General features: G+C 35.3%; 2 protein-coding genes across 2 annotated transcripts in view; both read right to left on the reverse strand.

The window, feature by feature from the left end:
- Nucleotides 1–3,785: 3,785 nt before the first annotated feature.
- Nucleotides 3,786–39,251, reverse strand: LOC141847969 (uncharacterized). The gene is made up of 3 exons (XM_074736076.1): nt 39,092–39,251; nt 37,456–37,574; nt 3,786–4,116 (listed from the first exon to the last, which is right to left on the reverse strand). The coding sequence occupies exons 1-3, from the start codon at nt 39,213–39,215 to the stop codon at nt 3,976–3,978; spliced, it is 384 nt and encodes a 127-aa protein (XP_074592177.1). The 5' UTR covers nt 39,216–39,251; the 3' UTR covers nt 3,786–3,975.
- A 25,196-nt stretch (nt 39,252–64,447) lies between these two features.
- LOC141847387 (pyruvate kinase 1, cytosolic-like) overlaps nt 64,448–72,089 on the reverse strand; it is an 11,221-nt gene continuing 3,579 nt past the window's right edge. The window contains exons 4-14 of the mRNA XM_074735428.1: nt 70,791–70,922; nt 69,981–70,061; nt 69,739–69,810; nt 69,567–69,656; nt 67,820–67,964; nt 67,583–67,671; nt 65,703–65,798; nt 65,538–65,605; nt 65,343–65,442; nt 65,052–65,111; nt 64,448–64,635 (exon numbers count right to left, since the gene is read on the reverse strand). Coding sequence (XP_074591529.1) covers nt 64,483–64,635; nt 65,052–65,111; nt 65,343–65,442; nt 65,538–65,605; nt 65,703–65,798; nt 67,583–67,671; nt 67,820–67,964; nt 69,567–69,656; nt 69,739–69,810; nt 69,981–70,061; nt 70,791–70,922 — 1,086 coding nt within the window. The 3' untranslated portion in view covers nt 64,448–64,482. The remainder of the gene's footprint in view (nt 64,636–65,051; nt 65,112–65,342; nt 65,443–65,537; nt 65,606–65,702; nt 65,799–67,582; nt 67,672–67,819; nt 67,965–69,566; nt 69,657–69,738; nt 69,811–69,980; nt 70,062–70,790; nt 70,923–72,089) is intronic.

A 72,089-nucleotide genomic window follows, 5' to 3' on the forward strand; every position in this document is an offset into this window, starting at 1 on the left:
CGCAAGCACGGACCTTCTCCGAATCGTCCGCAAGCACGGACCTTATCCGAATCGTCCGCAAGCACGGACCTTATCCGAATCGTCCGCAAGCTTGGACATACTCCATTTCCGAATAGTCCGCATGCCTGGACATATTGATGAATCGTCCGCAAGTACGGACACTCTACGAATCGTCCGCAAGCACGGACACTACGAATCGTCCGCAAACACGGACACTCTGCCCATTCGGTCATCCAGCAGCTCAGCCCTGCCACTCAGCAGCTCAGCTCTGCTCCTTCAATTCGGCAGCTCAGCCCTGCCACACAGCCGCTCAGCTCGGCCACTCGGCCACTCGGCCATTCGGCCACTCGGCCACTCGGCCACTCGGCCACTTGGCCACTCGGCCACTCGGCCATTCGGCCATTCGGCCATTCGGCCATTCGGCCACTCGGCCATTCGGCCACTCGGCCACTCTTTATTCGGCCACTCGGCCACTCGGCCACCCGGACCTTCTTCATTTCCGAATCGTCCGTAAGCCCAGACATCTAGGCTTACAGCCGCTCATCCCAGGCTTCTCAGCCCTTCATCCAAGGCTTTTCACAGCCACGTGTCTCATCGGTTACCAATTGCGATCGTACAGTTGGCGGGGCCCTCATACCAGGTTCTGATTCGGACATGGACTTGAACGATCGTGGAGAAATACTCGCCTCCCTCCCCGCCTGCTCATCGCCCTACCGCGCAACTGACGTGATGAAAGATCGGACTCGAGCAATGACTCGGTCTAGTCAGTCCGACTTACGCTCCCTTCGACTAGACTAGCGGGGAGGCTTATGTTCCGGGAATAACCCATGGGGGCCCCTGGTTTGGCTCGAGTCCGATCCTGGTCTCTCCCGCAAGTCCGGTCAGCCACAACCACAATCTCGATTTGACCCGGTTCCATTCGGCCACTCGGCCACACAGCAGCTCAGCTCTGCTCATTCGGCCACGGCAGCTCAGCACTGCCATTCGGTCCCCATTCGGTCGCAGCCTTAGCCGAATCCTCACACGGCCACATCTCTTGCCGAATCCTCATTCGCCCCTATGAAGCCGAATCCCCACTCGGCCAGGTCATCGCCGGATCCTCCATTCGGCCGCAGCCCTAAGCCGAATCCTCCACTCGGCCCTATCCTAAGCCGAATCCTCCACTCGGCAGTCACCGCCGAATCCTCCATTCAGCAGCTAGCTACACACCGGATCCTCCAGCCGGCAGGAGCCTCGCCGGATCCTTCCATCCGGCAGGAGCCTCACCGGATCCTCTCACTCGGCCACAGCCTCCGCCGAGTCCTCTTTCGGCCCTAGCCCCCGCTGAATCCTCCTCAGGCCGAATCCGAGTCCTCAGCAGACTCCTCCTCAGGCCGAATCCGAGTCCTCAGCAGACCCCTCCCCAGGCTGAATCCTCCTCAGACTCCTCACCAAGCCGAATCCAAGTCCTCAGCAGACTCACCTTACAGTACCCTGGCATATCCCATCGTGTTCTCTGACAAGCCCACGCCCCATTTAATTAATGCTATCTCCCTGCGGCTTGCCCCGCTGCACACTTAGATAGTGAACAAGACATTCTTTTACCAGGGATGGGACAAGGAACTCGATTGTTCCTGCCACCTCATTAATCACGATGGGATGTTCCTTAATGATGACGTGACCCGTGGGCACGCTCATCCCCTCTCTTAAAAGACCACTCCCACGGCAGGTAAATGGCTCTCTGGACTCTCATACTCTCTTTACACGCTCAAGCCTTACTGTTCATCTTCTTCCTCTCCGTTTTCATTACTAACTTGAGCGTCGGAGTGGTCGCGCCGGGGCAACCCCTGACCGTCCTACTTACGCTCTTTGTTCTCAGGCCATCCTTGAGTTTGCTACTGGTCGTCATCGGCTCCGGCGAAGTCTCAGACGAAGTTGAAGCTGTTCTCGTCCTCGTACTCGTTCACTGTTCCTAGCAGCAACGAGGGAGTCTGGTCCGGAGGTCCTCAGAGTTCTTCGTCTCCTGCTCTTCCCCCCCATCGGTTCAGCGCCTAAGGCGAGGAAGGTCCGGTGACGTGTCCAGACGCACTTCTCAACCGGAAGCTTCTCAACCGGAACACATGATTTTCCATATGGTAGCCACATAAGTCACACCGACCATCTAACTTCAAGTAGTGAATTTGATCCTTCAAATTATGTCTCCTAGATTTGGTCGCATCGATTAGGTTGGTTGTCTTGATGGTATGAAAAATAGTTCAAATTATGTCCTTTTTGTTTTGAAGTTTAGTCCATTAGAGAAGATGAATATATTATTATCGCAGAAGCAACATCTCAAGGTACATGGTTTCAAAGAATTCTCTATGGTATGAGAGAAAATGAGGGATCACATTATATTATGACAACAAGTGATCTATTGCTATTGGCAAAATTGATCGATCATGATCATACAAAGCATATCACAATCAAATATCATTTTATTAAAAAGTGTATTCATAATGGAAAATTTAAATTGGAGCATTACAGGACTCAAGAACATTTAGACATCTTAACTAACATTTCCTTCCCTAGAAAGATTTGTTTTTTTAGACAACAGATTGGAGTTGTGAAAAAGTGAATTAAGGGGAGTGTTATAACTAATTCATTTACGCAAAAGTGAAAGAGAGGCAAATTGAAATTGATGCAATTATGAAAAAAAATAAAGAGACTAAATTATTCCCAAGAACAATTGTATTAGTAATAAAATTATTAAAGCATTCAAAGTTACAACCCTTATGCATATGATTTATGTAATTTTCAAAATAGTAATCTTGGAATCATAAAAAGATGATGTATATGAGTTGTGATTCTCAAATTTATATTAATAAAAATAACTACGCTCCGCTCAACAACTCATGTACTTCTCTCTATATCTACTTTTCTATAAAATACATCCTTTTTCTATATCTACTTTTCTATGTTATTTTCTATAAAATACATCCTTATCCTTTTCTCTATATCTACTTTTTAAAAATTTTGTAGGTTTTTTTTAATATCAAAACATTAAGTTGTTATGATTTTTTAAATTTTTTTTACTTTAAAACTTATATTTAAAAGTAGCAATATTAAAATATGCATTTAACAAAATTTAGTCCACCTAACAAAGTAAATATATTTTGCACCAAAAATTATAATATAATTGAATATATAAAATGCCACTATGTAAATATTTTTTTATTTTATAATTATATAATTCTCATTAACGATTAAAATCGTAATGGTGGATCATCTTTTAATCTGTAATGTGTAATATGTGAAGTTATAAAATAGAACTAGTGTAACCTACATTTACTATACCTTATTATTAAACAGAGTAATAAACATAAAAATATAAATTTTAAGATATATAATAATGTTAATTATATATTAGTCGATAAACTTAATATTTAACTTAATTGCCTTCAATGTGTAATATGAAATTACAATGTTAATTATAAAAATTCTCGTATTAAAAAAACCTTAAATAATTATAATGTAGAAACTATAATACTTGAATTAAATATCATTTTATTCTTCATTCATTATTAACTTTTACTCTTATTCTTCTCTTAATTAACTTCATAACTCTACCAATTGCGTAGAGCCCTTAAATATTTTTATTCTATAAGCATTATCACTTTCTTTTGATCATTAAAAGATTATTGAATTATATTTTTCCCGTGGGCAGGTATTTAACTAGTTTATTGCATAAAACAAAAGGGCCGATCACATTCGACCATCTTTTACTCTTTTATGCCAGCATTATTCTAAAGAAGAAAACAAAAAATATATATATATGCAACCAAGCTTCAGGAAAAAATAAAGTGCAATTAGGTTACAATATCCAGTAAATTATATGGAAACTTTATAATCTGTCAGCATTAAACAATTGTTCACTTTGGGATGAATACCTAAAAGTTTCTTGAGAAATTTATTGCCTCTGAGGTGATTACGAAAAACTTAACGTGGTCAAAATGGTAATTATGAATCAGTTTTGGAATTTGGAGGAAGCTTGAACATGTGCCCATACATCATCCACCAGTTCACTGACGCTTCCTCCACCGTCCGGTAAGTCCAGATATGCTGCTTTGCTTTCTCTTTCTCTCGAGCTTCTAAAATCTCCTGCGTGGATAAGTAAACCATTTTAAACATGAATCTTGAATACACAAAGAAACCAGTGTCTGCTCGGTTTTTCAGTTATCTGCCCTGAAAACTACATTTGTGAGCTTCTTAGCAAAGATGGAAAATGATGAGAGGCCTGCAAAATATGCTAGCCCAGTTTTTCAGTTTTCACTTCTTTCTCAAACTAAGGTGCTGATGCATATGTTGCAAAGCTCAAGTAGTGCAATGTTAAGTCATTGATTAATATATACAAAGATGGTCAGTGAACCTGAACGAATCTACAGGAAATGTTTTACACGAGCACAGGTAACGACAGTTGAAAGGGCTGATTAAAGGTCACAAAGATGGAGCAAATTTATACCAAAAGCACAAGTATGCAAATTTGTTGTGAAGCAGGTGATTAGCAAGAAGCCTCATCATATATTAGGTATTGCAGTATATCATTTGACCTATAGGACTTCTTTCAGAAACTAAATCCAATATGATATGACCTTCTGACTTTTTAACATCCAAATTCTTGTTCAAGATGAATGCAGGGAAAAGATGAAAATTTTCAAGTTCGGTCATAATTCTAGTCTAGGTTTGCTGAACCTTATACTAATCCAAAATACTTCAACAAACAAATAATCACCTCCTCTGAAATTTGAATGAATTTCCTCAAACCCAAGGTTTATTATATATCGGACTTGATATCCAACAGTAAGAGTAGACTAGAACAAACAAATTAGTTGTGCCCAACCACAAATAATAATCCCACTAATCTGACTCAAGAAATGACAACATCAGCAGTTCCCCTTAGAAAATTTTTATGTACATGCCAGCAGAGTTGTTGGTGCCACCTGTTGATGAAGTGTGCCTCTACCATAGATAGTATGTAGTCCTTACATCACTCACAATACAGACTATCATATGCTATGGAATATCAAAGGGCACAATAGTTTCTCCAATATTCATTTTTTTAATGTCAGATTTGACATATTTAGTTAATATATGAAATGCCAAATAATATACATGTAATGATGTAAAGATGATGTCCAGTCCTAGCACATCACAAAACTTCATATTATGTTCTATTTAGCTCTAGAACTAAATTACAGCAAAAAATGTCACGAGTACATTATCAGCCCATGATTTCTCAATACAATTCTTACTCTTACAAAATGTTTTCACCAACTTGTCCTCAATGTAAGAGGTTGAATATACAGTCCTCAACCAATTCCATCATCAACAATGATATTTGAATTATTTATTAGAAATTATTCGGGCCTGTAATATTTACATTGTCTGATTGAACGTGCCTAAACCCAAACTTCGAAATTTGATCTTGATTAATAAAGATAGAAGAACAAGTCAAGCCACAGAAGCTCATATTACTATTCATCATTAAAGGTAGAGCACATAAGGTAGGTGATAATAAAAATTCTAGTTGCCGAATGTCTCTATTCTTGAAACCTCTATTGTTTTTAACTAGTATATTCTTACTTTGGAGGTAGCATGATTTCATGCACAAGTATTGGCCTCCAAAAAGCGAGCATCTCCATACTTCATGGTGACTTACCTAGTTCTGTAAATAATGAAAGTTAACACAAGGGTCAGACCAAAAAGAATTAAGACCTTTCCTCAGCTACTTTAAGTGCTCAAGTTTTCCAGTTTTTGATTGACGTAGATGTGCATTGATCAATGCTTTCATCACAAGAGAGAGAAATTGGGCTAATGATGGCTCAATAAGGGAAATGGCTTGGTGATGAGGGAGGGAATCATGGCCCTTGGACACAAGCATGTAATGCGAGCCTCCCTCTTAGTTGCATTAAGGGGCAACAACACAAAAAAAAATTGATTGTAGCATAAAACTATGGCAATCAATTGATGGCTTATCATAGATGGAAGATGGAATTAGAACTCATGTGGTTTAAATGTTGTTAGGATTGATGTGGTCCAGCTAGAGGGAGCAAAATCAAACAACTTACTAAATACAATGTGTGCTTTGTAATCAATATCGAAGTGCAAATATGGTTTAAAATTTTGAGTCATGTCGGAGTTTCAATACCTTAGCATGCCGTAGTGATACAGTTTCAATATTTAAAAAAAAATAATATAAGTATATATTAATTAAAAATTAATTTTATTAATAGATTGCTATATATGTTCACTATTGATGTTATATTTTAAGTGTTGAGGTATTGAGCTCATATTTCGATATTTTCTCATAAGATATTTGATGCCTATTAAATTTTTGCAACAGTTAGAAAAAATATAAATTTAAAAATTATTTTTAATTATTAAAATATATAATTAATGTTTAAAATATTTAAAAGATATAAAAGAATTTTTGAAATAATTAATTTAAAAATAAATAATTCTCAAAATTAAAAACTAAATCTAAAATTATAAAATTATTTGAAAGACTATAATTATATTTGTAATTTGAAGGTTTTAACTTTTGTTTGAATGTATTTGTAAATTTATAAATATTAAAAATTTATTTGAAATGTTTAAGAACTATATTTTTTAAAAAAATAGATTATTTTAAATTCACATTTAATTTTCAACATATATTAAAAAAATTAAATTATTTTATAAAATATTTTATTAATTTTTAAAATTATTTTAAAGTTTAAAATAATTTTTGATATTTCATAACTCTTATTAATAATATATTATATTTATAACTATTATATATAACATACTGTTATATGTGCAAAAATAATTTATATATCAATTTATAATTAACAATTTACAACCGTTTACATTTATTACAACAGTTATATATAATTAACAGTATATATAAATTAATTATATATGTTATAACAGTATATCATAATATTATATATACTGTTATAACTAATATATATCAATTTTATTATATATATATATATATATATATATATATTGATATTAAAACTAATTTAATTAAATTTATTGTCCCTTCCTTTCCTCCCCTCTCGATCCCAATTCCTTTCCATGAAGCTGGCGATCACGATCACAGCCGATGATTATGATGTGTCCGGCGATCGTGACACATCCGATGATCACCTCTCAATTACCTTTGAAGCTCCACGCTACTGCTGCTTACTCGTCGCTCGTCTTCTTCTTCTCGCTGCTGTCGATGAGGTAAGAAATCTATTTCTTCTCCTTTTTATAAGCCCTTGGCCACTTCTCTTATTCCTTCTATTCACGATCTCCTTTCTTTTCGTGTCGATTGCAACCGACCACTAGGAATCGCATACAATACAATCGACAGTGACAGCATATCGGCCAATACACTTCCGGTGTCGATCTCATATCAGAATGGTAAAAACCATCTATACTAGATGGTACGGATTGACACCTTAATCTATGAGTGTAAATAGGCATTGAATAAAGACAAAATAATCACAATAATATTAACACATACAATATAATGTGGTTTGGAGACTCCTCTCTTACTCTGTAACCTATGTCCAATGCGTCACCTCCAAATCCATTAAATCACTAATTTATATGATGCAATAGAGTAAACCTCAATATTGCATATAATATTGCGCTAGACCATCACACAAGGATGAGCTAAGGTGCATAGGAAAAGCATCCTCAACTAGATTCTCCCTAGTAGAGTCAACACTTGATCTAGAACCCATCCTATATCAAGTAAACCCCCTAGATATCCTTTTTTGAGTAAACAATTGAGTACTTGCTGACTTCCTATGGCCAACAACAAGCTCCGAAAGTCACTAGAGATTCATACAACAATACAATCTGATCTAAATGGGAGCAAAATCAAACAACTTACTAAATACAATGTGTGCTTTGTAATCAATATCGAAGTGCAAATATGGTTTAAAATTTCGAGCTATGTCGGAGTTTCAATACCTTATCGTGCCGTAGTGATACAGTTTCAATATTTTTTAAAAAAATAATATAAGTATATATTAATTAAAAATTAATTTTATTAATAGATTGCTATATATGTTCACTATTGATGTTATATTTCAAGTGTTGAGGTATTGAGCTCATATTTCGATATTTTCTCATAAGATATGTGATGCCTATTAAAATTTTGCAACAGTTAGAAAAAATATAAATTTAAAAATTATTTTTAATTATTAAAATATATAATTAATGTTTAAAATATTTAAAAGATATAAAAGAATTTTTGAAATAATTAATTTTTAAAAATAAATAATTCTCAAAATTAAAAACTAAATCTAAAATTATAAAATTATTTGAAAGACTATAATTATATTTGTAATTTGAAGGTTTTAACTTTTGTTTGAATGTATTTGTAAATTTAAAATGTTTAAGAATTATATTTTTAAAAATAGATTATTTTAAATTCACATTTAATTTTCAACATATATTTAAAAAATTAAATTATTTTATAAAATATTTTATTAATTTTTAAAATTATTTTAAAGTTTAAAATAATTTTTGATATTTCATAAATCTTATTAATAATATATTATAAAATAAAGCTACTTGTCACAACAGATTCCCGTCACAAATTTTGTGACGAAAATCTGGACCGTTCGATTTTAAAGTTTAGATTAAATCCAGGCCGTAGATTGAATGGATGATTGCGATGACCTGGATTTAATCTTCTATTTTAAAATCGAACGGTCCAGATTTCCGTCACAAATTTGTGACGGAAATCTGTTGTGACAAGGATCATCTCTCTATATTATATTTATAACTATTATATATAATATACTGTTATATGTGCAAAAACAATTTATATATCAATTTATAATTAACAATTTATAACCGTTTACATTTATTATAACAGTTATATATAATTAACAGTATATACAAATCTCATCTAATGATCACATCTAATGATTATGATGTGTCCGGCGATCGTGACACATCCGACGATCGCATCCGATGATCACCTCTCAATCCCCTCCCAAATCTCAATTACCTTTGAGGCTCCATGCTATTGCTGCTTACTCATCGCTCGTCTTCTTCTTCTCGCTGCTATCGATGAGGTAAGAAATCTATTTCTTCTCCTTTTTATAAGCCCTTGACCACTTCTCTGATTCCTTCTATTCACGATCTCCTTTCTTTTCATGTCGATTGCAACCGACCACCAGGAATCGCATGCAATGAGGTCGACAGTGGCAGCATATACAGCCAATACACTTCCGGTGTCGATCTCATATCAGAACGGTAAAAACCATCTATACTAGATGGTACGGATCAACACCTTAATCTATGAGTGTAAATAGGCATTGAATAAAAACAAGTAATCACAATATTAACACATACAATATAATGTGGTTTGGAGACTCCTCTTACTCTATAACCTATGTCCAATGCGTCACCTCCAAATCCATTAAATCACTAATTTATATGATGCAATAGAGTAAACCTCAATATTGCATATAATATTGCGCTAGACCATCACACAAGGATGAGCTAAGGTGCATAGGAAAAGCATCCTCAACTAGATTCTCCCTAGTAGAGTCAACACTTGATCTAGAACCCATCCTATATCAAGTAAACCCCCTAGATATCCTTGTTTGAGTAAACAATTGAGTACTTGCTCACTTCCTATGGCCTATGTTGTTACAACAAGCTCCGAAAGTCACTAGAGATTCGTTCAACAATACAATCTGATCTAAATGCTTTTAGATACACTCTAGAAGCAAACACACTCTTAAAATCCTCACAACGTCACATTATAAATAGAGATCTAACTCTAAGTGAGAAGAATATTAAGAGTTTCAAATCTAATGATAAATCCTTCCATTTGCTTTTGAAGCCCCTTATTGTTCATTTTGTCACTTGAGTAAAAAAGATGATTATATGTGTTTTCGTACAAGTGTTCATGTCAAAGAGATCCACCAAATGCCTTATAAATGTAATGATTATTTCTAGACACTTTGGTATACCAACAACTCACTTGAGTCAACTAATATTGATAATTTGACCATGATAGATTGAATGTTCAAGTTTACAAATGTTTAGTTGACCAAATCGTAATATTAGTCAATCTAAATTTCTTATTTTTGTTGATAATCCAGGTATCTAAGCCTTGGGTTCAACTAGTCTTGGAGGCGAACGGCCTTCCCCCTGGATCCTCCACCAGGTAAATCCGAAAGTGCGAGGCGCTCCTCGCCCAGCAGCCAACATCCCAGATTACAAATGGTCGTGGGGCCGACCGTGTGGAGCCGCTAAGGTGGCGGATTCCACCTTTTTTGCAGAAGAATAGAAATTTAGATTGATGTCCCTTGGGCACGGTGCAATGGCAAGACGTTATACCCAAGCATTCACAGTTTGAATCCCAACTACGATGGACATCAATCTAAATTTCTAAAAATGATGATAAATCACAGTTAGCCTCATTGACTATCCCTAGGGGTGACCGGTCCGGCCCCACAGAAATTTCCCACCAGCCACCAAGGTAAATCGGGAAGTGCACGCAACGGCCAACCCAGACGCCCAGCGTCCTTTAATTGCGCTCCCTATTTAGAGGAAATCAATCTAAATTTCTAGAACAATATATTAGTGGATCAATAATCCAAGTTTGATTGATTCACCTTTAACTAAAGGTGGTTAAAGGTAGATCTATGTTTCTCTTAGTTCGGTTGACTATCCAAAACTAAGGTTCAATTGCACCCTATGACAACCTTGCTAACATTCTTTAGGGTAGAGAATGAAGCTTAGTAGATAACAAACTGAGCCTAGAAGCTAGGTCTATCATTGCAACCAATCTACCAAAACTACACTCAAAATCACAACAACCAAACTCAAGGGTCTTCGGGTCTATCTCTAAGTTTGATGAACATCTACAAGTTTCAAGCTCCTCGTAGCACTGCACTCGATTTATAAAGTCAATCATCCAAGCATGATGTCTCAATCTCCAATTGGATAAATAATTCTACATATTTCATGCATAAGACTAAATTCAACCACGTAACCTAAATTGTATTGTCGATAGACCATGGTTATACCTCTTCACATAAGGAACTATTGTCCCAACAATCTCACTTTTTGATGTATGGTAATTAGTTTAAGTTAAAGCCAATATAACCCCATAATCGTGGCTGACAACAATCAGAATAACCAAACCTCCCTTTCAACCCTAACAATCTCCGTTGACTTGGGTATCATGTAGAGCAGCCTACCCTTAAGTTGAGCTACCTTTGAGGTGATGACTTTATTTCCCATTAAGTAGATTTAACTTAAACATCTACATTTTCTCCCCTTTTGTTATACATCTAAATATTAATCAAGTTAATAGATAATTAAAACATACGACTATGAAATTTATCTATGCACGAAAGCTCTCTCTCTCCCTATACATGCATTTTCTCCCCAGAAATGAACTATTATGTATTTTCCCTTTTAAATAGGATAGGATCATGTAAAGCATGAAATTTGTAAGAAAACATAGGAAATATACAAAGTAAAACATGAGAAGGTAAAACACAAAAATCAAGTTAATTGAAAAAGTCACCTAAATATGAAAAAAAAAAGGCAATTTAGGGTAGCTTACAAGGGATTGGTTGCCTAATAATTTATAAGGGTCGACCAACATTGGTCTTCAAATATTTAAGTTGAACAAACACAAATGTTGGTTTTAAACATCTAGCAATCAATATTTAGAAATTTTTTAGAAAATTTTAATAGGGGCATGTATTTTGATGTCCTCCACATAGGAAAAATACAAAATCATGAAAAACAAGTTTGGATGAAAATTAATTCAAAGTGTCAGAAGGCTAAAATTCTTAATTATTACGTCAATTTCAAGCATCTCATCATAGTACAATCATCAACTAAAATTGATTAAATATTATATAAATAAGTGAAAACCCATTTAGGATCAAGAATACCTTCTATGTGAATGTGTAGTTATATGATCAATTTTAAACTTTAACCAACACTTAAAGTTTTGAGATTGAATCGCTAGGTGCCAAGTGTATGCCAAAAATCATGAAATGCTTCTAAAATATATCTAAATCATATCTAAGTATATTTTGATGATTTTCCATAATGTAATTAAGCATGTAAAAATATACAATTCACACGAATGAGGTGCGTAGTTAGAATATGTCAAGCATGTGTTAGCCATAAGCCAAGTTTGTGTCGAATTTTTAAGTTATCATGAATTCATCTCATCTTAGCACTCAAATCAATTAACCATGAATTCATACACATGGTGCACAAACATGTGAAATCAAGCAAGATTAAGTTTTAGTTTTTGATTGAAACAATAGTGTTCAAGTATCATGCCTACGTTCCAATATATAGTGCCAATGGTGAATTAGAGGTGATATAGGAAGGACATGAAAAAGAAAAAAAAAACAAGATAAGACATATTTACTTAGGTTCAACTTTTATTTTTCATTGGAATGGTACGATTTTGATATTATATTGTTTGAAGAAAAGCTATAAAAATAAAATAAAATTAACATGTCAAGAAGTCTCAAGTGTTGGCATGAAACAATACTCATCGACATGATTGACACAACAACAAAAGAAACATTGTCTATGTCGAATAGTATCAAGTTTCAGTGATTTATAAGAACAACATGTTTAGATTATTTGATTTCAAACTAGCAATAAATTATATCAATGTTCACCTAAGTAAATAAAAGTAGGTAAATAATGAATTACATAAGGAATTTATTGGTTAGACAAACACTTAAAGAAAGAATCAATAATCTCTTCCTCATTTATAGGTGTATTCTAACCCTATATAAAATGATGAAATAATAAATTTAGGTACCTAAATCATATTGGGACCAACTGAGTTAACTAAGTGTTTCTTAAGGATTTATGTCTTAATAATTTTTCTAGATTGTATGCCTTTGGTGGTATCACAAAGGTGTCACGACCTCGCGACAGGTTGCGGAGACTGCCACGATCTTATGGTGAGTCGCAAACTCCCCATGACTTTTGTTTCTTCTTTTTTGTCCCTATTTGTATTTTTTTATTTTTTTCACAAATAATTTTTTCTTACTATTAATTTCTTTTATCTCTGTTAATATTTTCCTCAAAAAAATATAATTTTCTTCCTCCATCCGTCTATAGTAAATTCATCCGCCCAAGAGAAAAAGTCTCTTTAAGGATGAAAAATACATATTATTAGGAAAGATCAAAAAATAAATATAATATAATTTCTAAACTTATAAAATATACTACTACTAATGAATTAAATTATTTTATATAAAAATTTAGTTTAATTTTAAACTGATCAAAGTATATTCAAATTAAATATAGTTTAAACCTATTTATTCATGTCGTGTTTACTTGGTAAATAGCATTTAACCCTAAATCTATTTTTGCTCAATAAATATCAAATATTTTTCGAGATAATATCAAACCTATCTCAATAGTAAACATCTATAACAATCAAATATTAATAAAAATATTTTTAATTAATATATTTTATATTTAAAAAGTATTAAAATAGTATCGGCACGGCCAATAGATTACCGAAACTGTATCGTTTCAATCGTAAACTAAAACTCCAATATGGCTCGAAATTTTAAATCTTGAATGCAATAATGCACAAGTCTTTTAATTTAGATTTGTAACCTAACTCGGCTTTGTTGTAAATTGTCCTTTAGCACTTAATAATGACATCATATCTAACTATTTTGAGCTATAAATGAACTTCCCTAGGTTGTTTTCATCTCATTAAGTTGAGGTTTCAAAGTTATATTTTCAATGTCAAGTTGTTCAACTTGAGAATCACCATGTCCAATAGTAGTAGGAAACAATGTGCATTCTCAATTCTTTCTTATAGGCCTTTACTTATATTTAGATTTTGCTAATTAACTTAGTAAATTCATCTATTAATTTAAGTTGATCATCAGATAAACTTTAATCTCCTTGTCACGTTAACTTTTGCTTAAAGCTTGTCCTTCACATGAGCTTCCATTGTACACTCTTGATTATAACTGCTTCCACTTAAAGCCTCCCCTTCACGTGAGTTTACATCATCCTCTTGATTATGACTACAAGTGCTCAGTGCATAAATATCTTTGAGTAAGCTTGCTCCGTCTTGTTCTTTCCATTTTTCATTCAACTTGGATATTCATTCTTGTTATGGCCTTTTTTATTGCATTTAAGGCATATGAGGTCTTACTTGGATCTTCTCATGCAATTTGTGTTGCTCCATATTTACTAAAATGTTATGAAAAGGATAATAATGATAAATTATCATTGTTCGCCATAAATGTTATATCTTTCTTATTTGGGCTTTACCAATATAGAAGGCCTCATGCAACTCTATCGTTGACAACATATCCTCCAAAGTGAACTTCTTAAATTTTTTAACATTAACTATGCATCCACCTTTAATGTTAATTGAGGAGTCCAATTATTCTATAGTCAGTCACTAAAATTTTGTTATACCTCAAGTGTATTGGGGCAATAGTCCCTCTATCTCTCTTCTTAAATTTGATGAATTTGGTTCATAAGAGATCCCTGTTAGCTTTGAATCAAATGTTCCCTTATGGTGCTCAATAAGCTTGTTTATTGAACTCTTCTTTTGGAAGGTTGCACATCAATGTATATGTAGTTTATTGTTGGTTATGTATAGGGGTGCAAACGAGTCGAATCGAATCGAATAATATAAAAATATTGATATTCAAATTCGAGTTCGAAACATATATATGATATTCGAATTCAATTAGAAACTCGAAAATATCAATAATTTTGGCTCGAAGTTTGATTTGAAATATGATTCGAGCTCGAGTTTGAGTCGAATTATTCGAACATTAATTCGAGCAGAATCAAACTTTAGTTCGAAATGTCTTAAATTATTCGAGTTCGATTCGAATTATTCAAACCTAAATTTGGTTATATTCACACTAAAATTATGTGCAACACAATAAAAATAAAACCTAAACAACACAATAATTACACAATATAGACAAAATAAAATTATAAAACAGAATGAAACCTAGACAACACAACATATACAAAATAAAAATATACAACACAACAATTACACTACATAAACAAAATAAAAATACAAAATATAACGAAACCTAGACAACACATAACATATACAAAATAAAAATACACAACACAACAATTACACAACATAGATAAAATAAAAATACAACATAGAATAAAACCTAAACAACACATAATATATGCAAAATAAAAATACACAACAGAATTAGATTAATTGTCAAAGTAGAATAACAAGTTCATCAATAATTTAAAAACAAAATAAAAATACCTAGACTGAATAAAAGTAAATAAAATTAGATAAGTAAAAGTTTAATAATTTTCAACTCATAACACAAAATAGAAATTCAATTCATACAAAATTAAGTTAAAATGAGATTAATAGCCAAAAGTCTATCTCTTGATGCATGCCAATTCCCTGCTGTCATTCCAGAAGCTCTCCATCCCTGGCTCCCTACTACTATTCTAGAAGCTCTCCATCTCTCTTACTGCATCCCAAATTCACCTGCCATTGCATTTCCATGTTACACAAAACAATACAAAAACTTTAGAAAAAAATCTTTATACTTCCATGGCTCCAGCTCTTTAATCTGTGCAAAATTTAAAATGTAAAATGTATGAGTGATTACACGTGCTAGTAAACTCAAATGTAAAATGCTACAAATTAAATTTATATCTCAGTCAGTGGCATAACTAGTCAACTTCTAATTATCAATTTAATCTATAGGTAAATCAATTGTCAAATGTTGTTTTTCAACCTGCAATAATAAAGATAAAATGTATCATTTATTTTTTAAATATACTTTCTGATTTGAAGCAAAAAAATATAAATAAAATATTTTAACATCATACCTTAGTCTTTTTAGTTACTCCATGTCGTTTTCGACACCAATCTCCACCGCACATCAACATTTCTACTGTTGTAGGAGCTAAAGAAGCACGATACTTGTCAATAACACGACTTCCAGCACTAAAGGTTGCCTCTGAAGCTACTGTGGTAATGGGTATTGCTAATATATCTCTAGCCAAAGTTTACAACACTAGAAATTTGTATGTATTAAGCTTCCACCAACCAAGAGCATCAAATGCATCATTTGAATTATGCCTATGACACCCTTCCTCTAGATATACATCTTGCTCAGATTTTTCAGGTTGTACCATTTCAATTTCTTTTAAATAAGAAGAGAATTCAGTCCATCCAGAAGAAAATGTAGTATGCTCTCTATTACTTTGAGTTGAATTGTTGCTATCTTGAGATTCAGAGTTGCTTTTTGATCCTTGAAGCTTTTCCACAGCTGCATCTGAATATTCCTTATAAATTGCATACAAAAGTCTTTAGACCTCTTTAATATTACTCTCTGATTCAAATGAATTATAATGTTTAGGAAAAGTGAATTCAAGTACTCGCATTTTGCATCTAAGATCCAAAACTGAACCAACAGCCATTAATAAATTGCACTCACCCTAATATTTATCAAACTTTTCCTTCATTTTTTGCACCATTTTTCTAATAAACTCTTCTTCATCACAAGATTTCTCATCCAAGATTATTTTTACTCGATAGACTTCATTTAGAAAAAGATTGGCAGTAGGATACTCACTTCCAAAATAATTTTGGTTGCTTCATAGAATACTTTTAAAACTGAAAATACTTTATGCAATTTCTCTCAATCATCTTCTATTGGACAAAGAATGTAACTAGGTTCCCGATCTTTAAATCTTGGAAAAACTTCTTTGAAAGCAATTGTTGTTCTCAACATCTCATACGTTGAATTCCATCTTGTCTCACAATCATCAACCAATCTTCTTTCTTGTAACTTTAATTGTTTCACAATTTCAGCAAATTGAATGAGTCTAGCATCCGTTCTTCTAATGAAATCCACACTCTGACAAATTACATGAATAATATCCTTAATTTCATTGAGGATCATCCATGAGCTATAAGATTTAAAATATGTTCACAACACCGAACATGGAATAAATTTCCCCGACAAATTAGATTTGTATTTATTTTCAAGAAATCTTCCTTCATATATTTAATTACAGCATCATTAACACTTGCATTATCAACAGAAATAGTATATATCTTATTTTCAATTTCCCATGCCCTTGCACACTTTAAAAGGGTATCTGAAATTTGAGGACCACCACGAGGAAGAGAAATATGAACAAAATTAAGAACCACGCTTATTTAATTTCTATAAAGAGTCAATCCAGTTACCAGTGATAATCATGTACTCTATTTTTTGATTTTTTTGACTTCCATAAATCTGTCGTGAGACTAATCTTTGTTACATTTTTCAGCAAACCATGTAATTTTTTCTTCTCAGCTTCATATATTGCAAAATAATTTTTTTTGCTGTTGTTCGTGATATACGAGTCCACTCAGACATTCCACGTCTACAAAACATATTAAAACCTTCTTCTTCTAATAATGTAAATGGATGTTCATGCATCAAGATCCATGAGGCAGTTGCTTCTTTCATGTGCTCCATACAAAATTTTCCATCAAGTAACAAAGGTGACATAGTTGTTTCAACACTTTCAAAGCCTAATAATAGCTGTTGTTGTTTGAGTTTATCTTCAAGTTTCTTTTTAGACTCCAAGTGTTTAGTACAATGATCCAAGTGTCGTTTTAAGTGTGTTGTAGTACCTGACTTCATTTTTGCAAGGAATAGATTACAATGTTTACACTTGTACTTATCACCTTTTGGATCCTTAAACCTTCAATCATGTCTGACCATACTTGAGACCTTTTTGTTTTTTTACTTATGCAGCAAATTATCATCCTCAGTCAAATTATTATTACCACTATCCCCTTTATCTATTATTTGTTCTGGGATCTCATTTGAATCTAAAGAAGCTTGAATAGCTGAATTTGTTGCTGGAGTAGAATCAGCTATATTTTTTGAAAATCGAAAGAGAAATTATATCTGAAAAATATTAATAATGCAATAAATTATTCAAGGTATTCTAAATTCCTAATCAACATATCTTCAAGAATAAGGAATAAATTACTCAAATAACTTACATGGAAATATTACTATATTTAAATACGTAAAATTATAACTATGAAAATTATCAAATTCAACAACTATGCCATAAAAAATCAATATTTAACCACTATTTTTTCTAAAAATAAAATCTAAGTGAAAACAATATGGGCAAAAGGACCACATAGCAGTAAAAGAAAATTAATCTAGGTGGAAAAAAAAAATATAGCGCCTTTAAGCTCATGCACATCAAAGGCTGAAAGAATTATTAGAGTGAAGTAGTCTAGGGCTCGAGAGTAGTCACCCTTAGCCCAAAGGTCATAGGACGAGGTCAAGCAAGGGACGACGTTCGATATCTGAAGAGAGAGGGAAGCGCTCGATTCCTCTCGCGCTCAGTTACAGGGTCGAAGGGAGGGAGTAGGGAGAGCTCTCGACGTCGGAGACAGTGATAGCACTGTCGCAGAAAAGGTAGTCCTCCGGCGCCTTCTCCGTCGCCATCACCAACTCTAGATCCTAACCACTAGAAGCACAATCATACAACTCGTCTTCATTCTTCAACCTCAGCAAGAACCCTATCTTCCGAGTTCCGTCGTCATCTAAAGTTTCGCTCGGTAGGGTTTGTGCGATTAGGAATTTAGGGTTAGTAAAACAAATTATATTATAAATATAATCTATTATTCTATTACTTGTTAACCCAATAAACCTATTAACCCATTAAACATTATTGAGTTAATGGATTCAAAGTTCAAACCCATTAAAATATATTGATTGAATAATATAATAGAAAATAATAAATATATAATAAAATTAAATAAAAGCTCGTGAGCGGCTCGCGAATAGTCGAACACAATATTATAGATTCGAATTCGACTCAAAAAATTATCGAACATGTTTGAGTTCGGCTCGAATTCGATAATTTTGAATACGAATCAAATATTATTCGAACTGGCTCGAAAAGCTCGCGAGCCGGCTCGATTCGTTTGCACCCCTAGTTATGTATTCTTTTTGCTTCTTGTTCATCTACTCATCTCAATGCAATCCTCATCTTTATCTCTAATTTATTAATATCCCTCCTTTAAAGCTAATATCATGTTGAAGTTAGAGCAAAAAAAATGTCTCTATCTACATTCTCAAATAAGCAAAATGAATTTAGGCAAATAGTGAAGAATTGTTAGTAGAGTTGCTTTCTTGATAGTCAATTATTGCTTGGAATGTTAATACTCTAAACACCTAGTCAAATACCAAATGTTAAGCTTGATGTAGTTCAGATAAAGCTTTCTTTTCAACTTTTGCAAACAAGAATTACAGTGTATGCACACGATCAATATAAAAGTGTAATATATTTAATAGAAATAACATACAATTAACAACAATATTAACACAAACAATTAATGCTGTCAAACGAATCAACCCATGGCAGAGCGGGCCGACCCACCAAGAATTCATCATATGACGGGTGGAGTGAGCCGACTCAACATCTTGGTGGATTAGGAATAGGGGTGCAAATGAATCGAGCCAGCTCGCGATCTTTTCGAGCCAATTCGAATAATATTTGATTCGTATTCGAAATTATCAAATTCAAGTCAAACTTAAACATGTTCGATAATTTTTTGAGCCGAATTCGAATCTATAATATTGTGTTTGACTATTCGGGAGTCGCTCACGAGCTCTTATTTAATTTATTATATATTTATTATTTTATATTATATTATTCAATCAATATATTTTAATGGGTTTGAACTTTGTATCCATTAACTCAATAATGTTTAATGAGTTAATAGGTTAATGCTTAATGGGTTAATAGGTTTATTGGGTTAGCGGTAATAGAATAATAGATTATATTTATAATATAATTCGTTTTACTAACCCTAAATTCCTAATCGCACAAACCCTACCGAGCAAAAGTTTAGATGACGGCGGAACTCGGAAGATAGGGTTTCTGCTGAGGTTGAAGAATGATGACGAGTTGTATGATTGTGCTTCTAGTAGTTAGGATCTAGAGTTGGTGCTGGCGACGGAGAAGGCGCCGGAGGACTACCTTTTCTGCAACAGTGCTATCATTGTCTCCGACGTTGAGAGCTCTCCCTGCTCCCTCCCTTCGACCCTGTAACTGAGCGCGAGAGAAACACGAGTACATCTCTCTCTCTCCAGATATCAGACATCGTCCACTTGCTTAACCTCACCTATGACCTACGAGCCAAGGGTGACTACTCTCGAGCCCTAGACTACTTCACTCTAGTAATTCTTTCAGTCTTTGATGTACATGAGCTTAAAGGCGCTATATTTCTTTTTTTCCACCTAGATTAATCTTCTTTTACTGCTATGTGGTCCTTTTGCCCATATTGTTTTCACCTAGATTTTATTTCTAGAAAAAATAGTGGTTAAATATTGATTTTTTATGGCATAGTTGTTGAATTTCATTATTTTCATAGTTATAATTTTACGTATTTAAATATAGTAATATTTCCATGTAAGTTATTTGAGTAATTTATTCCTTATTCTTAAAGATATATTGATTAGGAATTTAGAATACCTTGAATAATTTATTGCATTATTAATATTTTTCAGATATAATTTCTTTTTCGATTTTCAAAAAATATGGCTGATTCTACTCCAGCAGCAAATTCAGCTATTCAAGCTTCTGTAGATTCAAATGAGATCCCAGAACAAATAATAGATAAAGGGGATAGTGGTAATAATAATTTGACTGAGAATGATAATTTGCTGCATAAGTCAAAAAAACAAAAGAGGTCTCAAGTATGGTCAGACATGATTAAGGTTTAAGGATCCAAAAGGTGATAAGTACAAGTGTAAACATTGTAATCTATTCCTTGCAAAAATGAAGTCAGGTACTACAACACACTTAAAACGGCACTTGAATCATTGTACTAAACACTTGGAGTCTAAAAAGAAACTTGAAGATAAGCTCAAACAACAACAGCTGTTATTAGGCTTTGAAATTGAAACAACTATGTCACCTTTGTTACTTGATGGAAAATTTTATATGGAGCACATGAAAGAAGCAGTTGCCTCATGGATCTTGATGCATGAACATCCATTAACATTATTAGAAGAAGAAGGTTTTAATATGTTTTGTAGACGTAGAATGTCTAAGTAGACTCGAATATCACGAACAGCAGCAAAAAAAAATTATTTTGCAATATATGAAGCTGAGAAGAAAAAATTACATGGTTTGCTGAAAAATGTAACAAAAATTAGTCTCACGACAGATTTATGGAAGTCAAAAAACCAAAAAATAGAGTACATGGTTATCACTGATAACTGGATTGAATTTTTATAGAAATTAAATAAGCGTGGTCTTAATTTTGTTCATATTCCTCCTCGTGGTGGTCCTCAAATTTCAGATATCCTTTTAAAGTGTGCAAGGGCATGGGAAATTGAAAATAAGATATATACTATTTTTGTTGATAATACAAGTGCTAATGATGCTGCAATTAAATATAGAAAGGAAGATTTCTTGAAAATAAATACAAATCTAATTTGTGTGGGAAAATTATTCATTTTCGATGTTGTGCACATATTTTAAATGTTATAGCTCAGGATGACCTCAATGAAATTAAGGATATTATTCATGTAATTTGTCAGAGTTTAGATTTCATTAGGAGAACGGATGCTAGACTCATTCAATTTGCTGAAATTGTGAAACAATTGAAGTTACAAGAAAGAAAATTGATTGATGATTGTAAGACAAGATGGAATTCAACTTATGAGATGTTGAGAACAGCAATTACTTTCAAAGAAGTTTTTCCAAGATTTAAAGATCGAGAACCTAGTTACATTCTTTGTCCACTAGAAAATGATTGAGAGAAATTGCATAAAGTATTTTCAATTTTAAAAGTATTCTATGAAATAACCAAAATTATTTCTGGAAGTGAGTATCCTACTGCCAATTTTTTTCTAAATGAAGTCTATCGAGTAAAAGTAATCTTGGATGAGAAATCTTATGATGAAGAAGAGTTTATTAGAAAAATGGTGCAAAAAATAAAGGGAAAGTTTGATAAATATTAGGGTGAGTGCAATTTATTAATGGTTGTTGGTTAAGTTTTGGATCCTAGATGCAAAATGCGAGTACTTGAATTCACTTTTCCTAAACTTTATAACTCATTTGAATCAAAGAGTAATATTAAAGAGGTCTAAAGACTTTTGTATGCAATTTATAAGGAATACTCAGATGCAGTTGTGGAAAAGCTTCAAGGATTAAAAAGCAACTCTGAATCTCAAGATAGTAACAATTCAACTCAAAGTAATAGAGAGCATACTACATTTTCTTCTGGATGGACTAAATTCTCTTCTTATTTAAAAGAAATTGAAATGGTACAACCTAAAAAATCTGAACTAGATGTATATCTAGAGGAAGGGTGTCATAGGCATAATCCAAATGATGCATTTGATGCTCTTGGTTAGTGGAAGCTTAATACATACAAATTTCCAATGTTGTCAACTTTAGCTAGAGATATACTAGCAATAACCATTACCACAGTAGCTTCAGAGGCAACCTTTAGTGCTGGAAGTCATGTTATTGACAAGTATCGTGCTTCTTTACTCCTATAACAATAGAAATGTTGATGTGCAGTGGAGATTGGTGTCGAAAACGACATGGAATAACTAAAAAGACTAAGGTATGATATTAAAATATTTTATTTATGTTGTTTTGCTTCAAATCAAAAAGTATATTTAAAAAATAAATGATACATTTTATCTTTATTATTGCAGGTTGAAAAACAACATTTGACAATTGATTTACCTATAAATTAAATTGATAATTAGAAGTTGACCAATTATGCCACTGACCGAGATATAAATTTAATTTGTAGCATTTTACATTTGAGTTTACTAGCATGTGTAATCACTCATACATTTTACTTTTTAAATTTTACATAGATTAAAGAGCTGGAGCCATGAAAGTATAAAGCTTTTTTTCTAAAGTTTTTGTATTGTTTTGTGTAATATGGAAATGCAATGGCAGGTGAATTTGGGATGCAGCAAGAGAGATAGAGAGCTTCTAGAATAGTAGCAAGGAGCCAGGGATGGAGAGCTTCTGGAATGGCAGCAGGGAATTGGGATGCATCAAGAGATAGACTTTTGGCTATTAATCTCATTTTAACTCAATTTTGTATGAATTGAATTTCTATTTTGTGTTATGAGTTGAAAATTATTAAACTTTTACTTATCTAATTTTATTTACTTTTATTCAATCTAGGTTTTTTTATTCTGTTTTTAAATTATTGATGAGTTAGTTATTCTACTTTGACAATTATTCAGTCTAGGTTTCATTCTATGTTGTATTTTTATTTTATCTATGTTGTGTAATTATCATGTGTATTTTTATTTTGTATATGTTATATGTTGTCTAGGTTTCATTATATTTTATATTTTTATTTTGTCTATGTTGTGTAATTGTTGTGTTGTATATTTTTATTTTGTATATGTTATGTGTTGTCTGGGTTTCATTCTGTTTTATATTTTTATTGTCTATATTGTGTAATTATTGTGTTGTTTAAGTTTTATTTTTATTGTGTTGCACATAATTTTAGCGTGAATATAACTAAATTTAGGTTTGAATAATTCGAATCGAATTATTTAAGACATTTCGAACTAAAGTTTGATTCTGCTCAAATTAAGGTTCGAATAATTCGAATTAAACTCAAACTCGAATCATATTTCAAATCAAACTCGAGCAAAAATTATTGATATTTTCGAGCTTCGAATCGAATTCGAATATTTCATATATATGTTTCGAGCTCGAATTCGAATATCAATATTTTTATATTATTCGATTCGATTCGACTCGTTTGCACCCCTAGTTGGGAAATCTCCAACCCAAGGCGGGTAGTGGATTAGGCGGGCCAGCCCACAAGCTCGCCAAAAAATAAAAAAATAAATATAGAAAATGTTAAAATTTTTAAATTTGGATTGCAAATTCCATTGAATTTTTCACTTTAATTTTAAATTTTGGAAGAAAATTTTTTATTCTCAACTTACGGGCGACCAACTCAAGCCCACAAACTCATTGAATTTTTCACTTTAGTTTTAAATTTTGAAAGAAGTTTTTTTCCTCAATCCGCAGGCCAACCCAAGCCCATCACAGGCCGACCCGCATGGGTCACGGGCCCAGGCGGAACAACCCACCTGGATTTGTTTTAAAATGGGTTAATAACACTTCAACTCAACCCATTTAAATTGTTTGGCAAGGCAGAGCGGGGCAAGATGGACCTAACCCAAATTGACAACTCTACAAACAATATAACATGATTCAAAGACCCCACTTATAGTCCACTATCTACAATGTGCATGGTGCAACACCCTAAATCTACTAAATTACTTAAAGTGAGGCAATAGAGTAAACCTATGATACGATGTTACACCCACAACGACAAGCTATGAAGCACACTTAACTATCCTCTCCTTGAGTCAACCCTTGTTCCAAAGCTTGCGCTAGTTCAAGCAACCCTTCAAGTTAGATACATTCTACTCAAGAAAACCCTTGGGTTCTTACACACTTCCCATTACCTAACTAGGTTGTCATGCTCCCTTCGAATTATATCTACCTAGAGGCAACCTTCGCTAGTTGCACATGGTTTGTACTAATTTAAGAGCAAAGTATTAAAAACATGACTAGTAACAAAACTGCAACATCAATAAGTGCACCTAGAGGTCAAAGAAGTCCAAAAAAACAAGAACAATTTATAACCTGCATAAAGGATGCTCATCTACATGAAGGAGAGATCTGCATGAATATGATATCTTGAATCAAAAGATCAAAGGAAAAACAACTAAGATTCATAATGAAGTAACCTCATTTCACTTCTACATTTGGTTAACTCATTATGCATATTCTCATTTTTAGGATAACACCACAGTTGTATTTAATTGTGGTCACTTAATTATCACCATTTATTATCATAACTCAATCCACTTAATTATCGAGTATCACAAGTCAATTCACTTAATTATCAATTATCACAAGTTAATCGACTTAATTTTCACCATCTATTATAAATAATGCACTTTGAATTATCACATTTTATTTATCACTAATCGACTAAGAATTGAATCAATTGAGCTAGAGCCTTAAGAGTATAAATAGTGACATCTAGGCTAAATCCTTCACTAGTGATAAATAATAATATAACATCTTTTCGCAAATAAATCCAACTAAAGATGACACATTCTACAATGTCACTGCAGGTAGGGCTAAGTGCTATGATCAAAGACTAGACTTAGAGATTTCATTTTTTAGCATTTATTTTCACCACAAAGATTATTCTTACCCTGGATTCAAATTTTTTGTTTAATTATATCATTCTCAAATAGTGGTAAGTTTAGGGGATTAACCTCAATCACCATTGTTTATTAGATGTTAATTTAACTATGTATTAGCAAATAATCTCTAGATATGAATTTATAGCATCAAAAGGTATACAAATATTAAAATACAATGAAGAGGTAGCATAGAAGGTAAAGAAGTTTAAAGATATATATCAGCCGAAAATTAATCAAAGTATTACTTTTTTCTTTTAAAAATGATGTCTCCCCATGTGAAACCCATAATATAACAGACATGCATATAGCCAAAAAAATGAATATTATTTATTTAACCCCAATAGTTTAGTTATTTTAGAACTCATTTGACTAGTTTAGTGCCATTTTAACTTCTTTTTCAAAAGGGTTGTAGTAGCATAAATAATCTTTTTAAAAAATTAATTCAAGCACATATCTTCTATTTACAACAACCAAACTTTATCCCACTATGTGAGGTTGACTATATGAATCATTCTACATTATTGGGCTCTATCCCCTACTATATTATCAGCTATACTTAAATAAATTTTATATTATTTTATTATTCCAACCAAGTCTGTTTTGGTCTTTCTCGTTTGATGTACATATTTGTCATAGTTTCGCATCGTCTAACTGAAGCATTTATTGGGCGTCTAAGTATATTACCATCTTAAACGTGTATTTCAGAATTTTCCCTCAATGGATGTAATTCTGACTTTCTCTCTTATACTCTCATTTATTATTCTGTCCATCCTCGTATGTCCACACATCCACTTTAAAATTTTCATCTCTGCAATTCTCATTTTTTGCTCATGTGCTTGAGTTATAGGCCAACATTCAGTGTCATAACATAACAAATCTAACCGCCGTTTTGTAGAACTTCCCTTTAAGTTTTAGAGATACTTTACGATTATATGAAACACCTAACGCTCTTTTCCATTTCGATCATCTTGTTTATATTCTATGTAAGACATCTCTCTCAATCTCTCCATCATCTTACAAAAATAATTCTAAATACTTAAAGATCTCAATTTCAGACAACTCATTATCTCCTATCTTAATAATTATCTCATTACGTCTAATATTGTTATATTTAAATTCTATATATTCTGTCTTTACTCTACTAAACCTAAAACTTTTCACTTCTAGTATTTCTCGCCAAGATTCTACTTTAACATTTACTCCTTTCACGTATCTCATCTACCAAAACAATATCATCTACAAATAATATGCACCACAGTACTGTCTTAAATGTGTCCAGTGAGTTCATTCATGGTTAGTATAAAAAGATACGAACTTAGAGTTGATCATTGATGTAGCTCTTGTTGGAATGTATACAAGAATCCTAGCTATCTATGTAAATAAACATTCTGAAATGAGAATCACATTTGGTCAATGTTTGCATTTAGTTTTTATGCAAGTGTCCATTTAATCTATATTGTAGATAAACATGGTGTGCGGAGTCACACACAGAAGACCATGTTATCAGTTCTTTATAGATTATAAACAGTGTTCACAACCAAGATGGATTGGACAAACCATTGAACTGGTTGTAGTTAATTTGGTCTTAGTCTGTCTTGACTATAGAATTACACTAGTACACTCAGTGTGTATTGAGCAGGACCATCTAAAGATTGTTCGATTTATACTGACTATATAATCGAACAAAGTCTTTGTTACTATAGATATGCATGCTCTTAATCTCGATATAATAACAAACACATGCACTTAGTATGTGCTTCTTTGATTCATCAAAGGGTGAGATTTAGAGCGATAGATCAAAAGGCCCGATGAGTTGGGAAGTAATATTATGTACATGGTGTGTTGTTAATTATAGAAGGAATCTGTGTCCTAAATATAGGTTGATGATGTCCCCTTGAGGAGCTCATAAGGATTATCATGTAAACCCTGCAGGTGAACTTTTTGTCCGCATGATAATAAAGTTGAGTGGTATTACTCTTGGATTAAAAGTTAATTAAATTCGAGTTGTCAGTAACTCATTTAATTAATGGACATACGATATCTTAAACACAGGGAGATTAATGTACTTATAGTAAGAAGGAGCTCATATTGTAATATGGGATTGGTGCGGTAGTGCAATAATAACTCTCTAGTGGAATAAGTTATTATTGATGGACTTAAGCTGTGTGTTCAGGAAGAACATGGGAAGCTCAAGCCCATCAGGAGACCAAAACTAATTCCTCCTCTAGGTCCCTACTGTAGCCTCTGGAAATCCTCAAATCCACCTCAGAAAGAATTCATGAAGACCTTCGGAAGAATTCTTGAAGACCTCTTGGAGACCTTCGGAAGAATTCTTGAAGACCTCGGGAGACCTCTGGAAGAATTCTAGGAGACCTTTGGAAGAATTCTTGAAGACCTTTGGAGATCTTCAGAAGAATTCTCGGAAGACCTCTGGAAGAATTCTGGAAGACCTCCTAGAAGAAAGAATTCTGTGAGAAATTTCGAATAGAAAATTCTATTTATAAAAGAAAATTTCTAAAATTTTATTAAGAATTTTTCTGGCAAAAATTCTGATAAAAAATTAAGAAATTTTTTAAAAGAATTTTCGCTAAGAAATTTCGTCTCTTCTCGTACAAATTTTATTATAAAATTTTATGAATTAATTTTGTTAAATTAACAAAATATTAATTATGGAATCTCGTTAAAAATTAGCGAGATATAATTAAAAGATTTTGTTAAAAATAAGAACAAAATTAATATAATGGAAACTTATTAAAAAGATAACAAATCTTATCCATAAGATTTTATTAGATTTGTTCTAATTAAATCTTATAAAAATTTGTTAGACTTTTTCTTAAATTTCCTAGATGGTATAACTATATAAGGAGGGGTTTAGGGGAGGCAAGAGAACACAACTATTAGTTTCCTCCTCCCCTAGGGTCGGCGGCACCAAGAGAATTCCTTCTCCCTTTTGGTTGCCGCCACCACCATCTCTTCCCCTCTCTTCTCTTTAGGGCCGACGCCCTTAGGTTTCTTCTTCTCCTCTTGCTTCCTTAGGGTCGGCTCCCTTCTCCTCTTCTAGTTCCCTTAGGGCCGGCGCCCCTTTGGTATCCTTATTCCATTAGGGCCAGCGGCCAAGAAGAAGAAGGAAGGAGAAGATCAAGAGAAGGAAAGGAAGGCTTTCTTGCTTGCTTGCTTGCTTGCCATCGGAGAGGAGAATTGGTGGAGTAATCTCGAAGGATCGTTGTCCACACAACGTTCGAGAAGAGGAGAGGATATACAGTAGAAGATCGAGGGGTCATCCACTCCTTCTAGACATCCCGCGAGAAAGGTACAATTTATGGTTTCCGCTATAAATAAATTGTTTCTCTTCTGAAGGATCCTGAAAACCAAACACAAGAGCCCAATGATCTAAATGCGTCGATCAAATTTTGTTTGATCAATATGAGGGCAACTTAAATCCGTTTTCGGAAAAAAAATTTGTTCTGTAAGAATTCACCGGAGCGGATTTTCTAGTGTTTCCCATCAGCTCATCTTTATTGGAAATACTTCAGTTAATCCGCCTGAAGTCTTCACTCTGGTTGTTACATCCTCATATATATCCTTAATTAGTTCAATATATGTTACGCTAACACCTCTCTTTTCTAGAATTCTCCATATAATTTATTTTGGGATTCTATCATAAGTTTTTTCTAAGTCAATGAATACCAGTGTAAATCTTGCTTGTGCTCCCAATACTTTTCAATTAGTTGTTGAGAAGATATTAGCTTCTATTGTCGACCTTCTAGGCATGAACCTAAATTGATTTTCAATCATCATAGTCTCTTTAATCTTTTTCTATTACTCTTTCTCAAAGTTCCATTGTATAACTCATCAGTTTAATACCCCTATAGTTTGCACAATTTTATACATGCCCCTTATTCTTATATAAGGGAACTAGAATACTTACACTCCATTTATCAGATATTTTTTCATTTTTAATATTATATTAAATAATTATATCAACCATTCAATACTTTGTTTCCCTAAGTACTTCCATATCTCTATCGGAATATCATCTGGTCTAACAAATTTTTCATTTTACATCCCATTTAAAGCTTGTTCTACTTTTGAAGTTTGAATTATACGATAAAAATTTAAATTTTTATACTCATTTGACCTACTTAAATTACCTAAGTTAAGTTGGTCGTCTAAACCTTCATTAAAAAATTGATAAAAATACTTCTTCCACCATTCTTTTATTTCTCCATCATTTACTAGTACCTTATTACATTCATCTTTAATACATCATATTTGGATAAGATCTTTTGTCTTACTATCTCTCACTTTAGTTATTCTATAAATGTCTCTTTCCCTTTCTTTTGTATCTAATTTTTGATATAATCGTTCAAAAATTTCATTCTTAGCTTATTCATTGCTTTCTTAGTCTCTTTCTTAGCTATTGTATATTTTTTTAAGTTTTTTTCATTTTTATAGGATGTTCATTTTTCCTTCATTTTCTCATATACTTTCTTATTCTACCACAAAAATTACTTACTTGGTGGTGCATATCCCTTTGACTCACCGAGTACACTTTTGGCTACTATTTTCAACTTTGATATTATCTTATCCGATGTCGTATTAGAGTCACCATAAATTTCACCTAATGTTTGTACTCATATCTTCTCCTTAAATATGTTTTGCTTCTCATTCTTTAACTTCCACGACTTAATTTTAGAAGTCATGTATATTTTTCTTCTAATGATACTATATTTAGGAGTATATCCAACACTATTAACCTATATTGGATGGTTAAGCTTTCTTTAAAGATGACCTTGTAATTTTTACAAATCTTTCTATCCCTCTTCCTAACCAAAAAGTCAATTTGCGATTTATTATTATCACTTTTGAATGTGACCAAGTGTTCTTCTCTTTTCTTAAAAAATGTATTAGTAGTATAAGGTTATATACTATCGCAAAATCCAATATAATTTTTCCTTCTTCATTTCTTGTTCCAAACCTATAACCCCATGCACCCTCTCATATTCCTCATTTTTCACTCCGACATGCCCATTTAGATCGCCTCCGATTAAAATTATTTCATTTGGCGAAATATTTTGTAATACTTCATCTAAGTCATCCCAAAACTTTGATTTGGTATCTTCATCTAATTCTATTTGAGGTGCATATATACTAATTATGTTCATAGTTTCTTTCTCCACTATTATCTTAAGAGCTATAATTCTATCCTCCTTTCTATTTACTCTTTCTTGTGTACCATAACTTAAAACCCAAGTTCTTTATCATCTTTGTCTTCTCGCCTATCCATTTTGTCTCTTATACACAAAATACTGATTTTTCTTCTAATCATCGTATCTACTACCTCCATTGCTTTACTAGTGAGGGTTCCTATATTCCATATTTCAAATCTTATACTATTAGTTTTTCTATCATATTTGTTTTTATCCAATCTATGGTGTGAGAATTTTTGTCTATTTAACACTATATACAAGTTTTCATGAAGATGTAGCGGTCCTTATTGATACGTTACAGTCGGACCCTACAACGTGAACTCTTGCATATTTATCACTATACCCGAGCTCTAGAAATATAGCGGTCCTTACCAAGACGTTACAATCGGACCCTACAACACGTTCCTTCAGGGGAACAACCTAGCATTAGTACAAGAGTTCAATATATCCATTCATTAAATATTTGTCTTAGTTTAACACTAGTTAGCAACTCAACGCAATCCTCTTCTATTTACCCACTTTATAAGTTATGCTCTCATTGTTATACTTTGCTCATACATTACTATAGACCATGCAAAACACACAAAAAGTTAGGGGGCGTTTGGTTTGGAAAATGTTTTCCATTTTCTGTTTTCCATTTTCTATTTCCAATTTTCCATTTTCTGATTTAGTTTTCAGAAAACAGAAAATGTGTTTGGTATGATATACTGTTTTCTGTTTTCTAGAAAAGAAAATTAGAAAATGTGTTTGGTTTGATAAATTAGAATTAACTGGTTTTATTAATTATATTTTTTATTTTTTAATTAAAAATAAAGCCATGCCCTCACCCGTCGCTGTCCCTCGTCCCCTCCATGCGTCTCCCCCTACCCCAGAGTTTCGCGCGCCGCCGCCCTCACCCGTCGCCGGCGCACACCCTCACGCGCCTGGAGACGGCGAGGAGCTCGCCGGTTTCCTCGCTCAGTTCCTCCGCGTCCCCAAACTCAATCTCCCGCACCACATCTTCCCCCAGGAAGCCACGCTATGGGACCCGGCGGAGATCGACTTCCGAACCCTGATATCGCCGGATGCGGGCCGATCCGAGGCGGATCTGCTCAAGTCCGCGGCCGCGGCCTTCGCCTGTTTCCGGCTTGCGAACCACGGTATCCCGCCGGGACTGATCGCGGCGGTCAGAGGGGCCGCGGCGTTGGCATTCCAGATGCCACCCGAGGAGAAGGAGAAGGCGAAGGTGGCGAAGTTGCTGGAGAGGAGTTGGGGTTTTGAAGCGGAGGAGGTAGGGGAAGACGAGGTAGGGGACTGATCGCGGCGTCGAGGAGAAGTGGAAAGCGTGAAAACGCGCCGCGTTTTCCCGTTTTCCATCTTGCGCTACAGATTTGGAAAACGACATTTTATCATTTTCTATTTTCCCTGTGTTTTCCTTTTCATTTTCCAGAAATAGAAAACGCGGATTCTAAACAAACAGATTTTCCATTTTCATTTTCTGAAAAACAGAAAATGAAAATGGAAAATGGACATACCAAACGCCTCCTTAGCATCTAAACAAACCTGGCTCAGACGGAGCATGACATGTCATTATGAGTATGCTCTCATCGTTGCTAAAGACCTTGCAAATGATATAATCCAATCTAAATGCTTGTAGACCCTCTAGAAGTATACATACTCTCAAGAACCTCAAAAACACTTTATAGATAAAGATATTACGATATGCAAGAAAAGGTTATTAAAAGAACCTAAACTCTTAAGGATAAGCCTTTGTTTTTGCTTCCAAAGTCCTTTGATGTTCTTTTCAACACTTAAGTAAGAAGGAAGGTTATTATACATGTTTTCTTACAAGCATTCAAGTGCTTGTAAGTCACTTATTATTCCTAAGACAACTCTTAGAGATTCCAAGTTCATCAATGTTTGATCGACCAAACTTTAATATCAATAAATCCAAATTTTGTATATTGTGTTAGAATCAATAGGGGATGTATCGATAATTAGAAGGGGGTTTAGATACGGGTTGTAAATGAACCAAACGTTCGTGAACAAACTTAATATTCAGCTTGATAAGCTCATTTATGTTTGTTCAATAGTAAAAGAACATATAAAATAAAAAAGCTTGAACATCAAAAACTTAGTTAGTTAATGTTCATGAAATTATAAATAAACTTATTGATTAATATATGTAAAATCTAATTATAATTTATTTCTTTTGTTATTTAAGTAAATAAAAATACGATAATTTATAATTTTTTAATGTTAAATGATTCATAATATGCTAAAAATATGTTTTATATATTAGATAAAAGTTTGTCCTAATTTTTAAGGATAACAACACTATTAGTTTAGCTTGATAAAAAGCTTGAATTCAATTCGAGCTCAATATGATTTTTAATAAGTAAGCTTGAATAGGCTCAATAAGTAAATAAACACGCTTGAACATAACTAAGCTCGACTCAGCTTGTTTACACCCTATTTAGATAACACTTAACCTAAAATTAAGAGATCTTACTCTTGCTAATGCATATTAAGGCAAATCAAGCAAGTTAATAAAAATTAAGGGCATAAAAACATACGCACTAGCACAGATTTACGTGATTCAAAACCCTCAATTTCTACTTCATGACCTATGGTGAGTCACTCCCAAATCCTACTAGCTTTCTCCTTTTCGAAGATAGAGAAATCTATTAGTGTTAACCCTTAGAGCCGAGATGATTAACAAAGAAACTTTTGTATCATATTTTATTAATAAAAGACAAAGTTTATGGTTACATATTTACTTCAGATCTTTACTAGATGAATAAATATAATAATGTCCTAGGGTAGTAAGTTCTAATCTACAACATATCAATTGGTTGAATTGATAGTGGGAGGTTGTAGATATATATAGAACACTACTCTTAACTATTCCTAATCAAGCTTTAATATACAAAAGCAATATTAATGAGTTGAGACTAACATGTAGGTTAACTGATGACTTAATCTCACAAGTCATGGATATAAGATATCAAGTTGATACATGGATATATATTAGACAATATGTACTGAATTGGTCCGCTATGAGAATATTTCATTGATCATTATATAAGTGTTATAAGCATTCTTATAGTAACTATTAGTATAAATAGTCCTTAAACCTGAAGTCATTACGGTTCTCTACATAAAAAGTTGTGTACTTTAGTATCGGCAAACGTCAACTGTAACAAGGTGGACTACAAAGTCGATAACTGAGTATGCAATAAGTTATACAGAGGGATGTAAGTAATGTAAATGGAATCTATCCCTTCGATATAATGGAAGTGATATTTATGGACCCTTGGATTAAGTAAGACTACTAAAATGCATAGTCATGTTCAAATAAGTCAATATGAGATATTAAGATCATTTGGTTAAGTGAGTCTACTTAAAAATCAAAAAACACAAAGATTGATAAAGAAATGACACGGTTTATGTCTCATGGATCAATCTAGATATCGAGGATAGAAAGACCAAATTATACAAGATAATAGACACAGAAAGGTTAGGTCGGATTTCGGCATTTTCATCACTTGGATAGCAATAATGCATTGTAAAATATCACTCATTACTTATGTATCTAAAATGTTGTTTTAGAGACATTGCCAACGTTACGAGAATCTATTGGGTCACACACAAAGACAACATGTTGATTTGGAGATAGATTTATTTTAATTTGACTAAAATATGATAAACCTCAATATTATAAGGTTAAGTGTAATCCAAATTAGACTCATTGAGTTAAACTCAAATGAATCTAACTATTAGATTATTAGATCGAGTCTAATCCGAATTAGACTCATTAGACTAGACTCAAATACTAAAGAGGATTAATGTCCATTAATAGAGATTAATAGAGTATTAATGAAAAGGAGAGCAAAAGGAAAAAAAATCTTTTTTCATTGGATGAGTACAAAAGTCTTTTTGCAATGCATTTTCATACGCATCACTTCTAATCTCCTCTTCTTCTCCTCTTGGCTGAACCATCCAAGTTACTAGTACAACGAAGATTGTTCTTCTTCAAAGACCAAGTTCGTGCGACGAACGAAGGGTGTGTTTGTGTGGATACCGAAGAGGCACAGTTATTCTGATCACGCTGAGATCTACGGAATCAAAGTTGCTGTCGGGATTATTCCGTTCACGCAACAAAAGTGACAACTCGATCAAACATGTATACGGTATTCACATGGATCTCTGGAGAGATCATTTTTTTCACTGCGTTTATTTACTAATTTTCGCATAAAATCCCAACAAAACCTTTTACAAGAGTCTTACAAGAACGATAAGAAATACAAGGAAAACAAGTAAGATAACTATAATGCTATATACTATAAAATTGAATAAGAAAGCACAAGAATGTTAGAGTTTAGCTAGGCTTAATAAGGTCCTCTAATTATAGCCTGTAAGTTATCATCAAATAAGTTGCACTTTTTTCTATAGTAGGCCAGTTGATTCAACCATTTTCAATCGACTATTTTCACGATTATTTCAACCTTCTACCTAGCAATTGGTCTCTTAGTTGACTCACCTTTACTTTAGTCGAGTGTTTTACATAGCAATAGCTCCTTAAGTTGACACTCTAATTCTAATCAACTAAGCCGCACTATCACATGAACCTTCTGATGGTTGTAGCCTTCCTTATCAATAGTCTTGTTTTTGACTTCTACTAAGGTATTAGTCAATTGCCTAGTTAAGTTATTCAGTCAATCAATTGACTCAATTTGGTCGGTAGACTACCCAGTTGATTCTACTCTGTGCAAAAATATTTAATTTGCTAGCATACCATCTTGAGTCGACTCCCTAATCGACTATGATCAACCTCTAGTAGATTGGATCGTCAACTACGACTCAAACTATTGGTCGAGTCATTGCCTAAGTAAAATACTACTTGAAATCCCAAAATACAAGTCACTCAACTCTCACATCTCGCTTATAAATTTACCTATACCTTTACTTTGCCTACAAGGCCATCTCCTATCATGTCCTCAATCCCTTGGATGCACCAAGTTTTGGGCTCATTCCACATGTCATCCTTCACTTGTTCAGCTATATAATTCATCTTTTCTAGCTACCATCAAACCTGTTGTAACTTCACTTTGCCTAAGTGGTTATCTCCCATTGGAACTTCAATCCCTCAGATGTATTAATCCCTCGACTAGATCCTCATGTTAGCCTTCACTCTTTCACCTACATAGTTCATCTCTTGTGACCAAAGTTGTCACCTCGATGTTCCTCGTCCTGTGATAATGTTTTGTAATTCTTCTCTCATCTCCAAACTCTAACAAACCTTCGTGTCATATATCCAACATTAACTTGGCGACACCAAGTCAAGCTCAACGATTTCGCCAACACCACTCAATGCTTCTTGTCCTTCAACCCCTCAAATGTCTCATACATCTTTCTCCAATATCTAGCGAACCTTGAAGCAATTGAGCAACACCAACTTGGCCACACTGAGTCATAAACCATAACTCAATCTCGTCAACTCATAAGCTTCACAAGTTTCATGTGTGCATCTAGCCAAGTCTCTACATAACTTAATATATACATTAGAATCACATGCAAATATAAGTCATTTACCAAACACATCAAAACATCTTAGTCGAGCACGACCACTTAGGACATGATTGCACTAAACATTGGTCAACCAATAATCTAAGTTTAGTTGACCTAGTTTGAAAGGGGACCTTGGTGCAACGGTATAATTGTTGTCATATAACATTGTGGTCACAGATTCGAGTCACGAAAACAACCTCTTGCAGTGCATGGTAAGATTGCATAAAATAGATCTAATGCGATCTGACCCTTCCTCGGGACCTTGCATTAGCGGGAGTTTCATGCACTGGACTGCCTTTTTGATCAACCAACCGAAAGCTCAAAGTCAACCCTAAATCTCAAGACAACCTTCCCAACATTCTCTATAGTCTATAATAAAGCTCCTTAAATAACAAACTCTAGATAGAAGTTAAATTTATCATTACAATCAATCTATTTGAAGTTAAAAATCTCACAATGAGGTGGAGTCCCTTATAATTGATAATAATTCAATCTCATTGAGACTATTGAAACAATAAAAGCAGAAATGAAAAAAAAAACTTTGAATTAGGTTATTTTACTCGGACCTCGTTTTTCTAAAGTATGGTCTTTTATCAATATTTGCATCATGATATTAATACTTGCAAAAGAAAGTATTTCTGATTGTCAAAATCAAGTTGACTAAGGCAATTGCTTGAGAACCTTAATTGTTAGACAGAACTTCAAGATTTTACATTGATTAATTCAATCAGTTTTCTTGAAGAATTTGCATCTTTTGGAAAACAATTTAACTAGGTGCATTGTTTGCCCCAATTGTTAAGTAGAAGTGCAGCTTATGGATTCATCATAACATTGAGTTGAAAATTGATTGATTCCAATAGTTTTCCTTGAAAAAGAATGCATCTGCAGCATGGAAAAACAGTTGTCTGATCCAACTTGAAATAAGTGTTAATCTCTTTCATGAAAACAATGTTAATCTATTTGATGAAAAAAGTGTTTAACCTTTTCATTAGCAACATGCTGGCTCCCATAACAAATTAATTGTGTCATGCACATGGTTTCTATCCAAGTGTTTTACAATTACAATTCAACGTGAAAAATATTTAAGAATAAGCAGTACAATCATCCTTACTATGATATGACAAGCATTGTCACATAATTTTTAGTTCATTGAGAAAAGTAAATGGTATTTACTTTGACTATTTACAGTAGTTAAAATTTCATGCATACTAAAGAACTCTAAAATGATCTAAACTTGGAAGTAAATTTACAATATAACTACTGAACTAAGCATAAGAAACTATTAGGAGTTAGAAGTAACATGATTGATTTCAATTGTATTCAGGTTCTGGGAAAAATAAATAAACAAATTCCATAATGAATAATAGCATAAATTTATTCTGACAATAGCGAACCTGGACTTCGGATAACCTTTTTGTCTTCAGGCTAAAACAATCCAGAAGTGCATTCCATTTGCCAAAGCAAGTATCAAATTCACCATATCTGTAATATTGTTGCATCTGGTGATATGGAGCTGCAGTGCAAACAATGAAATCTTTGATTAGACCATCAGTTCAAACCGGCATATAATTAATGAAATCCAGCCCTAGGTGAAATTGCATACTGCTAAGACGAGAGACAATGTGGGATTAAAATAAAGAAAAAGATATTTCTATCTGAAGACATACAAGATATAGTAGACTCGACTATAGTTAAGAGAATTATGGCATAAATCCAAGTTTCTTTTACAGTTTCAGCTGGAATGGTTTCGAACAAAATCATAAAAGTAAACTCCATGAAATTTAATTTATAGAATATTGCAATTGATCATCACGCCTTGTTTGTGTCGACTATGTGAGGTCAGCTACATAATCATATCCCTCCGTTTAGCTATATATGCATGACAATATGCCTGGAATACTATTAATTAAATTATTCTTTTATTACATTGACTAATTTACTCATTGAACTTGCTCTCTACTCTTTACCCCTTGCGCTCTAATATTCAACTCTAATAGAGTATTAGCAAATGCATAGTTTATGTCATGAAAGATCCATGTCACATACCTCAATTAACTAGGACTTAGCATTGTCATTGTGATACTAAAATAAAATTTACACATGAAAAAAATGACTATGCAAAAGCCCACTTTCAACAAAATAACGCAAGTCATAATTGTATATAAACCCATCTTTCAAATTCATCATCCTTTTAACAAGCATTTTGCACATATTTTAACAAAAACAACATGTTAAATACCATTATTGCATTTAAACAATCAAGATTGTTGATATCTACATCAACTTGTTACAAAATGGCTTCCAATCTATTTTGTGATACATCTATGTTATACTCGTAATATGGTAGGAATCTAATTCAATTTTATTATATGTTGTAATTCTACTATAAAGCAATAGCTAGGTGACATCAATGAATCAATTGTTGTAAAAGTTTATGATGAACAATGGGCCATAATATTGTATGGCCCCATTTGACAATTACATGGGAAGACACAAGAAGAGAAGTTATCTTATATCAACATGTCATTTGTCCAGGAGATAGAAGACAAAGTATTCACAAAAAGTATCTAAGATTAGGCATCAATCAACCAGTACCATTGCAACCTCACCAAGTTCCATGGACTATAATCCAGATAATCCCAAGGGCATCATGCAGGCTAGCTGTCCAAGATCTAGGAGAATATCGTTCACCTCATGATTCAGCAGATTCGCTGAGAAATTAACACAAACAGTTGGATGGCACTAGAAATCATCCATAATGGACCACTCTAATCTTCGTGGGGCTTTGTGAAGCGGTCGGAGAAGCAACACCATTACTGTTTTATAAGGTAGTCTCTCAAATACAACATTGTACTAGAACGATCGCGTTTTCTGAAGAGGAATTATTAAGGAAATTTCAAAAGCTATGGTCACACCATGAGATCTGCTTTACAATATTTGACATGGGTCTGCAGGAGACCAACGAGAAGCATCTATGCATTGGGGAGAAAAAAGGGTTTTGGGAAGAGAGAAAAAGAGCAAGGAGATTACAGTAGCAGAACCACAGAGCATCGAAGCATTTGGTGCAGGACAAGTGCCGGGTCTGCTGCGAACCGTCGGTAGTTGAAGTGGGAGAAGTAGAAGCGGCCGCCAGTTTCTCCTCTTTGGGATTCATATCGGCGGTGATCTGGAAGGCAGAAAGGAATACGGAAGGAGAGCCCGAAGGAGAACCTCCTTTATTCGCAAATTAAGACGAGGCTATTTTTTTAAAATAAAAAATTGATATAAATATTTATGCCGATTTAAATGTATTATTAATATTATTATTCTCATAAAAATTAAATTTCATATATTTTCCAGTTATTCCTTATTAACTCGATGACATGGCACCCACCTAGTAGAATGCCCAATTGCAAAACTTACAGCCTTCCTGAAATCCTTGCATAAACAAAAGTCAAGCCTAATTAAAAATAAAACCCAAACTCGAATTAGATAAAACCTAAACCAAAATAGAATAACACCCTTAACCAATTAAATTAGGGCAAAAGTCAATAGAGCTTTTTTTTTATTTTAACTGAATTGTGAGCAATACACTCTATTTGATTTTTTTATCAATGGCGCTCCATTCTTTATGAAATAACATAATTATCTCTCTTTTAAATCCTAAATTAATCAAGCGTGTTGTAACAACTACGATATCATAGTTGCTACACAGTTGTAGCATCTACGGTTTCATAGCTACTATAATTGAGTTGTCACACAGTTGTAGCAACTACGGTTCTATAGCTTCTATAACATAGGAAACAATGTGGGCAAAAGTCAAAAGGACGCTCCTTTTGACTAAATTTATTTAGAATTTTCAAAAAGACTTTAAACGATATTTTTTTAGCCTGAAACTTAATTGTATGGGTTCTACCACATAACTAATTATAAATCTCTAAACAAGCTTTAATTTGATATATTATATGTCATGTATTTTAATCCATGTTAAAAGTTATGATCTCCCAAAATTTAAGAATTTAAATATTCACGTTATAGCAGCTATAAAACTGTAATTACTACAACTGCGTGGCAACTCAGTTATAATAGCTACGAAATCATAGCAACTACAATTTTGTAGTTGCTACAACGTGAATGTTAAACCCTAAACTTTGAGATGTCATAACTGTTAACTCGGGTTGAACCACAAGATGCACAATATATCAAATTGAAATATATACAATTTATTATAAGGTGGAACCTATAACATCCAGGTTTCAAGATCAAAAAATCTCATTTAAAGCCTTTTCAGAGGCTCCGAACAATTAGTCAAAAGGGGTGTCATTTTGACTTTCACCCAAAAAAAATTTATGTTATAGCAGTTATAAAATTATAGCTACTACAACTGTGTAGTGGCTATAGTTTTGTAGTTGTTACAATTATATAATAGCTATGACTTCGAAGTTGTTACAACACACCCGTTAATTTAGGATTTAGGCAAGAGATGATCAATACTAGAGGGCAGTTGTATTATTTTACAAGGAATGGAGCGTCCTTTTGATAAAAATTCAACATAAGACACATTATTGATGATTTGGTAAAAAAAAAGACACTTTTGACTTTTGTCTATTAAATTAAAACCCTAACCATTTCTATCCTTTTTCAATCTCCTTTGTTCTTGTTGTCACTACAAAAAATTATCACATAATGTCCAAAATCGATCTTTTCATCAAACACTAATGGCATAGCTTCTTCAACTAACACGAATGGACCCACTATCTGTAGGATCGTAGATGTGCTAGAGGGGGGTGAATAACGCTATTTTTTTAACGTTTTCTTAATTTTTCAAACACGTCGATTATGCTCGTAAATCAAACTTGACGTTGCAACTGAAATAATGAAAGCAAGAAGAACAACAAGCACAATAGACAATTTCTTTTTACTTGATTTACATCCACTAGCTGTTACTCCAAGGCTTACGATCTTTGATCGTTTACTTATGGGCAATCCACTATATAACTTCTTCCTTACGGAAAGGAGTTGTAACAATTTACAAAAATAATATTATGATAAAAACTTTATCGTAGAAATTAAAACATACAATAAATAAATCGTTACCTAAACTACCGGAAAAGACAATGAAGCTTACGGTGTGAACTCTGGCGTTACGACGATTGCTAGGGTGTTCCTTCACGCGCAGGCTACTGTCGGCTTGCTATGAAAAGCTCTAAATTGATACTGTGAAGCCTCTATTCGGCGTTCTTTTATAAGGCTTTCCAGGCGCCTCCACATAGTCCGTTGATCCGCCATCTTCGCAGTTGACTCGGCTCTTCCAGTCGTTTAGATTCCCCTTCCAGTCGACTCCATGCTGACGTGGAAGATGTGTTGGGATCGTCCTGGTGCAATGCGCGTGTTTACACGTTTCAAAAATATGCGCAGTGGAAATAAATAAATAATTACAGCTAATTATTACAACAACACACGCATATAAAGCAGGAATTAAACAAGTACAAGGCATGACAAGAAATTAAAATTTTCAGAATAGTAAATTATTCTAAGCGTACCTTTCCGAAGACGTTTGAGCAGGATTGGTATCAATCGAGCGGTCCTCGTTGGAGTCCCGCATCTACTGGTGATCCACGCCAAGCTCTCATCTGGACGGCTTCGGAAGCCACGAGTCACGTCATCATCTTCGGTACTAGCCGATAATCGATGACGATCGAATCGAGAGAAGTCTTATTCCGAAAACTTTGCAACAACATTTGTCGCGATTGTTCTGGGGCTTACTAACTATCACTGAGAATTCGTATTCCCGGTGCAGTGTGTGGTGGTCAACTATTAACCGCCGATTTAAGACAAATTGATCGGAACGTTTCCGACGTTGATGGAAAAATTTTCGGAAGCTTCGTAAGCTTTCGCAAAATTTATAAATAATCGTCGAACGATCAGAATTTTATTAGTTGAAAAACTATCCAATAATTAGAAATAATTTCCAACTATTGAACAATCATTTTTGACAATAAAATTCTAATACAATCAAACGACAACTCCGACCGACAACTCCGACCGACAACTACAGTAGTTCCGATGATCGACAACATACACGCTCTAGCAGCTTCACAAGCTTCCGGACCAACTCTCTCCGGTGGCAACTTCGGCATCAGCGGCTCCGGCTCCGGGAAGAAGCTGACAGCGGCTCCGGCTCCGGGAAGAAAGAAAAACCAGCTGAGGGGTTCTTCACCGGAAAAAACAGAAATGGCAGCAACTTGATATTGTTGGTGCAAGATGCACTAAGATCTTGCCTAGAGTTTCGATGTTTGACAATACACCTAGGTCTGGTCAGTTTTGACCAAGGGGTGATCCAAACAGGACTTGATGTTTGGATGTGTGGAAGTGAGTAAGAAGATCTAGTCGGTTAGACTAGACAGTGGAAGTCCTAATCTGGAAGATTGGGCAAGGGAAGTCCTGGTGAGTGAAGCTGGGCAAGAGAAAGTCCTAGTTGTAGGCTAGGCAAAGGGAAGTCCTGATTTGGAGGATCAGGCGGAAGTCTTGGCAGAGTCAACGTGCACCAGGCAAAGACCTGGACTTGGTCAGGAGGACCAAGTTGCGGAAGGCTGGACTTGGTCAGGAGGATCAAGTTGCAGCGGAGGACTGGACTGATCAGGAGGATCAGTTGCAGTCAAGTAGAAGAGTGGACTGATCAGGAGGATCAGTTGCATTCCAAGTCCTGGGGGGCAACGACAGAGCCGAGCACAAGTCCAACAAGTCTGGGTGACTTGGTTGGCACAAATTCTCCAGAATGGAGTGGGTTAAACTAACCTAGGATTTCGGGAGAAATCCGAAGTTAGACTCACAAGGTAAAGTTAGGTTTGCTTCTTTGTATGCATGCTTGTTTTGCAGGAACCATAACGCAGGTCGAACTTCAAACGACCATAACTTTTGACTCGGGACTCAGAATGAGGCAAACTCGGATGCGTTGGAAAGCTCTCTCAGAGATCTACAAAAAAGGTTTCTGGAGTTGACTCAGATTCGGGCTGGAGTCGACTCAGAATGGCACTTGAGTCGACTCAGAAGGGCATTTGAGTCGACTCGGGCAACAGATAATGGGCAGAATCGAGCAGGATAAAGTTTTATCATCCACGTCAGCTGGAGTCGACCCAGATGGGCATCTGAGTCGACTCAGGAGGTGTATATAAGGCCGTGAACGTGCAGAAGCAACTCAATTCAAGCCAGAAACCTCCCAACTCATTCTGTGGTGCTGTGAAACGCAAAAGAGGCCAGTTCTTGCAACCGGGGAAGATCCAGAAGGAGTGCGGGGCGCTCAGGACTTCCAGATCGGGCACAAGAGTTTGCTTTTAATTTAGTGCATTTAATTTCAATTCTTAAGTTATTGTTTATCGGACTGTAAGACGGGTTTCTCCGCCTCCGAACACCGTTCGGAAAGGAGACCACTAGTGGACGGGCGCCTCCCGTGATTAGGCCTTGGACGTACTAACCCTGGGGGGTTAGGAACCAAGTAAAAATCCGCGTGTCCTTGTGTTTTATTTTAATATCCGCTGCTCAGTATTTTAACAGATAAACGAACGATTTCGAAAAAGCGATACGCGCTATTCACCCCCCCTCTAGCGCGTACCCGATCCTACAAAACATTGTCCTTTGTCCAGTCCAATCAGACTTTATTTCTCTCATTTTGAGAATCCAATTCTCAAACTCGTTTTAAGTCCTTCGGAGAACTTGTAGTGCGTGTGACCCAATAGGTTCCCGATTATGTTGGTCATCTGTAATTAACCATTAATTATGGAACGATCATGAGTGGCACCTAGTAGTACATCATGATCCCCAATTGATCAAAAAATCAATGATTGATTCCAGAACAGTTTCTAAACCCTTCAACAGCTAAATTGAATGTGTCTCATTCCTTTCACCGTCTTATACTCGCTTGGTTCAGGACATGGTCTATGTGTAGGTCCCCACTAGGCTGACTACGTCACACTTAGCCCAAGCTACTTTCTTGTCCTGTGGATTCAAGTTACTTGTACATGTGTACAAGAGTACTGGACTCTTGACATGTGATGCTTTGACCAAAGACTTTTAGTAACAATCCTGACAAGCGACCGCAATGTATACGTCTCCTTTTTCAAGGAGCGGTGAATCCTCTGTGGGCTATTCAAACACCTTCGGGCACTTTGACTTATACCCAATCATCTCAGGTCCACACCTCCTCGGAGATGCTTGCTTAAGATGTCAAAGTATAAGTCTCCATGACCAAGGTGACTTGAATATCGCAAGTCAAAGGAAACTCGCACTTAAGCTGCACTGAGATCTTCATTGACATATATATCAGAACCATATGAAGTCTCAAAGAAGGTCACTCTAATGAACTGGTTACCTTTAACCAGCATCCACGTTTAACTCTCAACATCCAATGTCGACAGTAGTGAGATTAGCTGTTTGGCTAACCAAGAAGTTCAAAATGTGCTAGTCTCGACAGAATCGATGGCGTCCGTACTCATCAATTCCTTGACTAGGGATAATTCCAATACATTCATAATTATACATGTAGAGATGCTCACTAGTTGTGATCCAATCACAAATTCTCTCATGCTATGAATCGTATTGCGGACATTCAGTATTTGAGTTTAAGATCCAATCAAACACATATGGAATGTGCACTCAAATAGTGAATTGTTATTTATCCAATAAATAGTATAACCATAAGGCGATTGCCATAAGACACCTCTCAAATTTAACAAGATGTAGATGAACTTTGACTTCCGCTGCGATTATCTGAACCTGAGCCATCTAGATTCACCTTCCAGGCGCCTGGACCGTCCGATCGATTGGATTCCAGATAGAGTCGCCCGGAGTCAAAATTCTCGCATCTCCAATCTGCATTACAAGTTAGTCCAAAAGTCAAAGTAACAGAATTGGATTAACAGTTTTCAACTGTTAAGTGGTCTTAACTTCAGATTTCTAGTGAAACCCTATGTTAGACCGACGCCTACTGTTCCACTCCGGGAACGCGCCCTTACCCACTCCACTCGGGAGAATTTACCTGATTTGCTAGACTTGTTGGACTTCCACTCAGTCATGGTCCTCGGCCTCCAAGATTTGCTGCTAGGCTACCGGTCTTCCTGATCGCCTAGACTTCCACCAAGCATCCGGTCCTCCTGACTTGCCTGTATTCATCATACTTCCCGATCCTCCTGACCTGCCTGGACTTGCACCTGGTGCACTTTGACCTTACTAGACTTCTGTTTGATCCTCCAGACCAGGACTTGCCTTTGCCTAGCTACAACTAGAACTTTCCTATATGCTCCCTACACACTAGATAAACTTGTCAGTACACAACACACACTTAACCTGAACCTCGTGTCATCATCAAAATCAAGGTTCGATCATCTAGTACTCCCCACATCAACAATCTCTCCCTTTTTGATTATGACAACCCAAAATTCAAGTTAAAAATTAAAAAATCAACTTATAATAGAATAAGATTTCATTGAGGTGCATTTCAATTCATGCATTAATTCATGCAAATAATATTTCATGCAATGTGCAAATGAATGTGCAATTCTATCTCTCCCTACTTTTTAGGGCTCCCCCTGAATGCATACTCATTTTAAAACATTCAACATTTGAAAAATTTTTAGTTCTCTCCTCTAAATTTAACATGGTTAGTCTAGTCAAATTGATATAAAATCATTCAACACTTATTATGAAAATTTTTAAACTTTTTCAAAAAATTTTTGAATTTGAAAACATAAGTTCAAAATATCTAAATTTTAAAAAAAAATTGAAAATTAAATTATCTGAATTTTGAAAAGAACTTTGAAAATTGAATTTTGAATTTTGAACTTGAAATTGAAGAACTTGAAATCTCATATTTCTTTTCCCCCTTTGACATAATTAAAATAAATAATGAGTTTAAGTCCAAGCATGTTATCAATAAGTAAGATACTTAGACAACAAAATTTTATCCGAAAGGCGAACGTCCAACTTAGGTTTTAGTTAACTACTAAGAAGTAGTAGCTTGACCCAGTTAATCAAGTTCAAGTGTATCATTCCAATAAGTTTATACTTAGGAACACTTAACTTGATTCAATATTTTTGTTTAGAGCCCAAGTAAGGTTTACTGATATAAACATCTAAGACTAGACTTAGAATCTTATGCATCTCATACTATTCTAAGTTTTACAATCACAACCAATGTAACTAGTGTACTTTGTAAGATGCTCCACTTGTTAATTTGAGGGGTGTCCTAAGGCAATCACCTTACGGTTATACTATTTATTGGATAAATAGCAATTCACTATTTGAGTTCACATTTCATATGTGTTTGATTGGATCTTAAATTCAAATACTGAATGTCCATAATACGATTCATAGGGTGAGAGAATTTGTGATTGGATCACAACTAGTGAGCATCTCTACACGTGTAATTATAAACGTATTGAAATTATCCCTAGTCGAGGAATTGATGAGTGCAGACGTCATCGATTCTGTCGAGACTATAACGTTTTGAACTCCTTGGTTAGCCAAGCAACTGATCTCACTGCTGTCGACATTAGATGTTGAGAGTTAAACGTGAATGCTGGTTAAAGGTAACCAGTTCATTGGAGTGACCTGCTTTAAAACTTCATATGGTTCGATATATATATGTCAATGAAGATTTCGGTGCAGCTTAAGTGCGAGTTTCCTTTGACTTGCGGTATTCAAGTCACCTTGGTCATGGAGGCTTATACTTTGACATCTTAAGTAAGCATCTCCGATGAGGTGTGGATCCGAGATAATTGGGTATAAGTTGAAGTGCCCGAAGGTGTTTGAATAGCCCACAGAGGATTCACCGCTCCATAGAAAAAGAGACGTATACCTTGCGACTGCTTATCTGGATTGTTACTAAAAATTTTTGGTCAAAACATTACATGTTAAGAGTAGTACTCTTGGACACTTAAATCTATAGGACAAGAAAGCAGCTTGAGCTAGGTGTGACATAGTCAGCCTAGTGGGGATCGACACATAGACCATGTCCTAAACCAAGCGGGTATAAGACGGTGAAAGGAACGAGGCACGATTCAGTGGAGCTGTTGAAAGGTTTAGAAACTGTTCTGAAATTAATCGTTAATTTTTTGATCAATTGGGGATCATGATGTACTACTAGGTGCCACTCATGATCGTTCCGTAATTAATGGTTAATTACGGACGACCAACATAATCGGGAACCTATTGGGTCACACGCACAACAAGTTTTCTGAAGGACTTAAAACGAGTTTGAGAATTGGATTCTCAGAATAAGAGAAATAAAATCTGGTTGGACCAGACAAAGGATAATATGATGGAACTCATCTTACAAAGATGAAACGAATAAAACTGATTTTGTTTAAATCATAGACCGTTTGGTTACTGAACCAAATGATTCAATTTTGAACTGAATTGAACCAATGTGGTTTGGTTTATGATAGAAGAGATTTTGGCAAAATGGATGTAATGAAGAAATTCGTCTTGCGAAGATAAAGTCAAACAAAACTGATTTGGATCAAATCGGAGTTCGTTTAGTCAGTGAACCGAACAAACCAAATTTGAACTGGTTCACTACATTAAGCAGTCTGAATCTATGTCAATTCAGCCCAAACCCATATCCGGCTAAACCTGTTTAGCCTGGTTCACCCTATTTAGCCCGGTTCAACCTATATGATCTTGGTTTAAAAGAAGCACTGTAGCTTCTCTTTAACCTTGAATCGCGATTTAGGTTTGGGGGACGCGCGGCGCCGCAATCTCTCGCTGGTTATCCGCGCAGGGGAAGCTGCCGGAGATGCTAGATGCATCGCCGACCAAGGGAGGAGGATGCTGGTCTTCTTCCTCTCTGATCGTCGGCCGTGTGGGAGATGGCTCGCGGATGCACTGCCGTCGCCGGCCCTGTCTGCGCATGGGAATCACCGGAGAGGAGAGCTGGTGGTAGCCTCCTGGATTGATCTGGCCGTCCACCTAACGAAGCCGTAAAACCCTAGATTTTGCTGTGGACGTCGCTGCTCAACCATCCGACGGTGAGGAAGACGCGACAACACTGTGCTTCTTCTTCCTCACGTCGGCTGCTCCGTCTGTCTCCGCCGACTGCTCTGCTTGACACCACCACCCGCGTGGGAGGAGGGATCCGCAGGCCCTTCAGCGCTGATTGCCTCTGTTCATTGACCACCGGAGCAGAAAGGAAATCCCTGATTTGTGTTAATTTCTTTTCTGTGCTGATAGTGTTGCTGGTTGTCTTCTCTGTGATAGTAGCCGATTGTGGTTCTGTATGATTGTTGGCTGTCGAAATGAAAAGTGAGGGTGTTGTCCGCCGTTCGCGTTGGAGAGATCGGCCAAGGGTGCGAGTGTCGCAACCCTTAGCTTTCTGATCGTGCCGTCGCACACCCTTTTTCTCTCGATTACGATGGGCGCCATTGTGACTCGTCGTCCTGTTTCTTTTGTTCGATTGCAGTCAATCAAGACCTTAGTCGTCTGACGATTATTCGTCAACTTTTCGGGAACTAATGAAGTTTTCGGAGAACGTTTCATCTTCGTCGGAAAGGTTCTCATCAATTTGTCCGTTATCGACGGTCAACAATGACTATTGAAAACTATATCGGGAATATGATTCTCGGTGATAGTTAGAAAGTCTTGAAAACGATCGTGATAAATGTTGTTGCGTGATTTTCAGAATATGACTTCTCTCGATTCGATCGTCATCGATCATCGGCTAGTACCGAAGACGATGACGCGACTCGTGGCTTCCGAAGTCGTCCAGACGGGAGTTTGGCGTGGATCACCAGTAGAGGCGGGACTCTGACAAGGACCGCTCGATTGATTCAACACCGTTCAAACGTCATCTGCGAGGTACGTGTAGAATAATCTTTTATTCTGTAAATTTTATTTGTGCACGTAGAATAATTGTTATTTAGAAAATTTTAATTTCCTGTCATGCCTTGTACATGTTATTACTTGCTATGTATGCGTGTGTTATGATAATAATTAGTTTTAATTATCTGAATATTTTCGCTGCTTACGTTTATGAAACGTGTAGACACGCGCATTACACCGGGACGATCTCAACACCACCTAGATCTATAGGTACATGCTTTTTAAGGGGAAGATGTTAGTCTAAGGCTAAATCATTCCTTTCTCTGCTTTGAAACCAAAACTCTGAAAATAAGTTTTTCAAAAGAAACAAATAATTTTTTTTTAAAAAAATATTGTGAAAAACTATATTATAGTAGATTTGGAAAAAGAATATGAGTTTTTGAAAAATTAAAATTTTCTTTATTCTACCAAGTGTAGTCTTAACTGTCTTCTAATTGTATTGAACTTAAACTCTGATAGGGGTTTAGTAAATATGTCTACTAAGTTAGATTTTGACTTAACATAGTCGAGTATAATTTCTCCCTTAGAGACATGGTCTCGTATAAAATGATATTTCACCTCTATATGTTTTGTTCTAGAGTGGTGCATTGGGTTCTTAGTCAAATTTATGGAACTTATATTGTCAATTAATACCTTAGTGTTATTATATTTCAAATTATAATCCATTAATATGTGCATCATCGAAAGTAGTTGCGCAACACATTCACCCATGGTTATGTACTCTATTTCAGTTGTAGATAATGTAACACATTGTTGCTTTCTACTACACCAGCTAACTAGACAAGGACCCAAGAACTGACATCCTCTACTTGTACTCTTTCTGTCTAATTTGAAATCAGCGTAATCTGAGTCAGAATAACCGACTAGATCAAAATTGTTATTTCTAGGGTACCACATTCCAACATTTAGGGTTCCTTTTATATATCTTAAAATTCTTTTGACTGTGGTTAAGTGTGATTCTTTTGTATTGGATTGGTATCTAGCACACATACCTACTGCAAATAATATATCAGGTCGGCTTGCAGTTAGGTATAATAGACTTCCTATTATACTTCTATAATATTTTAAGTCTACTTATTTTTCTTCTGGGTCACTATCAATATTAGCATTGGTTGCTATTGCTGTCTTTATATCCTTTGAGTTTTAAGAAATTTTACCCAAGTGAATCTTAAATAGTCGTCTATTATTACTAAGTAGTATAGGTTTCCGCTTAGTGACTTAGCCTTATGAGAATCAAAGAGGTCTAAGTGTAAAAGTTCAAGTATTGAGTTAGTTTGATTTTGACTAGTTGTCTTATGTGTTGACTTAGTTTGTTTACCTTATTGACAAGTATTATAAATTCATTTTCTAGTGATATTAATTTAAATAGTCATTTTACTAGATCATTTTGACTTATCTTTGAGATAAGTCTGACATGAGTGTGACGTAATCTTCTGTGTCATAACTTAGTTTCCTCTTGTTGTGTTAATAAATACTTGGTTGAGGAGATGGGTAGGTCAATATTGTAAATATTATTCTTTCTAATTCCTGTTAGTTTAATTTTTAGATTTTTTATATTTTCAATTAGACATTTTGACTTAGTGAACCTAACTATGTATCCAAAATCACACAATTAACTGATGCTTAATAAATTAAATTTGAATTGTTCAACCAATAGAACTTTCTTAATTATAAAGTTCGAGTCTAATTCGATGTTACCTGATCTAATTACCTTAAGTTTACCATTATTTCCAAAGGCAACGGATCCTAAGTCCTTGAACTTTAATTTTGTGAACTTTGATTGATCTCCAGTTTTGTGTTTGAAACATCCACTATTCAACATTCATTGATCCAAGTCCTTGTGTTCCTACACAAAAGATGCTTGGTTGGATTTTGTGAATTTAGTTAAGAAAAAATTGATAATTTAGTTAAAGTTAGTTAAGGTAAAAATTAGTTTAATTAATATTGATTAAGGTAAAATTAATTTAATTAAGATTGATTAAGGTAAAAATTAATTTATTTAAGATAAAATTAATTTAATTAAGGTAAAATTAATTTAATTAAGATTAAATTAATTTAATTGAAATTAATTAAGGCAAAATTTATTTAATTAAAATTAATTAAGGTAAATTTATTTAATTAAAATTAATTAATGTAAAATTTATTTAATTGAAATGTTTTAATTAACGTTGATTTAATATGTAATTTTAGTAATTAAAATAATTTATAACTCATTGATTAATTCAAAAATTTTTACTTAATTCATCTCATCCATGTCTAGATTATCATACAATTAATTCTATAGGTTTTGTGAGATGATTTTCTAGTTTTATCTTATTTAATTAAATTTTCAAGTATCTATTATTTGATTAACCTTGAGTTAGATTCAAGTTTAACCGTTTGACTTTCTAAACATACATTTCAAGGATCAGCTTTCAGGCCGTAGCGAGGACAAGGGCCTTTTGGATATCGAAATAATGATCACTTTCTAAGACAAAGCTGATTCAAGAAATTATAAGCTTAACTAGTCTAGAAAGAAACTTTGGTCTAACTAGTCTAGGATATGGCGAGGTAGCTTCGGCTAATTCGACCTAGCTAAGTAGACCAAGTAAGGTACTCCTTACCCGACTTAACTACTTAAACTAGGTCTCCCTAACGTACTATCATTTCGTCCCACCCTGATACTATGTTGGACAAAAGTTAATCAAATATTTGTCCTTACCTAACCTAGGTTATTCTAATGCAGAATAAAAAATCAAAAAATACAAACAATCATTTAAAGGTTTTAGATCCCCTGAATCATGACCCTTGTTGGGTCTAATCAAATAATGTATTTAATCTTTGGAGACCCAAAATTAGTTTGTTTCAACTGGATTTGTCAGTTTGAACTTTGGAACCCATGTTTGGACTCTGGGTTTCTTTGGTCTATGCAATAATGTCATGAATGGTCTATTTTTAGACTTGTGTCCAATATTCGATCGATTGTATCCAACCTTTTGATTTTCAAGTATCATGTCAAGATACTTAGATCCAGAGGTGAATTTTTCAAGTGATCGTCTTAGATCGTCAACTTGAAGCTTTAATTGAGAATTATTCAACTAAGGCATCAGACTTAGCCAATTTCTTTGTTAAACTAATGATTATGGAATACAACTTTTCAATACTTACAGCGGTGTGGGAACCTTCGGAAACGGATATGGATTTGTGACTTGTACTCGAGTCTGTGTCTGACTCGCTATCGATCTCCGTTGGTTCATCCCTTGTTGGAAGTGCGAGGAAGCTTGTCGTAGGTTTTTCATCCAAGTCCCCTAACGACGATTCGTCCTATATGACCTTCAACATCTTCTTCTTGGATCTCCTTTCCTTCTTCTAATTTGGGCACTTAGCTTTGAAGTGACCTTTCTTGTTGCACCCGTAACACTTGAGATCCGCTTTGTCGGTTGAAGATGGGTTGGTGTTTATCTTTTGTACTAGCTTCTTCACTTCCGACTTTTTGATTCCGCACTTCTTTTGGATCATCTTGCGTACCAAGTTCACCAACTCCATTATGACCTCATCGTTGCTCTCGGAGTCTGATGAATCAGATTCTTCGGTGACCTTTTTGGACTTCTTTTCCTTGGTTGTACGTGCAAGAAGAGATACACCTTTCTCTTCCACTTCGGCATTAGTCTGTTCACGTAATTTGAATTCTGAAAACATTTCATCCAATTTAACTTTTGAAAGGTCCTTGGAGATCTTGTAAGCATCCACCATAGATGTCCACAAAGTGTTCCTCGGGAACGCTTTCAATGCGTACCTTATCGTGTCCCAATGCTCCACTGGTTGACCAATTGCATGAAGGTCGTTCAGGATGTATTGTATTTGGGCGTGTAGCGCGCTCACTGACTCTCCGTCCATCATCCGGATGTTATAGAGTTTGTTCATTAAAAGGTCTCTCTTGCCGACCTTCGTGTCCGAGGTGCCTTCATGCAGTTCGATTAGTTTGTTCCATAAGTCTTTTGCACTTATGAATGACCCGACTCAATTCAGCTCCTCCTTGGTCAATCCGCATTACAGGGTCTGGGTTGCCTTTGTGTCTGCCTCGATTTTCTTTCTTGTGGTCGCATCCCATTTGTCGCAAGTCTGTGGTAGGCCATCATTGTCAGTCGAGATTGTAAATTCCGTCTGGATGACTATCCACATCTCCACTTATATCTTAAGGTGGTACTCCATTCTACCTTTCCAATAGATGAAGTTCTCTCCTAAGAATAGAGATGGCCTTGCAGTGCTAAAGCCTTCCTGGTGGGTCATTTGTCTAGCACACAGAAAGACAAAGAAAATTTTAATTCAAGATTTGGTCTTGGATTAGTAGTGCGGGAGGAAAAAATAAAATAAAATTTAAAAAAATCTAAAAAATATTTTAGCGGGTGATTGCACTGAATTTGAGCACACCGTTCTGATACCAATTGTAGAATCGTAGATGCGCTAGAGGGGGTGAATAGCGCTATCTTTTTAGCGTTTTCCTGATTTTTCAAACACGTCGATTATGCTTATAAATCAAACTTGATGTTGCAGCGGAAATAATGAAAGTAAGAAGAACAACAAGCACAATAGACATAGTTTCTTTTTACTTGGTTCACAGCCACTGACTGCTACTCTAATGCCCACGATCTTTGATCGTTTACGTATGAGCAATCCACTATATAACTCCTTCCTTACGGAAAGGAGTTGTAATGATTTACAAAATCAATATTACGATAAAAACTTTATTGTAGAAATTAAAGCATACAATAAATAAATCGTTACCCAAACTACCGGAGAAGATGATGAAGCTTGCGGTGCGAACTCCGACGTTACGACGGTTGCTAGGGTGTTCCTTATCGCGCAGACTGTTGTCGGCTTACTATGGAAAGCTCTGAATTGATACTGTGAAGCATCTGTTCAACGTTCTTTTATAAGGCTTTCCAGGCGCCTGGATTCCCCTTCCAAGCGCCTCCACGCAGTCCGTCGATCCGCCATCTTCGCAGCTGAATCGGCGCTTCCAGTCGTCTGGATTTCCCTTCTAGTCGACTTCGTGCTGACGTGGAGGATCTGGATGAACTTTAACTTTCACTGCGATTATCCAAACCTGAGTCGCCTAGATTCACCTTCCAGGCACCTAGACCGTCCGGTCAATTGGATTCCAAATAGAGTCGCTCGGAGTCAAAATTCTCGCCTCTCCAGTTTGCATTATAAGTTAGTCCAAAAGGCAAAGTAACAGCATTGGATTAACAGTTTTCAACTGTTAAGTGGTCTTAACTTTAGATTTTCAGGGAAACCCTGAGTTAGACCGACGCCTACTATTCCACTCCAGGAACGAGCCCTTACCTACTCTACTCAAAAAAATTTACTTGATTTACCAACTAGTCCTCCAGACTTATTGGACTTCCCACTTAGCCATAATCCTCAGCCCCCAAGATTTACTACTAGGCTACTGGTCCTCCTGATCGCCTAGACTTTCACCAAGCATCCAGTCTTCCTGACCTGCCTAGATTTTTGACATGCTTCCAGGTCCTATTGACCTGCCTGGACTTGCACCTGGTGCACTTGACCTTGCTAAGACTTCTGTCTGATCCTCCAGACCAGGACTTGCCTTTGCCTAGCTGCAACTAGGACTTTCCTATGCTCTCTGCACACTAGATAAACTTATCAGCACACAACACACACTTAACTTGAACCTTATGCCATCATTAAAATCAAGATTCGATCATCTTATGCTCCCCGCACCAACACTATCTTGTCAAGGGTGTGACAACCAATCTGCACCGTTTAGTGGTAATACTCCTATGTAGATCAACACATGTCAAATGATATTGAAGTTATTCGACAAGACCCCCTCTGATCCTTCAATCATCAAAGGTACAAAGCAAATAAAATGAAGGAAAAAAGAGGAATCCATAGAAATTTAAGAGTTAAAATAGATTTAAAAAAAAGTTCACGTACCTCTATATTTATCAAAGAGATGTCTATAGAAATTGTGCCTACGATCCTCTCGAAATCCAAAACCACCATTGTCTTTTATAATAGCCCACCCTGACATAATTATCATTCAATCATGGTGTTGGTTACTTGGTGATTGCAAACCAAGAGTCAGGATAAGGAGGGACCATCTTATAGGTCGTAGGTTACCCCACAACTATTAGGGTAATATCTCAAATCGAGTGAATGACTTTAAACTAACTTAAAGAACTTGAATGTTACATGGTGACCCCAAGTGGTTGAATCACATGGGAGATTCAAGATGATGAGTCCTATAAAGATCTCAAGATGATGAGTCCTATAAAGATCTCAAGCATTCAAGTTATCTATTGGTGCAATCGACCTCCAAACTTTTGATGTTTGTTTGACAATATGTTTAATGGAGTTTGGTCAAGGTTGACCTAGTCAAGAGAGAAGTTTAGCGAGGTCAAAGTTGATGAGATGACTAATAAAGGAAAAAAGACCAATCAAGTAAAGGTTGACTAGATGGCTAGAAAAGGGTAAAGTCCAAGAAGGTCAAAGGTGATCGGATGTTTGACAAGAGTAAAAACTCTAAGTGAGTGAACCTTAGGTAGTAAAAAGTCTTGCAGGAGTGAACTTTAAATAAGAGAAAAAATCCTAAAGAACTTAAGCTTAGGTAATGAGAAACCTTGGAGGAGTGAACTTCAAGCAAGGGTAAAATCCTAAGGAGTGAACCTTAGGTAACGAGAAGTTTTAAAAGAGTGAATTCCAAACAAGTGTGAAGAGCAGAATGAGCATCAGAGCATTGACTAAAACTTCTATTACCAAACACGATCGTGTTCTGCTCTGACGCCGTCGAGGAGAATTCCAACACCAAACACAGTCTAGTCATGTCACCTAACACGGTCATGTTCGATTGATTGCAATCATCCAGTAGCCACATGGTCTAGCAATGCTTCTCAACATGGCCATGGAATGGTGGCTACACCCTTGATTTTTAAGAAAGTCGTACTAGATTTGAAAATTTTTAGAGGCTATAAAGGGATCAAGGGGGCATCTATTTGAGGCATCAAGGGGTTTTCCATGATAGAGAACCCTAGGAGAGAGTTGTCTTCCAAGGAGCCGCAAGAATTCCCTCCACCAAGGAGGTGAGGAGATCTTTCGAAGACGACATCGACACCTACGACTGGGCTTTCTTACTCTTCTCTCTTTCATTGAGTTGTAGTATGCTTAATTTCATGTCTTCGGCTTATATTTTCATCTCCATAGAGTAGTTTTCTTAATTCTAGGATTAGAGAGTAATCTGACACTAATTTGGTAATTGTGTGTTGATATCTATCTCGTTTATTGCATGATGTGTTGATCCTTGATTTAGTTGTTAGCATACTTAACATGTTAATAGATTTTAATGGACATTAGCATAAATTTTAGGGTGGAGCAGGAAGAATTGAAAGGTGAACTCCGATCTCGAACCTATAATAGCTACATTTGAGGGGTTGTTAACGAAAGTAGTCCAAATCCTCCCAAGGATATCATTGGCGATCATAGAGCGTAAGAGGTTACCTCAATTCGGTGTCATGAAGTAAAGGTAGCGGTCTAGGGGATTGCAGGGTTCTCATGATAGGTGTCTCCAATAGAAAGTGATCATCCTAGTATGACTACCGTGAAAGTAGTATTGCCTTTGAGTAAATACATCGGTGTGAACTCGAAAGGGAGCATCAGTTATCTTATGATAGACCACCTTCAAGTTTGATCAACATTGAGATAATAGAAAGATTCGTAACTACATTATCAAGGATTGTCACAGTGAAATTGAAGTTCTAGAATTGCTTTTAAAACTGATTTTCTCATAATTTTTCACTCTTGCTTTCTTAATTCCTTTTCTTTTACAACATTCCTCTCGATTTTGATTTATTTAGATAGCTTACTTTACATTTGGAGTGGTACTCAATTTCATCGTCCCAACAGATGATATACTTGACAATGATCGTACACTTGTAGAAATCGCACATCAAATTTTTGACACTGTTGCTGGGGATGTGTCAAGTTGATATTAGTTCCATTGCGATTTGATTAATCTAGATTTTTTTCTCTTTATTGCTATTTTTCTTTTTTTTTCCTTTTTATTTCCTTTTTCATCTTCTACTGCTCTTTTCAATCTTTCCTTTTTAGGTGAACAAGTTTCCTTTTATGTGAAGATCTGATAAACCAGGAGTTCTTCTACTAGTAGATTTAAAAATTGAAAGGACTTTCAATAAAAGAAGAACCCTACAAAAGTGGATAGAGCAGCGAAAAAACAATTAACATCAATCACGGTTGACGACGAGAACAAGTCATTGAAGGATTACGATGCACTTAGTGTGAGGATTGAGATCTAGCATTAGGAGACCTCTGTTGGGTTGCAAGGGTGCAAACATAGTCCCACATCTAAAGCACATGGAAAAGATCATGGGGTTAAAAGGATGGAAAGTATCTCCATTGGCATGAGGCCTTTTGGGGAGAGCCCAAGAGCAAAGCCATGAGGGCTTAGGCCCAAAGTGGACAATATCATGTCATTGTGGAGATGCAGACTGTTGGTGCGGGAAGCATCCGACGATCGAACCTAAGTTTTGATTATGGCAAAGGGATTCAAAGTTAAGTCCATTTGTGATCTAACGGTGTGAATGAGTTTGCAGGAAAACCCTAACTGCAAAAGTCCTAACTGCGGTTAGGCAAGGGGAAAACCCTAGGGGGTGGTAACCCTAGGTCATAGGGGGTGGTAACCCTATGCGGAAAGTCTTGGTGGGTCGAGTGCTTCAGGCAAAAGTCTTAGGGGGTGGTAACCCTAGGTGGAAAGTCCTGGTGTCGCGAACCAGGTGGAAGACTGGACCAGCCGGGAAGCGGAAGTCCAGCAGAAAGTCCGGGAGCATCGAGCGCCGAGCAAAAGTCCAGTCGATCTGGAGGATCGAGCTGGCATCAGGTAATCTCTCCTGAGGGGAGTAGGTGAGGACGCGTTCCCCGTAGAGGGAACAGTATGCGTCGGGTCCACCTAGGATTTTCAGAAGGAAATCCGAAGTCAGACCCGGACAGTCCGAAGGCTGTCGATATTTTTTTTCTATTTATGTCCTAACTTTGTGTTGTAGATTTGTTTTGGGATTAACATATTTTGCAGGGATCAAAATGCAACATTTGCCTCGGATGAACAAAGTCAAATGCGCCTTAAACGCCCTGTGTGAGATCCAACCGTGCATGTAAGATTTACCATGAATGTGAATGCATGGTTTGGTGGCTGCATGCAAAATTCACCATGGATGTGGATGCATGGTTTAGTGGTGGCATGCAAGATGTACCATGGATGCATGGCTTACGTTGGTTGCATGCAAGATTTACCATGGATGTGGATGCATAATAGATGGTTTATCGTGGATGCATGGAAAGCTTACCCGTGGATGCATGGAAAGCTTACCGTGGATAAACATTCACCCTTTTGCGCTGATCCATGCTTACAAACCGGATCTTGGGAGCGACGTGGAGAGATTAACGCGCAATGAACCCCTTATAAAAGAGTGGCAGCAGCGATGAAGAAATAATCTAGCAAATACTTCTTTCTTTAACGTGCTGCCAAAGACAATTGCTTTCCAAGATCTCTTCAACGTGCTGCCACCACATACAATTGCTTTCCAAGGTTTCTTCAACGTGCTGCCACCGAACACAACTGATTTCCAAGGTTTTTCCAACGTGCTGCCTCAAAGACCATCCAGAGTTTTCATTTATTAATTGTTGGTATAACTCTTGTATTAAGTTTTTTCGATATTATAGTTGTTGCCCATCGAAAGCGATCAACGATCGCGGGCCTTGGAGTAGGAGTCGCTCAAGGCTCCGAACCAAGTAAATCTTGGTGTTTCTGTGTCATTTTTTTCTTGTTTTTATTCTGCTGCTGCGTTTATTTTACTCATACGATTCCGAAAAGAACGAAATAGCCACGAGCGCTATTCACCCCCCTCTAGCGCTTTCGATCCAACACAGACATCCTTGGAGACCCTACAAGTGGAATCAGAGCGAGACCGCTCTTCACCGGACTAACCACCGAATGAGCCATGATCCAGATTTAACCATGTGCTTTGAACCTTAAAAATAAAGGAAGTGGGTGTTCCCATGTCTGAATCATGAGGGCCAGACACCAGGTGAGAAGTCCTAGTAGGTCGGGTGGACCGAGGGGCAAAAAGTCCTAGTTGCGACTAGGTGAAAGTCCTAGTAGGTCGAGTGGACCGAGGGACAAAAAGTCCTAGTTGCGGCTAGGTGAAAAAGTCCTAGTGGGTCGAGGATTCAGGGGGGCCTATGGTCCTTTGTTTGAGGGGGGATTGTTGGGTTGCAAGGGTGCAAACATAGTCCCACATCTAAAGCACATGGAAAAGATCATGGGGTTAAAAGGATGGAAAGTATCTCCATTGGCATGAGGCCTTTTGGGGAGAGCCCAAGAGCAAAGCCATGAGGGCTTAGGCCCAAAGTGGACAATATCATGTCATTGTGGAGATGCAGACATCCTTGGAGACCCTACAACCTCCAGTCGATACAAATAATTTTGAGCTAAACCTTCCATTGCTTTCCATGATCCAGCAACACCAGTTTGGAGGCACACCCACAAACAATCCAAATCTACACTTAGAGGTATTTATTGAAATTTACGAAACACTAAAATACAATGGTGCCTCTGTAGATGTTATTTAGTTGCGCCTATTCCCTTTCTCTCTAAGGGATAAGGCAAGAGCTTGGTTACATTCTCTTCCGACATGAAGCATCATGACTTGGGAACAACTTGAGCAGTGGTTCCTTGATAAATATTTCCCTCCTAGTAAGACATTGCATCTATGACACCTAATCACGAGCTTCACGTAAAAGGATGGAGAATCTTTGTTTGAAGTATGTGTTGGTGCAAGTAGCACCATATGATCAAACCTGTATTTTAATATTGACAAATGGTTAAAGTTAATGTTACTTGTGATCTAATATATTGATCAAGTTTGTAGGAAAGTCCTAGTTGAGCGTAAGTGAGGAAGTCTTGGTCGGAAGGACTGGCAAGGAAGTCTTGGTCGAAGGAACTAGGTGAAAGTCTTGATAGATCGAGGACATAGAGCAGGAAGCTCTAGAGGTCGAGGACACCAAGCAGGAAGACCTGAGGGTTGAGAACACTAAGCAAAAGTCTAAACAGGTCAAGGACCGAATATCTAGCGGAAAGTCCTAAAGGTCAAGATCAAGTTGAGCAAAAGTCCAAACAGGTCAAGTAAACTAAGGTTTGACACCAGATAAACTCTCCTAAGTATAGTGAGGACACGCTCTCGGAAAGAGAGCAGTAGTTGTTGTTCCAACTTAAGATTTCATGGGAAATTGAAAGTTGAGATAGGATAGCTAGAAAGTTATCAATCATACTCTTTATATGTGTATTATACTAACTCTATGATGCAAGGACTTAGTATTGGAAACTAATCCGGAACAAATCTAGGCGCTTGGAAGGGATCCAAGCGCATGGAAGGGTTCTAGGCGCTTGGAAAGGATCCAGTTGTCTAGAAGACTCGAACACAAGCTAGACCTTGAGGTGGCAGACTCAGGTTGGTTGGTGACGTTAGCATCTAGGTGCCCGTAAGGGATCCAAACACCTAAAGAAGGATAAGTCACAGCTGAAGCAAAATCTAATCCAGTACTCACCATGTCAGCATTCTAAGTGCCCATGGAAGGGATCCAAGCGCCTGGAGGTGGATAACTCACCGACAAGTCAGATTGGATAAACCATGCTGAAGTCACCCAGAATGCTCAATAAAAACATCATCAACCAACATCTTCAAGATAACTGTCTACGCCTCATACTCATGGTCGATACTAAGACGCTCAAGCTTCAATGACGTAACAACGAAGTGATGCCGATACGAGCTCAAACGAGTCTAGCATTTAGTAACGTATAGATTATTGTATATTCATTTGTGCTTTTTTTTTGCTATATTCGAAGGGATAGTAAGATTATTACTGATTCCTATCTTTGTAAAAGAAACGAACCTTCTTCTCTTCTGAGAAAAAGGCTAATAGTGATTGCCTAATGAAAGCAGTCAAACTAACTGTAGGCTTTGGAGTAGTAGCCACACAGTTGCGAACCAAGTAAAACCACCTTATCTTCATTTCTGTTGTCTATCTGTTGGCTACACAATTCTATTATTTAAATTATTTTCTTGTTGGGATTGGCCTGGTGCGTTGCGCATGTTTACACGTTTCGCAAACGTATACAGCGGAAGAAAAATAAATAATTACAACATTCGCAACATACGCATGCAAAATACAATAGGTGTAAGACATGATTGGAATTTAAAATTTTTATAGAATAATAAATATTGTATGCGTACCTAATAGATGACGTTGAGTGAGGTTAGCATCAATCGAGCAACCCCTTGTCGAAATTCTACCTCTACTGGTGATCCACACCAAGTTCTTGTCTGTACGACTTCCGAAGCCATGAGTCGCATCACCGTCTTTGATACTAGCCGACGATCGACAACGATCGATACGAGAAAAATCCTAATTTCAAAAACACGCAACACTTGTCGCGACCGTTTTCATGACTTTCTAACTATCATCGGTAATCGTACTCTCGGTGTAGTTTTTGCTGATCAATCTTTGATCGCCGATGTGGCAAATGGTTGGAACCTTTCCGACGTTGATGGAACAATCTCCATAAACTTCATAAGTTTCTGTACAGATGGTTGATGGTCGTAAGATGATCGAGATTGATTAGCAATGTCCAAACAACCTATCCGATGGCTAAAAATAATTTTCAACGATTGGACAGCGAATTCCGACGACAAAACGCTAATACAATCCGATAGCAACTCCGGCAACGACCGTGCACTTGCAGAAATCGTACATCATGGAGTCAAAGTTGCAAGAGAGGTCATCCCTAGTTTTGACCTTGATGAAACCATAATAACTAAGGCTTCTAAGAAGCCTAAAAGAGTCATTAGAAAGATATCTATGGAGATTATTCCTAGTGAGTATCTAGTACACTCAAATAGCTCCAATAAGTATTGTTCCTAAGAGTGTGATCCTTTCATAGTAGATGAATATCGGATATGTCAACCTAGATTAGAATGATAGTTAACCCAACCATAGTAAAGTTGTCATTTTAGGGTATTTTCAAGGTATAATGATATCTTGAGAATGAAACTTAAATCTTATCTTGGAGGATTTTAGAGTATGCTAATAAAATTTGAGTTCTTGAGCTGATCAAAATTGGCATGATATGATAGAATCTAAAATGTGTCAAGTTTGGGACGTGGGTGAATCTAAAATGTGTCAAGTTTGGGACGTGGGTGTTTGTCTGGTTGTGTCAAATTTTATATTTGACATAATATTAGATGATGACGCTTAAATTGAAGATTTAGGTATTTTTATAATTATACTAATTATGCTTAATATATTTGTGTGTTAATATATGTCATGACATCATGTCATACATGATCTTGGCATGTTAGTATTTTCTTAAATTGAAATATGTTTTTTTAGAGTGTCATGCCATGACATACATACATCATTCAAATGTAATGAATTTCTTTTGAAAGTTATACATTTGATATATGTCATGCTCATTTATATGCATTGATTTAATTCCTTACAATTAAGGATAAATGATATTATTTGGCATTCTACTTAGGAGGATTAAATTAGAAATGTATGGATAGATATAGATGATCCCTTAGTTTAAGGAAAAATCCTTTTAGATCACAAGAATCATAGGATAACTTGTATGTGTATTAAGATATATTAGACATGAGTGAGATATTAGAATGATGAGTTAAGTTCAAGGTGATGATTTGATGCATCTAAATGAGCTAAGTTTTATCAAATTACATGTATTTTATATTGGCCAATAATGAAAAAAACTATTGTACAAGTCATATATATTTAGCTCATAGATCATGATTGAAAATTAATTTTAAAAAATATTTTTAAATTATTTTAAAAAATCTTGATGAAATCTATATATTGATAGAAATTATTATTGATAATATTGATACAAAATTAGAATGAAGCATTAAAGATTTTAATGATTTTAAATTTTATATAATTCTTTAAAAATAATAGATATTTTCTTAGACAAATATTTTTTTCATGATAATGTTTGATATAAATAATGTTTGTATGAATTTTTATAATTTTTTAAAAATTATAAACTATTTATGTAATTTAAAATTTTGATCTGAAAATTATCAATTAAAAATTGACTATTTCAAAAGAAAAGTTATTATTGTGGTTATCAATCAATTTATATCCGTCAACTAATAATTAGTATTTTAATTAAAATAAAGTTATTTTAGTCGTTTATGCTTACTCCTAAGTATTTTAACTATCTTTATGTTGGGAAAGAATACAATAAATCTGTTATCAAATATGTGGCCCATTGGAGGGACCACAACACTTTAATCCTCAATAAATAGAGATCGACATATACTAGTCATCCAAGAAAGTCCAAAAAATATGAGATCTCTTATGATAAAAAAAATCTCAATCGTAGATAGTTTGATTGAGTATCAATCAACTGATATAATTATCAATCTACGAGAGGTTGCATTCCTTGAAGTTAAGCCGAAAACAATCTCATTTAGATCTAGAGTCAATTAGGAACCGTATCAATATTAAATTAGCTATGGATAAAATCAATCAACTAAATGAATTCTATTTTTAACATCAAATGACAAAAATGGACTAAAAATAAACAGAAAATTTTACAATTGATTGAAGCAATCAACTAATCTATTAGTAAAGTCAGACTAATATATTAGTAATTGAATGGGAGAACAATTCAGGCCAAAATGAAATCAAATAAAAAATTTTATGATTGACTATGAAAGTCAACTCATGAATATCAATTGACTTGGATTGGTGCTAAATTGGATTGTGCCATTGAAGAAAAGTTACAAATGAAATAATCAAATTTTGATAGGGCAAGTGAAGCAATCACTAAAGGTGTTCAATAATCCACTTATCAATGTCATCTAAACTCGAGCATAAACTTATAAAAGTTGATTCCAAAGAAGCTCACTAGAGGGAGCTTGGTGTTCTAAGGTGAACATTATTGTGTTCTAGAGCCTTGAGCTCAGAGAAGAAAGAAATTAATAAGTAAACGAACAAGAACTTCCATTGTTGTAAACATTTCAATATTGCATTTTTTATTATATTCGTGTTTGCTTGTTGTATTGCTTTTGATCAACTCCTCCGAAGGATATCAGAGGACAAAAATAGCACAGCAAAGAGTGATCTACCTTATGAGTCATATATCATGGAATAAAAATTAAAAGTTTCAAACCACATCAATCAGTGTATCAATGTACATTTCTATATACTATGTAAATTCATTTTGTAGACAATAACAAAAAGAAATAAACAAGCATCTATTCATCCCCTCTAGTTGCACACATCAGTACTGCAATAACTCCCTTTCCTCTTCCTCTCTTTTGATAGTTTTCTTAAGTAAACATGAAATGACACTCACAAGCAAAAAGTAACACCATATTAAACAAAGTCGGGTATTGTTTGATTGATAATAAGCCCAATTGGCAAACTCATGCAAAAAAATAGCTCAGCCACCTTCTTCAACTTTGAAAAACACCTCTTCAATCCTCTAACTCAATAATCTTCACTACAGAAGCGTCCCCAACCTTTTGACACACCACAACACGATCATGAGACTTGATCAAACCACAGGTCTTACCATAATCCATTGCCACCTTCAGAATCGACTCGCTGGTTGCACTGGTTGACTCAGCCTGCAGGAACACAAGGCATAAGCTGAGATGTTTGCAAACAAAAAATATGCAGACAAAGTTTGTCAAATAATGCAACTAATTTATTGATATTACCGCAAAACTACCAATACTTTACCTAGTAGATGGTGTATTATTGATATTGGCATAACTTGCCGGCCCAAACTACCTTTATAATATAGCATGGAGCAAGTTTTATGATTAACAGTCAGACTTGTTACCAGAAGCTAGGAAAAATAAGCTATCAAATTTATGCAGCCATCTAATAAAGAAATGGAATCCTTAAAAGAAAAATATTCCTCCCTGCAAGTAAACAGAACTTCTCGCCAGAGGAATACCAGTTTGATTATAAGAAAGTTTCAGTAGAAAAAAATAATAATAACATAATTTGTACAAGAAAGATGAATAAAAATACTTACAGGGTGGTGAGGATCGGCAAGCAAGGGAAAAACACCTCGAACAATGAGAGATTGTTGAGCCTGCCAATATTTTTCACTTCAATTAGTGTTGAGTTAATTATAGTACTAATAATCAATCATCCATTAAACTAATTAAAGATTTCAAAAGGAAACAACACTGATGTATAAAAAAAGTCTGACTTGATAATAGCAAAGGGAAATAAGATTGCCAGGTATCAGTATAGCCTATCTGAAGGCATAATCTGCATTAATAATTTCTTTTTAAAAAAGCATGAAAAGAAGTCCACTAACTTCGAAGGCACCAATCAAACTCCACTTAAGCTGGTTAGTTTTAAGGCGAGGAATGACCACAGATAGCACTGGCATAGTAGGTCTATACTTGGCGATTAACCTATACAAAACATGATAAACACAGAATTTTTTAATGCAGTAATGAACACAAAGGATAAATGAAGATAAACACAGAATTTTTAACGGAAACAGCACCTTGCAGCTCTTCCAGTTGAAGTGAAACAAATAATAACTGAAGCCTTAACTTTAATTGCAGCACGTACCTTGGGAAATAATTATTTCAATATAACTTAAGAGATAAGCATACTTCAATGGGTAAACTTTGTTATGACAGGAATAAGAAAGAATAGTTTAGCATACAGCTGATGAAGCAATGGACTCTAGGTGGGTCATTGGTTCTCCAACATATTTCACAGTTTTCTTGAAGTACAGATCCTGGTTGAATACCTTCTCAGCCTGCAAAGTTAAATTTTATGATTAAAGAAAAAAAAATTAAAAGAACAGGAAGAAGGTAGCAAGAAAGGCGCCGAGTAAATAAACAAACAGAGAAGTTATGATGGATGGATATAATTCAATACAGAGATTTATAAGAGGGTCAATTCAAATTATTTGATAAACTAATTCATCCGAAAGCTAGAAAATCTATGTACACATGGAATAGGGTATTGAATAAGTTAGGTGCACAAAGGAATCTTATAAATTAGTTATTAAAGAACCAAACAGCATAAAGAAATTATAGCACAAACAAAAATGATGAAAATAATAGATAAAACATGAAGGAATTTTAAAAAGTAGTCAGTTGTGAGACCCTAGATGCCCTCATTTGTCCCAACAGCCCAATGTTGCTCCAAATGGTCTCATTTAACTTTGTATCAAAAAGAATCCATTTCGTTCTACATAATAGTATCCTATTCTGGCCAGAAACTGTGTTAAGTTGATCAATTATTGCTACTCTCATAAAGCCAGGCTGATTGAAGGCAGAGGAGAAAGATAAGCTGACAGTATCTCTCCAGCATGGTTCCCTCCTGGCCCAGCAACTATGTTGGCCAACATCTTATTTCAAGTGTTCTAGTTTCCAGTCATTCTAGTTTCAGCTGAAACTTTTTTTTACTAATATATATTATGTCTCTCTTACCTTTTCTCTATTCTTCAAAAATAAAACAATAAGTGTTTAGTTAGTTATATAAGTGGTACTTATGGTTTTAGCTGATCTTCTTAGCTCAGGCTGTTGGATTAATCAGCTATGGAAACTTTTTTTTACTAATATATATTATGGGTAGGAGTCTCTCTTACCTTTTCTCTATTCTTCAAAAATAAAACAATAACTTCTTTTGGACATGCCTATTACATGTTCATCATGATGGCTCATCATGTCATTTAGGTGATGAGGATTGAAGATCAGAGATAGGTGGAGAAGGTGGCCCAGCAATAGCTTTGCCAATGGTAACATGAATTATAATTCCCACTGTAAAAACCAAGATAAGGCTAAATCTATTGTGTAGAACACATTCATGGGCAAACTGGAAGCTCCAGAGGAGATAACCAGCAATGCCTTGATTTTCCCATTTCTTGAGAATGCCCCAATCATAAACCTGCCTATTGCCGGTCCCGCGCTAGAATGGTAAATACCGCCGGTTTCAGGTGGCACGGTACGGCATTTCAAACCTTGGATTGCATAATGGCAAGCAGAGATTCTTTGGACTAGTAGCAGTTTGCTGCTGAAGTTAGCTGGTTCATGTTTGGTTTCCTCTGGCTCAGTGAACCTTCAGAGGATGTGGAATCATTAAGCACAGCTCATGATTAGCTCATTGGTATACTAGTCCAATCATGCAATTGGCATGATTTATTCCTAACTACTCTGTGCTATGTTTTTCATCGGAAGAAGTACTTTGCTATGCTGTTTTGTTTTTGAGTTATTTGTAATGTATCTAACTTCTATGCATAAAATATGTGTCGTGTTCAACAGCAGAAATAAATAGAATATCCTGCTGAAGTTCACACGCATTGCAACCTTTTTGGAACTCAGGAACTGTAGAGCTCCATTACCAACCTAACATGGACGAGTAAACTAAATACAATAAGTTGTGTGAAGTAAGGTCAATGCATACACAACTGCAAGTCCATCACATACATGAAAATGATGATTGGGTATGTGATTTCAGATTGCCCTAACTTAGTTTCTTCTTAGTCTGCCATTAATAAAATACAGATTTCCCTATATAACAGTGTGAAATGCTCACCTCATAACAAATTCTACCAACAGTTGATATAGTCTCAACAGGGTACAATCCTCGAAGTGTTTCAGCACCCAAAAGTATTGCATCACTTCCTGGAAAAAATCAAGTTTCTTTCATCAAAATTTCTTGATAATCTTCATAAAATAAATCAACAAATGCATGCAACCTCAAATTTGGCTCAAAATGCTGCTCAAAGCCATGAACAAAACTAAGAACAATTTCCTAAGAAATAGAATGTACCATCAAGAATTGCATTAGCCACATCAGTTGCTTCTGCACGAGTTGGTCTCAGGTTGTCAGTCATGCTATCAACCACACGAGTAACAACTGCTGGCTTGCCAGCCATGTTACACTTATATACAGCTGCCTTTTGGAACAGAAATACCTGCAAATAAATCTTGGTGATTAGCATGATCAAATGTGCATTAACATGTAGCAAAGGCCAGAAAAATGTGACCATCACTCCATCCATTATCTTAATCAACAGAACAAATAAAACTTCCAAAATCTCTACCTACCATAAGTTTCTGCAGGGTTTATTTCTCTGTTTGCTCAATGAACTGCAGACAAACCCTGAGATCTTGTCACAGTAACCAATGAAAAGGATTTGGTCCTTCAATTTGTATGCATGCATTTCTTTATGAAATTGATGGGATATAGCTAACAACCACCTAAAGTGGTGAATTCTTCCAAATTTCACTCAAAGTTGTGGTATAAGAAGGCACCCTAACACTAATGGGACAACCAATAATAGAGAAGAAAATCCAAAATCTAATGTGATCGATGTGTGTTCCTTAGCTAAAAGGAAAATTTTATAAGATTTTACTGCATGACATATTTATAAATAAAGGGTTCTGCCATAATAAACAAGATAGATGTGTCAGATTGTAGAAAAAAAAATCTTGGTCCCTGTATTGATCAACCAAAAATCTAATGGCAATATGGGATTAGTAGCATCGGTAGATTTGGAATTCATAGTAAAATTCAGTGTTATTTAGTGACTAGTGTATTCAAAAAAGTTCAAAATCCTAACAAATGATGAACAATGTGCTTTACCTATCAGCACTACTTTGTTATAGAATGAAACGAACAAATGGAGCAAGGGGGAACCACAAGGAATTATTTAATAAGAGCAGACATCCATAATAATGGAAGACATTTCTACCTAGTTAAAATCCCAACCTTTTAGAATAAATTGAACTGTATGGAACGAAAAGAGAATCAAATGTATCATCAATCATCAAATATCTTTCTATAAACTTGTATATCTAAGTTTTAAAGAAAGTTTGACTGTTTGGAATATCATGATTTAAAATTTTGAGTCATATCAAAGTTTCGGTTTATGGGCCAAATGATACAATTTCATATCGTATCGTGTTGTCCCGATATGATTTTGGTTCTTTTTAAATATAAAATATATTAAATTATAATATTAAATTACTATAAATACTTATTATTAGGTTAAACTAATATTTTTAAAATTAGGATTAAGTAAAAATTATTTTAGAATTAACTAAAGTCTAGATATAATGATTAGGATATTGAATTTAATTTATTTTAATCGATTGAGGAAATTTTTTCCGATGTATATAAGAAAAGGAATAAAAAAATAAATAGTATTTTTTAAGAAATTAAAATACGAAAAAAGGAGAAAATTAAGAAGGGAAAGAATTAACCATTAAAAAAATAATAGTTAAAAAATTAAATTGAAAAAAAAATAGTTAAAGAAAAAAAATTCGTAGCCTCGTGCAACAATGGACCTCACATAAGGCTGTCACGCGGCTCATGCGAGCCGGCTATGGGCCTCGTGCAAGGCGTCTGCGCTACCACGCAAGGCACCCACACGACCACGGGGCATGCTAGTAACTAGTAACTCAAGTAAGTGGACAACAATGGACAACAACTACCTCATAACTAGTAACTCAAGTAAGTGGATAATAAACGGCAAAAGCAAAAACAATTAGTCACATAATATAAAGCTCCTGACCTTCTCAGGAGGAAGATCCATTCCAAGATTCCCACGTGAAAGAATGATGCCATCTGCTTCTTGTAGAATCTCATCAAAGTGTGTGAGGCCCTGTAACAAAATGAGCAATTCAATTATTAGTTGAAAAGTTTAAATGGCAATGCTCAAGTAATTCTTCTTTATTATGACCAACCTCTATATTCTCAATTTTGGCAAATATTTGAGTTTGGGAAAGATCACTTAGTTCAGACATGAATTGCCGAGCCTGCAGCCAATCTCAACATCAGAGGCTCAGACACTGAGCTTTTTGAATAATGACAAGTTGACCAGAAGATAAGTTAAGCAAGCAACAAAAAGAAGTTAAATTTCATTCTTTAATGCACTCATGAGTGAATACAAGAAGAGGCACAGTTAACTAAATATGAAAGCCCTTACTTGCCGAACATCTTCTGCGTGCCTTGTATAAGATAGTGAAAGGAAATCAATCTTATTGCAAACACCCCATGTACATATCACCTGGAATATTGGACAAGAATCTCTGTAACAGCTAATAAGATATGGCATAATGGTTGACATGAGAAAAGATGAAGCACAAATCCAAGTTAACATTATTTGTTTATTGTTTTGTACTTAAATGCTGGGAGACAGATCAAGGGGAAACTCTCTGAAGAACTAGTAAAATGAACACCTTTATATCCTTTTGGAAGGAACTACCAATATTCAAGCTATGATCAAATAAAGTAAGAATGTAGAAATATTGTACCCTAGTTCAAGTCTTAATCAGATACTTTGGTAATGATACCAATGTGGACACACAGAACAGTACAGCAAATGGCAAAGAAAAAAATGACAAATTATCAGTTACCAAGCAATAATACTTAGTAAAATCAGCACGTATGTACATTATTTGATGAGTGAAAACCGGCACTATTAAAATTGAGAAATTGAATTCAAAAATTATGGGAGTTAATGGCTAGAGGAAAGATCCTTCACTTAGTGTGATGAGCTCAACTGACTGGGAAGACATCATGATAATAAAAGAGACCCATTTGAGCAATGATGCATTTCTTTTCCAAATTCATTCACTAACCACAATCCCTTTTTACTCTATTGATAATTATACACTTGAACTTTTGATGGAAACAATTCCTTATTGCTAAATCTCATAGCTTGGAGGCATATAAGCATATTAATATTCTAATTAATACAATCAAAGTATTGGGATCATGATGATGCTCATCTTACATGTTTATCATTTTCAGTAAGTGTTGGCAAATCAATTCGGATTTGGGAGACATGCAGGGTAAAGAGTGAACCAGCCAAAGTAGCAGAATTTTTAACTCTGCAGACCACATCCTCCCCTTTCAACTCAGCAACCTGAGCAGACATATACAGATAGCAGGTATCAATGCGTTGGAATATCATATAAGAAAGCAAGTAAATGGGCTACAAAGATGAAATTATTTAAAGTTCAACTTAATATTAGTATTTTTCCTGTCATGGTTGTCCAAATTGCAATTGAACCTTAGGATCTTATTCTCTAAATGATGCAGATCTCCAGTAGGAATTTAAAATTTAATGGTATATAATTTACATTTACATAGACATTTTAAAATCTTGCATTAATTAAGACTATTACAATCTAAATTTTTATATATTAATTTTAAATTCTTTTTATTGCAATTAATGGAATTTGATTTATGTAAAGTATCCTACTTGTGTGGTTAGGGCTCTTTGAAGCAACTTTTGGGGCAAAATAACAACTAAAAATCAAGATTGATTCGGCTTGGCTCCAAGCAAGGTGTTTTGGCCTTAATTTGGTTAATTATAGATTTAACCAGGTTGAACTAAAGAGGTTTAGGTCCAATTCTATAGGGGTGGGGTTTGGTTATGTTTATGGATTAGTGTGGGGTTGGATCAAGTGAGATAGGATAAGGAGAGGAAGGGGATGCGCATCCGATCCCATGCACATGAGAAGGATCCGTGTGATCCCCTCTTGAGAAATTTGAATGGGTTCCGCATTACACCACCTCCATCCCAGCGTCTCCCTCACAAAACCTAGATTCTTGTTCACTGACTTGGAAAATCTCCTTCTTTATCAATTTCCAGACCTAGAATCTCCTCTCTGTTGTGATATCTGCAGATTATTTGTAGAAGCAAAAAAATGCAGCCACAGATAGTCATTTTCTCGTGTTATCAATGCCCAAACAACTAAATTGTGCTCCTGTTTTGGGTTCTTTCAACTCCTAGTGAGTAGCCTTGATTTAAACTTTGATTTGGGGTGATTTTGAGATACTTTCCCATAAGAATTTGATGATTTAAGGCCTTCTCTACTACTGGACAGCTGGCTACAAGTTTTTTCAGCAAGTTGTTCTCATATGTTAAGGGCCAAAACATGCAATAGATGAGTTGTTCTAGTAGATATCATACATTTACATCATGTAGGATGGAATCATGTTTGAAATTTCATACGGTACCAGTGAAATGGTCGAAATATATCATTCCTATAAATTACCGAAACTCGATATTACTCGGCATCGACAT

The sequence above is a fragment of the Curcuma longa genome, chromosome 16 (genome assembly GCF_044706935.1).
Source record: "Curcuma longa cultivar G26 ecotype Majalengka, Jawa Barat chromosome 16, ITB_CL_G26_1.1, whole genome shotgun sequence".
NCBI classification, from domain to species: Eukaryota; Viridiplantae; Streptophyta; class Magnoliopsida; order Zingiberales; family Zingiberaceae; genus Curcuma; species Curcuma longa.

What these genes read in the sequence shown, in the direction of transcription:
- LOC141847969 (XM_074736076.1), bottom strand. Translation starts at nt 39,215, where the DNA reads ATGAATCCCAAAGAGGAGAAACTGGCGGCCGCTTCTACTTCTCCCACT. An exon ending in TGCTCTGTGGTTCTGCTACT is followed by an intron (nt 37,575 to 39,091) that starts GTAATCTCCTTG and finishes TTTGCACTGCAG; the next exon opens with CTCCATATCACCAGATGCAA. An exon ending in AAAGGTTATCCGAAGTCCAG is followed by an intron (nt 4,117 to 37,455) that starts GTTCGCTATTGT and finishes TTATCCACGCAG; the next exon opens with GAGATTTTAGAAGCTCGAGA.